This window comes from Choloepus didactylus, chromosome 23, assembly GCF_015220235.1.
Source record: "Choloepus didactylus isolate mChoDid1 chromosome 23, mChoDid1.pri, whole genome shotgun sequence".
NCBI classification, from domain to species: Eukaryota; Metazoa; Chordata; class Mammalia; order Pilosa; family Megalonychidae; genus Choloepus; species Choloepus didactylus.
The window spans coordinates 24254513-24326601 of record NC_051329.1 but is presented as its reverse complement, the minus strand read 5'-3'; positions in this window follow the sequence as shown (position 1 = coordinate 24326601).

Genomic DNA, 72089 nt, shown 5'->3' with positions numbered 1-72089 from the left:
AACAAATGGGGCTGTGAAAACTAGATATCCATATCCAAAAGAATGAAAGAGGACCCCTATCTCACACTCTATACAAAAATTAACTCAGAGTGGATCAAAGACCTCAATGTAAGAGACAGGACCATAAAGATAATGTAGGGAAACATCTTCAAGACCTTGAATTAGGAGGTCGCTTCTTAGACCTTACACCCAAAATACAAGCAACAAAAGAAAAAAATAGATAAATGGGAACTCCTCAAAATTAAAAGCCTCTGTACCTCAAAGGAATTTGTCAAAAAGATAAAGAGGCAGCCAACTCAATGGGAGAAAATATTTGGAAACCATGTATCTGATAAGAGACTGATATCTTGCATATATAAAGAAATCCTACAACTCAATGACAATAGTACAAACAGCCCAATTATAAAACGGGCAAAAGATTTGAAAAGACATTTCTCTGAAGAGGAAATACAAATGGCTAAAAAACACATGAAAAAAAAAATGTTCATCTTCACTAGCTATTAGGGAAATGCAAATCAAGACCACAATGAGATGTCACCTCACACCAATAAGAATAGCTGCCATTAAACAAACATGAAACTACAAATGCTGGAGAGGATGTGGAGAAATTGGAATTCTTATTCAATTCTGGTGGGATTGTATAATGGTACAAACACTCTGGAAGACAGTTTAGTGGTTCCTCAGAAAACTAGATATTGAGTTACACTACAATCCAGCAATTTCATCTCTTGGTATATACCCAGAAGATCTGAAAGCAGTGACATGAACAGATATTTGCACATCAATGTTCATAGCAGCATTGTTCACAATTGCCAAGAGATGGAAGCAATCCAAATGTCCTTCAAAAGATGAATGGATAAACAAAATGTGGTATATTCATATGATGGAATACTTACTATGCAGCAGTAAGAAGGAATGAGGTTGTGAAACATATGACAACATGGATGAACCCTGAAGACATAATGCTGAGTGAAATAAGCCAGACACAAAAGGAGAGATGTTGTATGTTACCACTAATGTGAAGTCCATGAAAAATGTAAAATGAGTGCCTTATAATGTAGAATATAGGAGACCTAGAGATAGTCAGAAGCTAGTAAAGGGGGAATAATAATCTAATAAGTACAGATAAGATAATGAGGGGATCTTAATGGTATGGGAATGGTCAGGTGTGATGCATTGAAGGCAGATGTATTTCTAAATGGTTATTTAAAGGCATGCAACCCACAGAGTAGCATCATAAACCTAATAAGTGTTAGCATGATATATTTATAAAGTAAGACACTGGTGCAGAGGGTTAACAACAGAGTGGTATAGAGAAACTACACATTTCATATTAAAGACTATATTAATAGGAATATCTTACCAACTCAACATTAATACTAGGGATGAAGAATTAGCAGCTGATAAGAGCTCTGAGGTGTATTATGCTATGATAATTGTTTAAAGTTGAGAGTGATGATGACTGTACAACCAAGTAAAGGTAATGTAAGAAACTGACCATTTGTCTTGGGATAGAATATATATTAAATCAAGTTAGGAACCCACTACTTAATTAATCAAGCCTTCAACTTGAGGCTTGCTCTTGTGGAATTTAGGGTTGTAAATAGGAGGCTGAGCCCTCCTATAATTATGCCTAAGAGACATCTCCAGGGAACCTCTTTTGTTGCTCAGATGTGGACTTTCTCTCTCTAAGCCCCACTCAGCAAATAAATTCATTAACCTCCCCCTCCACGAGGGACATGACTCAAAGGGGAATGAATCTCCCTGGCAACATGGGATGTAATTCCCAGGAATGAGCCTGGCCCTGGCAGCAAGGGATTGAAAATTCCTACTTGATGAAAAGGGGAAGAAAAGAAAGGTAACAAGCTAAACTTGCAGTGTCTGAGAGATCCCAAATAGAGTTGAGAAGCTATCCTGGAGGTTTCTCTTATGCAAGCTCCAACTAGACATCCCAAATGGTGACAGCATGCCATGCCCTTACTAAAAGTAGTCCCCAAATACCTAGGTCCCTACCTGAGATTCTATAAAAGAGTCACTCACTAAGTTTTATCTCTCAGAAACCTAAATCCACCAGAGTGCTCCTATGCCAGACAAGTCCTAAAACCCAGAGGCAACAGCTTCTTTAAGAACAGATGCAGCCCCCTTGCCCATACTGCTGAAACCCCCTTTTGGTATGAACAAGTTAGGGTGCTCACTGCCTAGATAACCCTGAAGATGGAGAAAGAGATTAAGTGAGAAGAAGGGGTAGCAACAAACAAGATAAGATTTAACAAAGGTCTGTCAATACTGAAACTTTACATAATCATATAAATTTTTTGGATGTTGGGGTGTTGGAATGGCTGGAAGGAGGTAAATGACGTGGTGGAACTGTAGCCTGTAGCATCCTTTGGGATTTGCTCTATAGCTGCTTGTTGAATTGAGCCTTGAAGGTCTTCACCTTTCTGTATATACCTTGCATTGCATAATAAGGAAATAACTGAAACTGTGGAACTGTAATCCATAACAATTTTTGAAATTACCTATATAACCGCTTGTTGAGCTGCACATTGAGAGCTGACACCTTTCTGTATGTATGTTATATTTTACAATAATGGAAATGGCTGAAATTGTAGAACTGTGACCCATGACATTCTTTGAAATTCGCTCTCTAATTACTTTTGAAATCATACTTTGAAAGTTATCACTGTTTTGTATATATGTTAAAGTTCACAATAAAATATATATTTAAAAAAAAGAAAGAGAATCTGTTCTCATCCTGCACAATTTTGCCCCACCAAGTGACATTTGGTGATGTCTGCAGATATGTGTCTGGTTGCTGCAACTTGGGGTAGGAGGGTGCTCCTGGTACATAGTGGGTGAGGCCAGGGATGCTGTTAAACATCCTACAACATGCAAGATAACCACCATGACAAAGGATTATCTGGTCCAAAATGTCAACAGTGTCACCGATGAGAAAACCTTGGTTTGGCAAAGATTATTTTTTAGATAAGACACCAAAAGTGAACCATTACAAAATATCCTACAGACATTAAAATGATAAAATTAAGCATCAAAAATGTATGCCAATAAATTTCACAATTTATATAAAATAAAAAAAAATTTTGAAAGACTCAAATTTCTGAAATTGCCCTTAGAAGAAATAGAAAATCTGAATAGTCTTGTATTGGTATCCTGGCTGCTAAAACAAATACCATACAGTGGTTTGGCTCAAAAACAGGAATGTATTGGCTCATACTCTGAGAGGCTAGAAGGCTTGCTTCCCCTGGGAGTCAGTATTCTCTGGCTGATCTGCAAATTTTTGGAGTTCCTTAGCTTTTCCATCATATGGCAATGCACACGGCAACATTTTCTCCTTTCTCTTCCGGTTCCATTGCCTTCCAGCTTCTGGTTGCTCTCCGTGGCTTCTCCTTCCGTGTCCAATTTCCTTTCCTTATAAGGACTTCAGCCATTTGGGATTAAGGCCCACCCTCATTCAGTTTGGGCACACCATAACTGGTAACTTCTTCAAAGGTCCGATTTATAAATGGGTTCACACCCATAGGACCAGTAGTTGGGAATTAAATATGCCTTTTGTAGAGCACATGATGCAATTCCCAACAATCCTTATATATACTAAAAAAATTCAATTGATAATTAAAACCTTCTTACAAAGAGAACTTCAGAAACAGACCACTACACTGGTGAATTCTATTGAACAATTTGAGGAAGAAATGGCACCAATCCTATACAAACTCTTTCAAAAAATAACGGTGGAGGAAATACCTCCCAATTCATTTTCAGGCTAGCATTGCCCTAGTAGCAAAAAAGATAGAGAGGAGGCGGGGCAAGATGGCAGACTGGTGAGCTGTATGTTTTAGTTACTCCTCCAGGAAAGTAGGTAAAAAGCCAGGAACTGCGTGGACTGGACACCACAGAGCAATCTGTCCTTGGGCATACTTCATACAACACTCAATGAAAATGTCGAACTGCTGAGATCAGCGAAATCTGTAAGTTTTTGTGGCCAGGGGACCCGCGCCCCTCCCTGCCAGGCTCAGTCCCGTGGGAGGAGGGGCTGCCAGCTCCGGAAGGAGAAGGGAGAACTGCAGTGGTAGCCCTTCTCGGAAACTCATTCTACTGATTCCAGACTCCAACCATAGATAGACTGAGACCAGACACCAGAGACTCTTGAGAGCTGCCAGCCCAGCAGAGAGGAGACAGGCATAGAAAAAAAAACTAACACGAAAAACTCCAAAACAAAAGCAGAGGATTTCTGGAGTTCTGCTGAACACAGAAAGGGGAAGGGCGGAGCTCAGGCCTTGAGGCGCATATGCAAATCCCGAAGCAAAGCTGATCTCTCTGCCCTGTGGCACCTTTCCTTAATGGCCCTGGTTGCTTTGTCTATTAGCATTTCAATAACCCATTAGATCTCTGAGGAGGGCCCTTTTTTTTTTTTTTTTTTTTTTTTAATCCTTTTTTCCTTTTCTAAAACAATTACTCTAAGAAGCCCAATACAGAAAGCTTCAAAGAATTGCAATTTGGGCACGTCAAGTCAAGAGCAGAACTAAGAGAGCTCTGAGACAAAAGGCAATAATCCAGTGGCTGAGAAAATTCACTAAACACCACAACTTCCCAAGAAAAGGGGGGTGTCTGCTCACAGCCACCATCCTGGTGGACAGGAAACACTCCTGCCCATCGCCAGCCCCACAGCCCAGAGCTGCCCCAGACAACCCAGTGTGACGGAAGTGCTTCAAATAACAGGCACACACCACAAAACTGGGCGTGGACATTAGCCTTCCCTGCAACCTCAGCTGATTGTCCCAGAGCTGGGAAGGTGGAGCAGTGTGAATTAACAAAGCCCCATTCAGCCATCATTTGAGCAGACTGGGAGCCTCCGTACACATCCCAACAGCCCAGAACTGCCCTGGGGGGACGGCACTCACCTGTGACATAGCACAGTCATCCCTCAAAAGAGGACCCGGGGTGCACAGCCTGGAAGAGGGGCCCACTTGCAAGTCTCAGGAGCCATACGCCAATACCAAAGACTTGTGGGTCAGTGGCAGAGACAAACTGTGGCAGGACTGAACTGAAGGATTAGACTATTGCAGCAGCTTTAAAACTCTAGGATCACCAGGGAGATTTGATTGTTAGAGCCACCCCCCCCTCCCTGACTGCCCAGAAACACGCCCCATATACAGGGCAGGCAACACCAACTACACACGCAAGCTTGGTACACCAATTGGACCCCACAAGACTCACTCCCCCACTCCCCAAAAAGGCTAAGCAGGGGAGAACTGGCTTGTGGAGAACAGGTGGCTCGTGGACGCCACCTGCTGGTTAGTTAGAGAAAGTGTACTCCACGAAGCTGTAGATCTGATAAATTAGAGATAAGGACTTCAATAGGTCTACAAACCCTAAAAGAACCCTATCAAGTTCAGCAAATGCCACGAGGCCAAAAACAACAGAAAATTATAAAGCATATGAAAAAACCAGACGATATGGATAACCCAAGCCCAAGCACCCAAATCAAAAGACCAGAAGAGACACAGCACCTAGAGCAGCTACTCAAAGAACTAAAGATGAACAATGAGACCATAGTACGGGATATGAAGGAAATCAAGAAGACTCTAGAAGAGCATAAAGAAGACATTGCAAGACTAAATAAAAAAATGGATGAGCTTATGGAAATTAAAGAAACTGTTGACCAAATTAAAAAGATTCTGGACACTCATAGTACAAGACTAGAGGAAGTTGAACAACGAATCAGTGACCTGGAAGATGACAGAATGGAAAATGAAAGCATAAAAGAAAGAATGGGGAAAAAAATTGAAAAAATCGAAATGGACCTCAGGGATATGATAGATAATATGAAACGTCCAAATATAAGACTCATTGGTGTCCCAGAAGGGGAAGAAAAGGGTAAAGGTCTAGGAAGAGTATTCAAAGAAATTGTTGGGGAAAACTTCCCAAATCTTCAAAACAACATAAATACACAAATCATAAATGCTCAGCGAACTCCAAATAGAATAAATCCAAATAAACCCACTCCGAGACATATTCTGATCACACTGTCAAACACAGAAGAGAAGGAGCAAGTTCTGAGAGCCGCAAGAGAAAAGCAATTCACCACATACAAAGGAAACAGCATAAGACTAAGTAGTGACTACTCAGCAGCCACCATGGAGGCGAGAAGGCAGTGGCACGATATATTTAAAATTCTGAGTGAGAAAAATTTCCAGCCAAGAATACTTTATCCAGCAAAGCTCTCCTTCAAATTTGAGGGAGAGCTTAAATTTTTCACAGACAAACAAATGCTGAGAGAATTTGCTAACAAGAGACCTGCCCTACTGGAGATACTAAAGGGAGCCCTACAGACAGAGAAACAAAGACAGGACAGAGAGACTTGGAGAAAGGTTCAGTACTAAAGAGATTCGGTATGGGTACAATAAAGGATATTAATAGAGAGAGGGAAAAATATGGCAAACATAAACCAAAGGATAAGATGGCCGATTCAAGAAATGCCTTCACGGTTTTAACGTTGAATGTAAATGGATTAAACTCCCCAATTAAAAGATATAGATTCGCAGAATGGATCAAAAAAAATGAACCATCAATATGTTGCATACAAGAGACTCATCTTAGACACAGGGACACAAAGAAACTGAAAGTGAAAGGATGGAAAAAAATATTTCATGCAAGCTACAGCCAAAAGAAAGCAGGTGTAGCGATATTAATCTCAGATAAAATAGACTTCAAATGCAGGGATGTTTTGAGAGACAAAGAAGGCCACTACATACTAATAAAAGGGGCAATTCAGCAAGAAGAAATAACAATCGTAAATGTCTATGCACCCAATCAAGGTGCCACAAAATACATGAGAGAAACACTGGCAAAACTAAAGGAAGCAATTGATGTTTCCACAATAATTGTGGGAGACTTCAACACATCACTCTCTCCTATAGATAGATCAACCAGACAGAAGACCAATAAGGAAACTGAAAACCTAAACAATCTGATAAATGAATTAGATTTAACAGACATCTACAGGACATTACATCCCAAATCACCAGGATACACATACTTTTCTAGTGCTCACGGAACTTTCTCCAGAATAGATCATATGCTGGGACATAAAACAAGCCTCAATAAATTTAAAAAGATTGAAATTATTCAAAGCACATTCTCTGACCACAATGGAATACAATTAGAAGTCAATAACCATCAGAGACTTAGAAAATTCACAAATACCTGGAGGTTAAACAACACACTCCTAAACAATCAGTGGGTTAAAGAAGAAATAGCAAGAGAAATTGCTAAATATATAGAGACGAATGAAAATGAGAACACAACATACCAAAACCTATGGGATGCAGCAAAAGCAGTGCTAAGGGGGAAATTTATAGCACTAAACGCATATATTAAAAAGGAAGAAAGAGCCAAAATCAAAGAACTAATGGATCAACTGAAGAAGCTAGAAAATGAACAGCAAACCAATCTTAAACCAAGTAGAAGAAAAGAAATAACAAGGATTAAAGCAGAAATAAATGACATAGAGAACAAAAAAACAATAGAGAGGATAAATATCACCAAAAGTTGGTTCTTTGAGAAGATCAACAAGATTGACAAGCCCCTAGCTAGACTGACAAAATCAAAAAGAGAGAAGACCCATATAAACAAAATAATGAATGAAAAAGGTGACATAACTGCAGATCCTGAAGAAATTAAAAAAATTATAAGAGGATATTATGAACAACTGTATGGCAACAAACTGGATAATGTAGAAGAAATGGACAATTTCCTGGAAACATATGAACAACCTAGACTGACCAGAGAAGAAATAGAAGACCTCAACCAACCCATCACAAGCAAAGAGATCCAATCAGTCATCAAAAAGCTTCCCACAAATAAATGCCCAGGGCCAGATGGCTTCACAGGGGAATTCTACCAAACTTTCCAGAAAGAACTGACACCAATCTTACTCAAACTCTTTCAAAACATTGAAGAAAATGGAACACTACCTAACTCATTTTATGAAGCTAACGTCAATCTAATACCAAAACCAGGCAAAGATGCTACAAAAAAGGAAAACTACCGGCCAATCTCCCTAATGAATATAGATGCAAAAATCATCAACAAAATACTTGCAAATCGAATCCAAAGACACATTAAAAAAATCATACACCATGACCAAGTGGGGTTCATTCCAGGCATGCAAGGATGGTTCAACATAAGAAAAACAATCAATGTATTACAACACATTAAAAACTCGAAAGGGAAAAATCAATTGATCATCTCAATAGATGCTGAAAAAGCATTTGACAAAATCCAACATCCCTTTTTGATAAAAACACTTCAAAAGGTAGGAATTGAAGGAAACTTCCTCAACATGATAAAGAGCATATATGAAAAACCCACAGCCAGCATAGTACTCAATGGTGAGAGACTGAAAGCCTTCCCTCCAAGATCAGGAACAAGACAAGGATGCCCGCTGTCACCACTGTTATTCAACATTGTGCTGGAAGTGCTAGCCAGGGCAATCCGGCAAGACAAAGAAATAAAAGGCATCCAAATTGGAAAAGAAGAAGTAAAACTGTCATTGTTTGCAGATGATATGATCTTATATCTAGAAAACCCTGAGAAATCAACGATACACCTACTAGAGCTAATAAACAAATTTAGCAAAGTAGCGGGATACAAGATTAATGCACATAAGTCAGTAATGTTTCTATATGCTAGAAATGAACAAACTGAAGAGACACTCAAGAAAAAGATACCATTTTCAATAGCAACTAAAAAAATCAAGTACCTAGGAATAAACTTAACCAAAGATGTAAAAGACCTATACAAAGAAAACTACATAACTCTACTAAAAGAAATAGAAGGGGACCTTAAAAGATGGAAAAATATTCCATGTTCATGGATAGGAAGGCTAAAAGTCATTAAGATGTCAATTCTACCCAAACTCATCTACAGATTCAATGCAATCCCAATCAAAATTCCAACAACCTACTTTGCAGACTTGGAAAAGCTAGTTATCAAATTTATTTGGAAAGGGAAGATGCCTCGAATTGCTAAAGACACTCTAAAAAAGAAAAACGAAGTGGGAGGACTTACACTCCCTGACTTTGAAGCTTATTATAAAGCCACAGTTGCCAAAACAGCATGGTACTGGCACAAAGATAGACATATAGATCAATGGAATCGAATTGAGAATTCAGAGATAGACCCTCAGATCTATGGCCGACTGATCTTTGATAAGGCCCCCAAAGTCACCGAACTGAGCCATAATGGTCTTTTCAACAAATGGGGCTGGGAGAGTTGGATATCCATATCCAAAAGAATGAAAGAGGACCCCTACCTCACCCCCTACACCAAAATTAACTCAAAATGCACCAAAGAACTCAATATAAAAGAAAGTACCATAAAACTCCTAGAAGATAATGTAGGAAAACATCTTCAAGACCTTGTATTAGGCGGCCACTTCCTAGACTTTACACCCAAAGCACAAGCAACAAAAAATAGATAAATGGGAACTCCTCAAGCTTAGAAGTTTCTGCACCTCAAAGGAATTTCTCAAAAAGGTAAAGAGGCAGCCAACTCAATGGGAAAAAATTTTTGGAAACCATGTATCTGACAAAAGACTGATATCTTGCATATACAAAGAAATCCTACAACTCAATGACAATAGTACAGACAGCCCAATTATAAAATGGGCAAAAGATATGAAAAGACAGTTCTCTGAAGAGGAAATACAAATGGCCAAGAAACACATGAAAAAATGTTCAGCTTCACCAGCTATTAGAGAGATGCAAATTAAGACCACAATGAGATACCATCTAACACCGGTTAGAATGGCTGCCATTAAAGAAATAGGAAACTACAAATGCTGGAGGGGATGTGGAGAAATTGGAACTCTTATTCATTGTTGGTGGGACTGTATAATGGTTCAGCCACTCTGGAAGTCAGTCTGGCAGTTCCTTAGAAAACTAGATATAGAGCTACCATTCGATCCAGCGATTGCACTTCTCCGTATATACCCGGAAGATCGGAAAGCAGTGACACGAACAGATATCTGCAAGCCAATGTTCATAGCAGCAATATTCACAATTGCCAAGAGATGGAAACAACCCAAATGTCCTTCAACAGATGAGTGGATAAATAAAATGTGGTATATACACAAGATGGAATACTACACAGCAGTAAGAAGGAACGATCTGGTGAAACATATGACAACATGGATGAACCTTGAAGACATAATGCTGAGCGAAATAAGCCAGGCACAAAAAGAGAAATATTATATGCTACCACTAATGTGAACTTTGAAAAATGTAAAACAAATGGTTTATAATGTAGAATGTAGGGGAACTAGCAGTAGAGAGCAATTAAGGAAGGGGGAACAATAATCCAAGAAGAACAGATAAGCTATTTAACGTTCTGGGGATGCCCAGAAATGACTATGGTCTGTTAATTTCTGATGGATATAGTAGGAACAAGTTCACAGAAATGTTGCTATATTAGGTAACTTTCTTGGGGTAAAGTAGGAACATGTTGGAAGTTAAGCAGTTATCTTAGGTTAGTTGTCTTTTTCTTACCCCCTTGTTATGGTCTCTTTGAAATGTTCTTTTATTGTATGTTTGTTTTCTTTTTAACTTTTTTTTTTCATACAGTTGATTTAAAAAAGAAGGGAAAGTTAAAAAAAAAAAAGAAAGAAAAGAAAAACAAGGAAAAAAAAAAAGATGTGGTGCCCCCTTGAGGAGCCTGTGGAGAATGCAGGGGTATTCGCCTACCCCACCTCCATGGTTGCTAACATGACCACAGACATAGGGGACTGGTGGTTTGATGGGTTGAGCCCTCTACCATAAGTTTTACCCTTGGGGAGGCGGTTGCTGCAAAGGAGAGGCTAGGCTTCCCTATATTTGTGCCTAAGAGTCTCCTCCTGAATGCCTCTTTGTTGCTCAGATGTGGCCCTCTCTCTCTGGCTAAGCCAACTTGAAAGGTGAAATCACTGCCCTCCCCCCTACGTGGGATCAGACACCCTGGGGAGTGAATCTCCCTGGCAACGTGGAATATGACTCCCGGGGAGGAATTTAGACCCGGCATCGTGGGACGGAGAACATCATCTTGACCAAGAGGGGGATGTGAAAGGAAGTGAGGTAGGCTTCAGTGGCAGAGAGATTCTAAAACGAGCCGAGAGATCACTCTGGTGGGCACTCTTACGCACACTTTAGACAATCCTTTTTAGGTTCTAAAGAATTGGGGTAGCTGGTGGTGGATGCCTGAAACTATCAAACTACAACCCAGAACCCATGAATCTCGAAGACAGTTGTATAAAAATGTAGCTTATGAGGGGTGGCGGTGGGATTGGGAAAGCCATAAGGACCAAACTCCACTTTGTCTAGTTTATGGATGGATGTGTAGAAAAGTAGGGGAAGGAAACAAACAGACAAAGGTACCCAGTGTTCTTTTTTACTTCAATTGCTCTTTTTCACTCTAATTATTATTCTTGTTATTTTTGTGTGTGTGCTAATGAAGGTGTCAGGGATTGATTTAGGTGATGAATGTACAACTATGTAATGGTACTGTAAACAATCGAAAGTACAATTTGTTGTGTATGACTGCGTGGTATGTGAATATATCTCAATAAAATGATGATAAAATATATATATATATATATATATAAAATACTTAAAGATGAACTTGATAAACTCCATGTAAGACTTGTACATTAAAAACTATAAAACGTGATTGGAAGAAAGTAAGGAAAACCTAAATAAATGGAGAATTATATGACACTTATGGATTAGGGGACAATATTGTTAAGATGGCAATTCTCCCAAAAATCGATCCATAACAACCCACCCAAGTTGATTCCTTGGAAAGTACCAACAAAATTTACAAATCTTTAACAAGACTGATTAAGAGAAAAAGCGAGAAGATGCAAGTAACTAACATCAGAACTGAAAGCGGAAACATTACTACCAATCTGGCAGAAATGAAAGAATTATAAGATTACTATGAGCAATTGTTCACCAGTAAATTAGATAGACTACATGAATTGGAAAATTCCTGGAAGCTCACAGACTACCAAAACTGAATTAAGAAGAAATAGAAAATTTGAACAGATTTATAAAGTACAAAAAAATCAGTCATCAAAAACCTCCCAACAACTTGCCCTTATGAAGCTCATTACCACAAAGGAGAGTCTAAACTTGCATGTAATGGTGCCTAAGAGTCTCCCCCTGAGTACCTCTTTGTTGCTCAGATGTGGCCCTCTCTCTCTCTAACTGAGCCATCTCGACAGGTGAACTCGCTGCCCTCCCCCCTAGGTGGGACCCGACTCCCAAGGGTGTAAATCTCCCTGGCAATGCAGAATATGACTCCCAGGGATGAATGTGGACCCGGCATCGTGGGACTGAGAGTATCTTCTTGACCAAAAGGGGGATGCAAAATGAGACAAAATAGTTTCAGTGGCTGAGAGATTTCAAATGGAGTCGAGAGGTCACTCTAGTGGACATTCTTATGCACTATATAGATAACATGTCTTAGGTTTTAATGTATTGGAATAGCTAGAAGTAAATACCTGAAACTACCAAACTCCAACCCAGCAGTCTGGACTCCTGAAGACAATTATATAATAATGTAGATTACAAGGGGTGACAGTGTGATTGTGAAGACCTTGTGGATCACACCCCCTTTATCTAGTGTATGGATGAGTAGAAAAATGGGGATAAAAATTAAAGGACAAATGGGGTGGGATGGGGGGATGATTTGGGTGTTCTTTTTTCAACTTTTATTTTTTATTCTTGTTCTGGTTCTTTCTGATGTAAGGAAAATGTTCAGAGATAGACTGTGGTGACGAACGCTTAACTATGTTATCATACTGTGGACAGTGGATTGTATACCATGGATGATTCTATGACGTGTGAATGTATTTCAATAAAACTGAATTTAATAAAAAAAAAACAAAAAAACAAAAACAAACCTCCCAACAAAGAAAGTCCAGGACCAGATTACTTCACTGGTAAATTCTACCAAATATTTAAAGAAAAATTAACTCCAATCCTTTCTAGCTCTTCCAAAAAAAAAAAAAAATAGAAGAGAAAACGCTTTTTAAGTCATTCTATCAGTCATCATCACCCTGACATCAAAGCCAAAGGCCACAAGGAAAGAAAAACTACAGATCAATATTCCATGTGAATATAGATGCAAAAATCCTCAACAAAATAACAGCAAGCTTAATTCAACAACATGTTAAAAGTTATACACTATGACTAAGTGAGATTTATCCCAGGAATGCAAAGATGGTTCAACATAAGAAAATCAAACAATGTAATATATCTCATTAATATAAAGAAAGGGGGAAATATATGATCATTCCAATTTATGCAGAAAAAGCATTTGACAAAATCCAACATCCTTTCATGTTTTAAAAATAACCACTCAGAAAAACTAGAAATAGAAAGGAACTTCTTTAATACAATAAAGGGCATTTATGATAACTAACATCATGCTCAATGGTAAAAGATTGAAAGCTTCCGCCCTAAGATCAGGAACAAGAAAAGAAAGCCTGCTTTCACCACTGCTATTCAAAATTGTATTGGAAGTCCTAGCAAGAAAAATCAGGCAAGAAAATGTAACAAAAAGCATTCAAATTGGAAAGCAACAAGTAAAACTATCTCTGTTTGTAGATGACGTTATCCTATATAGACGTTATCCTATATAGAGAAAATCCCAAAGAATCCATAAAAAACTAGAGCTAATAAACAAACTGAGCCAAGTTGCATAGTAAAAGATCAGCACACAAAATCATTGTGTATCCGTATACCAGCAATGAGCAATTTGAAAAGGAAATCAAGAAAACAATTCCATCTACAATAGCATCTAAAAAAAAAAAAAATACCTGGGAATAAATTTAATAAAGGAGGTGAAAGACCTGCACATTGAAAACTATAGAATATTGCTGAAATAAATTAAAGACTTAATTAAGTGGAAAGACATTCAAGTTCATGGACTGGAATATGTCAATACTCCCCAAAGTGATACACAGATTCAAAGCACTCTATCAAAATTTCAATGGCCTTTTGTGCAGAGAAACAATACTGTAAAAAAGAGTACTCACACTTCCTGATTTCAAAGCTTACTACAAAACCACAGTAATTGAAATATTGGGTACTGGCTTAAGGATAGGCATATAGAACAACGGAAAGGACCTGAGAGTCCAGAAATAAACCATATATATATATATATATATATATATATATATAAAATTGACTTTCAACAAGGGTGCCAAGAATATTCAAAGAAGAAAGAATAGTCTCTTCGATAAATGGTACTGGTACAACTGGATATCCCCATGCAAAAGAATGAATTTGGACCTCTACCTCTCACCATCCACAAAAAAACAAAGACAAAAAAAAAAAATTCTAAATGGATCAATAACTAAGAGCTAAAACCATAGAACTCTTAGAAGAAAACACAAGAGTAAGTCTACATGATCTTGGATTGGCCAATAAATTCTTAGAAATGACCCCAAATATGCAAGCAACAAAAGAAAAAAAAGATAAATTGAACTTCATCAAAATTAAAAAACTTTTGTGCATCAAAGGCCTTATCAAGAATGTGAAATGACCCACAGATTGGAAGAAAATATTTGCAAATCATATTCTGATAAGTTTCTAGCTACTAGAATACACAAAGAACACTTACAACTAAACAACAAAAAGACAAACAGTCTAATTTAAAAATGGGCAAAGCACTTGAATAGACATTTCTCCAAAGAAGCTATAAAGATATTCAACAAGCACGTGAAAAGATGCTCAACATCATTAGTCATGAGGAAAATGCAAATCAAAACCACAATGAGATAACACTTTACGTCCATTAAAAAATGGAAACTAACAAGCATAAAGGGGAGGTAAATATGGAGAAATTGGAACCCTCATACAATGCTGGAAAGAACATAAGATGGTTCAGTTGCTATGGAAAATAGTCTGGCAGTTCCTCAAAAATTTAAACATAGAATTACCATATTGACCCAGCAATTCCACTTCTAAGTATATTCCTAAAAGAATTTAGAGCTGGTACTCAAACAAATATTTGTACACAAATGTTTGCAGCAGCACTGTTCATAATAACCAAAAAGTGGAAACCACCCAAGTGTCCATCAAAACATGAATGGACAAACAAATAAATAAAATAGAGTAATTATTATTCAGCCATAAAAAGGAATGAAGTTCTGATACAAGCTACAATGTGGATGAACCTCGAAAACACTATGCTAAGTAAAAGAAGCCAGACACAAAAGGTCACACATTGTATGATTCCATTTATATGAAATATCCAGAATAGATAAATCCATGGTGAGACAAAGCAGATTGGTGAGTGCCAGGGGGTTGGGTTAGTGGGAAATGGGGAGTGACTGCTTAATGGGTACAGGGTTTTATTTTGGAGTGATGAAAATATTTTGGAACTAGATAGAGGTGGTGTTGCACAACATTGTGAAAACACTAAATGCCATCGAACTGTTCACTTTAAATGGTTAATTTTACGCTATGTGAATTGCACCTCAGTTAAAAAGAAAGTGCATGTGCCTATAGGAGAAAATCAGAGTGCAGTTGTTCTGCCAAAGCAGGATAGGGGCTCCTTCCCTTGTGCTCCCATGAGAAGCCCCAACTTGTAGACCACTATTCAACATCCTCTGAGACACATCAGCTCTGATATGTTGGGATTTGCCATGCCATTTGTTCCGGTTTGCTAATGCTGCCATTTTGCAAAACACCAGAAATGGATTGGCTTTTATAAAGGGGGTTTATTTGGTTACACAGTTACAGTCTTAAGGCCATAAAGAGTCCAAGGTAACACATCAATAATCAGGTACCTTCACTGGAGGATGGCCAATGGCATCCGGAAAACCTCTGTTAGCTCAGAAGCCACATTTGCTCCAGAGTTCTGGTTTCTTTCTCCCGGGACATTCCTCTCTCAGCTGCAGCACCTACTTCTGTCTATGAACACTTTTATAGGACTCTGGTGATTCAATTAAGACCCACCCTGAGTGAATGGGGTAACACCTCCATGGAAATTATCCAATGAAAAGTCTCACCCACAGTTGATTGAGTCACATTTCCATGGAAACACTCAATCAGAGTATTCCAACCTAATCAACACTAATACATCTGGCCATACAAGATTGCATCAAAGAACATGGCAGTTTGGGGGACTTAGTACATCCCAACCGGCACATCATTCTAACCTTCTCCAATGATAGTGACTCTTCCTCTCTCAGCAAGGAAGCAGGGAGGCATCTGGAGAAGTGGCCTGGGAACCTGAAGGCAAACCCACAGTTCTTGAAGCATGAGCAGGTTGTAACCTGGGGGCAGTATTTCAAAGCAAGATGGAAATAAATGCCTGAGACCACTGTGCTCTCTCTGTACTCAAATCCCAGATCATTAGACTAGTACCACCACCGTCCCATGCTAACTCCACCTCCAGCATCTCCTCTCTTATCTGACTTAAGTCTAAAGCTTTCTTATACGGTTTCATCTGAGCATCTGGCTCCGCTTCTTGGAAAGCAGAAGAGTATGGAAGCCACTGAGATGTTAATCCAACTCACACGTTTTACACCTGTGGAAACCAATGTCCAAGATAGAAAGAAATGTACCCCAAGTGACACAGATGATGGGTTCAGAGCTCAACCCCTGTCTTCTGACTCCTGGTCCAATTTTTCCACTTACAGCCACCCTTAATCCTGAAGATACCCTTGCCATCATCGTGACAACGGCTCTTCCTCTTCTTCCACCTCATTGGAAAGAAAACTTATGAAGACCAGTAATAAGAAGCAAGGAGTAGGGACTGCAGATCAAATCACCTAAGAAAAGCTGCTCCCTACCTCTCTGGCTCCTACAGACAATGGCCCTACCTCCCTGACTGAGGTCCAAGGACAGGCCAGGGGTCTGCCAGGGGACTCCTCCCAAACATTCTTCATTAAGCTTCTGAAGAACATAGAGAAGAGAAAGACATGGCTCTCCTTCCTTAGCAGTATGGCTTAGTGAACGAAGCATAGGCTTTCCCATCTGTCTGAATCCCAGGACCACCAGGCACCAGCTCTGTGATCATGACCCAGACAGACAGCCTGTCTTGTGGAGGTTAAGTGACATCACAAATGCAGAGTCTCCAGCACAGAGACTTACCCCATAATAAATGCTCAAAAAAATATCAATCCTCACCCTCTAGCCCACAAAACACTCTGAATCAGAAGTAGGAGGTGCTCACAGGTTATAATAATACAAGCAACAACAGCTGACATTTATTGCATGCTTACTGCATGCGAGGCAGTGTATTAAGCACTTTCGGGCACCTCCCTTCATCCTCAGAGCAGTCCTGTGAGACAAGGATTGTTATGCCTATTCTACAGATGAGAAAGCCGAGGCTTAAGATTAAGATGGAGTGCCTGACTCAAGAGCAACTGAAGTGCATCTGACCCCATAGCCCATGCTTCCGGCCAGTCTACCAGAGAGCCTCACCATACCCTTCCAGGTACCAACAGCCCTGAGGATTCAACGGATGTAACACTCATTTCCTGTTGTGGTGGGGCATGGTTGAAGGCTTCCTGTAGGAGGTGACATTGTAAAATGAATGGGATGACTAGAGATGACGATGGAGAGGGAAGATCTGTTGGATCAGATAAGCAAAAGGCAGGCTGGGGCTAGCTCACCTGGGAGGTAGTCTGGCAATAGACCCATGTACCGATGTGGTCAACTGAGCATCCATGCCCTGCCTGATCTCCAACATGCCAGGTGGGGGCAAAAGAACCATTGACAGTTGTCTTGAGATGGAAAACAATATACTCAGCTCAACACATATGGGCTATGGAGTCAGACTGCCTGGGTTCAAAGCCTAACTTTGCCACTTACTGGCTGTGTGTCCCTAAGCAACTTGCTTAGCCTCTCTGTGCCTTGGTTTTCCCAGCTAAAAAATGAGGCTAATAATAATACCTAAGTTAGGGCAACGTGAAGATTAAATGAGATGATGCATAAGACGCACAGTGCCTGCACATTCTAAGCTCTCAACGAATGTTGGCTATGACTATGATAGTTGTCAATATCATTTTAATTCTGAAGTATTATACTTTTAGCAGTCTTGAATATTGAACCCTTGGAATAATTTATCCTTAAACCCAAACACCTTGAGAACTTGGATCCATAGGACTTCAACATCTCAAAATCACCAAATATTAGACTCCTAGAATTATAGAACCTTCAAGCCTTACAATAAAAAGAGAGTTCAAAGCCAATAAAATTTGCAAAATAAATTTCTCCTACATGCTGCCCTCCCACTCTCTCTTTGGGGGATTGGAACTATTATTTCGTCAACAGGATCTTTGACTTTTCTCCCCAGAAATATATGTATGATTATTATTTTTTTGTTTCAAGGAGAAGCATTTGTTCTTTTTTTCCCTTCCCCTCTCCTTTTTGCTCTCTCCTGTACAGAGAATATGATGTGATAGGTAAAATATCAAGTGCAATAAGTCAAAATTTCTGACAGAAATAATTAAGCCCGGCTGCATTTCCAGCCATTCTCCAAGTGATAACAATTAAGCCCCGGACAGTTTGAACTTTTTGCAAAGAATTAATGATGCATGTGAACACGGAGGGGGAGAACAATTGCTAATAATTTATGAAGTCTTCCCTGGTTCAAAGTAGTAAGTTTGGTAAAGCGAGGGGGGAAGCTTTGAAAGGTAAACACTTTGAAAAGCCATTCTGAGGATCTTCCCTGTCAATTGAGAATTTACTACATTCCATTAAACAACCTAAAATAACTTCTATGGTAATCACCCTTCAGACACGGGCGCCAGTGCCGACAAAGGTATTATTAAGTTAAATTACCCTAAAAGTGTTGGATTGACAGAAAGGTTCAGTCAATGGTTTGGAAAGCCGGGGTCCCTAAATGACACCAGCAAACAGATACTGATGTTCTGTGGCTGGAGAACTTGGCTTTGCAGGGCCCGGTGCTAACAGGATTTCTATTTGAGCTTTTGAATATTTCACGCTCCCCCCCTACAGATCTCGGGAGGGGGGCTGTGGAATTTATAGAAGTGGACGCCAGGGCCCCTCCTTGCCTTTCCTGTCTGGGCCAGGCTTTGAAAGGTGGTTCTGCATGGAAATAAAGAGAGAGACTTATGGCAAGGAGAGGTTGTCCTTTGGAGAAGAGAAGAGAGCAGGGAGGAGGGAATTCACAGCAGGGCGGGATTAGGGGAAAGAATTCAGATTCTCAACTTATAGATAAGGGAAATAAGACCCAGTCCCCTTATCTAGAAGGGAAGTGAGTAATCTCATCTGATGACACTCCACAAGTTCAATGCATCACTGGGATGTCTCATGGCTCGTGATGTCAAGGATTTGGTCCGCCTTGACTCTGTTGCTTTCCCAAAGTCAGATCCTGATTGCATATAGCAGGACCCCATAGATATTTTTTAATAAGCTCTATTAATGTATAGCCTATATAGAGAAAAGTGTGCACATCCTAAGTGTGCAGATCAATGACTTCTCACAAACCAAGTAATCCTGGGCAGCCAGCACTAAGACTGAGATGCAGAACGTTCCCAGACCCTAACCCCAAACCCCCCAAGAAAATCTTACACCCCCAGCCAGTCATTACCTCCCAAGAGTAACCACCATCCCATCATCTAACCTATCAATTTGCTGTGCCAGCTTTGGAACTTGATGCAGCTGGAATCACACAATCATCTTTTGTGCCTGGCTTTCTTTCCTCAAAATTATGTTTGTGAGATTCATTCATGTTTTTATGTGTATTTGTGGTTTGTTCACTTTCGTGGGTGCTTAGTTTTCTGTTGTGTCAAAGTCCCACGATTTCTTTAGCCATTCTACTATTGATGAGCATTTGAGTTGTTTCTAGTTTGGAGCTATTACAAACTGTGATACTATAAATTCTCTTTTACAAGTCTCTTGGTGCACATATGTATACATTTCTCTTGGATTTGTGCCAAGAAGTGGAATTGCTGGGCTGTTTGCATAAGTTGAGCTTTAGCAGATGCTGGCAAGCAGATTGCCCAAATGGTTGTATGAATTTGGTCTCCCACCAGCGACGTATAACAGTTTCAGGTACTCCACTGTCTCACCAACTCTTGGTATTTTCTAGCTTTTAAATAAAAAATTTAGCCACTATGGTGGGTGTACGATTATATCGCTTTGTGATTTTAATCTGAATTTTTCTGTCAACTCCTGAAACTGAACCCTGTTGCATTTGTTTATCCATTTTGTTGAGGGGCCTGTTCAAGGCTTCTGCCCATTTTTCTATAGGGTTGTCTGTCTTTTTCACATTGACTGGGGAAGTTCTTTATATATTCTGGACATAAGTTATTTGTCAAGTACATAGTATGCAAAATATCTTTTCCCACTCTGTTTCTTACCATTTCACTCTTTAATGTTGTCTTTTGATAAACAGATTGTACCAGTTTGAATGTATAATGTCCCCCAAAATGCCATTATCTTTGATGCAAACTTGTGTGGGCAGATGTATTAGTGGTGATCAGATTGTGATTCTTTGAGTGTTTCCATGGAGATGTGACCCACCCAACTGTGGGTGATGACTCTGATTAGGTAGTTTCCATGGAGGCATGGCCCCACCCATTCAGTTGGGCCTTGGTTAGTTTACTGGAGCACTATATAAGCTCAGACAGAAGGAACAAGTTTGCTACAGCCAAGAGGGACACTTTGAAGAACTCACAGGAGTTGAGAGAGGAGCTGCAGATGAGAGACAATTTGAAGACAGCCGTTGAAAGCAGACTTTCGCTCTGGAGAAGCTAAGAGAGGGAAAATGCCCCTAGAGCAACTAAGAGTGACATTTTTGAGGAATTGCAGCCTAGAGAGGAACATCCTGGGAGAAAGACATTTTGAAACCAGAACTCTGGAGAAGACACCAGCCATGTGCCTTCCCAGCTAACAGAGGTTTTCTGGACACCATTGGCCATCCTCCAGTGAAGGTACTCAATTGTTGATGATTTACCTTGGACACTTAACAAAGTTAAGACTGTAACTTTGTAACCACATAAACCCCTTTTATTTGGTGTTTTGCATTCCGGCAGCATTAGCAAACCGGAACACAGATATTTCTCAATTTTAACCTCGAATTTAACATAATTTAGCTATTTCTGGCATAAAATATTTGTTGAGTGGATGAAGCTGCTGGGAATAAACCAAGGTGCCTTGACAGCTTGACCTAGTGTGTTATCTCACATGCCTAAGTTGAGGAAATCAAACACTGGATGGTATCTTTTTGAAGAATCTCCCTGTAACTTGTGATATTGTGCATATAGCCAACTGACAACCCCATACAAGCATACATTCAGTCAATACAAATTTTTAAGTGCCAAAGATGTGCCAGGCTCTCTTCAGCACTGGATATAGGACAGCAGTGGACAGGATAAATCAAGCCTCTGTTTTTATGGAGCTTACATTTTAGTAGGGGAGAGAGATGGTACAATTGCCAACACACAGATGAGGATTTTGGACATGAATTTGACGAGTGTTAACAGGAAAATTAAAAGGCCAGTGGGGGTTGAGTAATTGGGGATGTGGCTACAAGTGTAGTCAAAAACTCCTCTCCGGGGTGATGGTTTGGCTGGGAATTTAATGATAAGAAGGAACTAGCTTTGCAAGACCTCAGGGAAGAGGCTTCCAGACAGAGGAAAGTAAAAAAGTCCAGAGCATTTGAGGGTCAGAGAGGAAGGGAGTGTGGCCTGCACACATTCGGTGAGGGGAAGTGGAGCAGAAGATCCAGTCAGGCTGTAAAGGGCCAGGATGATAGGTTAGAACTGTAGGGAAACTTATACCTGATTTTTCCACTTAAATCACTGCTCTTGCTGCTTAGTGGAGGATAAATTATAGCAGGGCAAGAAAGAGTGCTAGGGCACCCACTTGGACACTGCTGTAAGAGTTTGGATGGGAGGTGAAGGTGGCTCAGGCTATGGTTTTAGGGGGAAGTTCCCAGCTGAAGCCAGAATGATTCTTGAGGCTGGAAAAGAAGAGGGGTAGGTCAAATCAACCATCCCCCTGCATTTATGTAAATCGCATTCTCCTCAAGCCTCCTCAGACAGGGACAGTGAAGATGAGAGTGTTTCCCACTGTAAAAATTTTCCATGGAAGATCATTGCTACCTTCCTAAAGCCAGAGCATCTTGGAATTGGAGGGGTTCCAGAGGTCTCCTGGACCAATTCCCCACACGTCCCTTCCTCTGACTTCTTTCTGGTTGCCCTCGGAAGGGCCCTACAAGGAGCTAGCCAGTTTATAGTTACATATCCCCATGGTGGGGCACTCACTACCTACCAGAGCTCAGCACAGCCATAGTGATTTAGCTAATCTGTCTCCTTAATATTTCCATGCCCATTTTATCCTCTAGGAAAAAAAGGGAAGGGAGGGAGGGAGGGATGGAGGGAGGGAGGGAAGGAAGGGAGGAAGAAGGGAGTGAAAGAGGGACAGAGGAAAGGAAAGATGGAAGGAGGGAGGGACAGAGGGACAAAGGGAAGGAGGGAGGGAGGGACAGAGGGACAGAGTGTAGGAGGGAGGGAGGAAGGAAAGAAAGAAGGGAGGGAGGGAGGAAGGAAGGAAGGAAGGAAGGGAGGAAGGAAGGAAGGAAGTTTCTAGAATGAATGAATATGTCTAGCCCATTCAGGTTACCCAGGATAAACTTTCAGGAACTGGGAGTAGCCCTTCTGAGGTCTAACAGAAATTTCCTCCATAGCTCTAGCCTCAGTTCCTCATTTATGCAACCCATGCAATGTTAGGCATGAAGTTATTCGATATCTCACAGGGAGAAAGGAGCAGGAATTCTCTTTAGCATGACAAGTGAAGTTATCCATGTAAACTGCCTGCTGCTGAGTAACCGCTCAGGGCATGATGCTGTGGTTGCTATTGTGACCATATTTATTATCGTTGTTGTTATTGAGTTGTTTTGATTGGGGCTGTGCCTCATATACCCTTATTTGAATTACCCCAGGCATTAGACAGCAGGTGACATTTGTTCTCATACTTGCATCACTTTGCACATGCTGTTCCTTCTAGTTCCAACACCCTTCCCTCCCTCATTCTCCTGTAAACTCCTATTCACCATTCAGGACTTAGCCTAGGTAACCCTTCTCTGTGCAACTCTCTCCATCGCACATGCACACACACACACACACACACACACACACACACAGAGCAGAGTGAGGCTCTTCTTTATGCTTTTTTCTCCATCAAAGCATTTCATGTGGCAGCATTGTTTCTTTATTCCCCTATGTCAGTGATGTACCTTCCAGTCTACGGTGGCTTCCCACTGAGGGATATGGCCACAGCTATGCTAGGTGGGACACTCAATGTCCCAAGCTCCATGATACACACTTTCACCTGTCGCACCTCCATTGCACCCACACAAAAATCCTAAGAGGTAGATGCTATTGTTACTCCCATTTTACAGACAAGGAAACTGAGGCTTCTAGAGGTGAAGTCACTGCTCACCTGGTTACCCCCTGATCCTGAGCGCAGACATCACAGCCTCAGGAGAGCCCTCCCTGCCCAACCCGTGGTAAAGCTACACCTGTCATATGCTCTCCTACAGGCTGTAATGTAGCACGTAGCCCTGTTGGTTTCTTGCCTTTATTGTTACCAGGATGTGATGGATGTTTATTTCTCCATTCCCCCTCCCCAGACTCTGAGCTCCAAGAGGCCAGGGACTGGGTCTGCCTGGTTCATCCCAGTATTCCCAAAGCCAAAAAAAAAAAGAAAAAAAAATTGTGGAAAAAGAGCAGAGAGACTGGAAGGAAGCCCCCACAAAAGGAATGTGATAGAAACAGATTCTCCCGGGGCTCATCTTACAGGTCTATCATCCTAGAGTTGCCTGGGGAGGCGGGCATCGGACCTTTGACAACAGCCTCCCCCGCACCTTCCCTACCTGCCAGGAGCCTTCCTCTGTGCAGTGGCTTCCTCTGGGTCTGCAGAGCAGAGGACCCTGCACTGTGGTGACTTGCTGTCTGCCACCTGCTAGCTGCACCTTCATCCTTAACCAACCTGAGCCGTCACCGCTCCACGCTTTCCTGCTGGGAGTTGGAGAAGCAATTAATCCTGCAGGGTCCCCCACTGCTTGGGATCTGGAGGCCCCTGGGAGCATGACAGCTGGGTGCCATCTGGGTGCCATCGAGGGCCCGCCCAGGCTGCTCTGAATGCAGGCTGACATGTCAGGGTGCTCAGGGGGGCAGCCCCATGCCTCAGGGCCAGGAGTGCAGAGTCAACTCGATGGGAAAAAGCATTTCTCCCTCTTCCCTCTCTTGTCCAGAGAGGCCAGCAGCCAGCATCACACACACACACACACACACACACACACACACACACACACACACACCCCTAACAGAACAGTCACTGAAAGGCATGGTGATGGGGGCAGTGGCTAACCCAAAATTCCAGAAACCAGGACTCCAGGCTTGACCTCTAATGTGCTGTGTGACCTTGGGCAAGTCACTGAGCCTCTCTGAATCTTGGAAATAATGGTAACTCTGATAAATAGCAGTAACTCCCTTTCAAAACTGTTGGGAATATTAAATGTGATAACTTATATAAAGGGCTTAGCACAGTGCCCAAAGCACAGTAATGCGCAATAGATGGTAGCTATCGCTATTTTATAAGTATTATTGTCTCTGGATGTTAGGGGTATCATTAGACTAAATGGGAAAATGTATGTAAAGCACTAGGCAGAGCCCAGCACATGGAAGCTGCACAATAATTTATTAATTACCATCCAAAATATGGAGAACCACCAGTCAAAGAGGGTTGGAGTCTCCATCCACCACATGGTGCATGGCTGGCCTTAGAAGGGTTGCTAGTCTTTGGATGGATGGATGGATGGATGGATGGATGGATGGATGGATGGGTGGATAGGTGGATGGGTGGGTGGGTGGATGGATGGATGGATGATGGATGGATGGATGGGTGGATGGGTGGATGGGTGGATGGGTGGATGGGTTGGTGGGTGGATGGATGGATAGATGGATGGATGGATGGATGGATGGGTGGTTGGATGGATGGATAGATGGATGGATGGATGGATGATGGATAAATGGATGGATGAATGGATGGATGGATGGATGGATGATGGGTGGATAGGTGGATGGGTGCATGGATGGATGGGCAGATGAGTGGATGGGTGGGTGGATGGGTGGATGGGTGGATGGATAGATAAATCTTAGGTAAATTCACATCTTCATAGTGACATTATGATTACAATTTCTCAGTCTTGAAAACTAGTGCAAAACTGGTTGCAAAACAGTGGTGCCTGCTGGGGGAGATGTTCTGGGACCACTGAAGTCAGAAGAACTGTGTCCCATCACACCATTAATTTCAATGACACTTACGGCAGATTCTGCCACCACTTTCCAGCATACTTTAGACCATCTTCCTTTGGAAATTCTAATCAGTCCAAATTGGTCCTGAGGCAACTGTTATCTGGATCTTAGCATCATCCCTTCAAGCAGTATCCTGGAAGACTGAAGCTTAAAAACAGATCTCAGGGAATATTGAGTACAACTCATTTATTTAACAACTACTACAACCATTTAAAGAGGTCTTCTCACTTCTAGGCACTGTGCTAATTGCTTTCCATGCATAATTTCATTCAATCTCATAGCATCCCAAGGAGCAATGTGTGGAATGAATGCACACAGGCATTCTATATACAATTTTCGATTAAAAATATTAGGTATTCATGGATGACTGTATGGTATGTGAATATATTTCAATAAAACTGAATTTAATTTAAAAAAATATATATTAGGTATTGTTCCAGTTTGCTAATGCTGCCTGTTATGCAAAATACCAGAAATGGATTGGCTTTTATAAAAGGGAGCTTATTTGGTTACAAAGTTACAGTCTTAAGGCCATAAAAATTGTCCAAGCTATGGCATCAACAAGTATACCATCACTGAAAGAATGTCAATGGCGTCCGGAAAACCTCTGTTAACTGGGAAGGCATGTGGCTGGCATCTGCTAATCCCAGGTTGTGTTCCAGCTTCTCTCTCAGCTCCTGTGCATTCTACAAAGTGTCCCTCTTGGCTGCAGCACCTCTTCAAAACGTCATTCTCAGTTGCTCTGCGTCTGGGCCTGTGTGGCTCTTTTTAAAGTACTCCAGTGATCCAATGAAGACTCACCCTGAATGGATGGGGCAACATCTCCATGGAAATAATCCAATGAAAGGTCTCGCCCACAGTTGATTGAGTCACGTCTGCATGGAAACACTGAACCAATAGGTTTCAACCTAATCAACCTAATAAGCCTGCCCCCACAAGATTGCATCAAAGATAATAGCATTTTAGGGGACACAGTACAAATTACTCTTCAGAATGATACAAAAATCTCACAAATGCTAACATTTTAGCAGCTTCTTTCTGTACCTTCTGATTATCTTGCTCTTTTTCTTCCCCTGGCACTCAATTTTTCCAGTGCCACAAACATATGCCTGGTCTGTTTTTATGGTAATTCAGTACTACCTGCGGAGTAGAAAATATTATTATCGTTTTACAGAAGAGGAAACATGAACACAGACGGTTGAGGAAGAAAACCTAAGATCTTTCTAGAATGAAGGTTTCAACCCAAGCCTTTTGGATTCCAGAACTCCCACCACCTCTTCAACAAGACCCCCATCTTAAATGGAGAAATAGAGAATCAGCAAGAAGAGGTGGCTTTCCAAGCTCACACACATCCTTTAGGTCCAGAGCCCAGGTTCAAATGTCCTAGCTTTGCTTCTTCTACCAGCTAGACTCCAGAGCAACCTTTTCAAAGGATTCCCACCACAGTCTCTCACCCAGTGTGGCACTTCTGTCCCACCAGCCAAAGAGGAGCCCTGGGTTCACCTCGTTGCCACCAGCCTTATAAAACAGGTGAAAGACACTTGTGCTTGGTTTCCTCCCCTTGATGGGTGAGAACTTTCCAGGTCTGGGCACTTTGAAATCTCTCCCCGTCAGCCATCATCAGCTGTAACTGGCACCCCCGCTAATAAATTGAGACTGTCACATCTCCCAAGCTGCATTATTACCGTTTATAATTTTGATTGTTCATTTGCATACGAAAATTAGTCCTGTGACATGCGTGAATTTTATTTTATTCTTGAACTAATTATAAACAAGAATGCCACATTATTTACATAACTAATTATTGTTCCTTCTGTTCCCCTGTTTTCAAATTGGGGGCCCATTCTCTGCTGGTTAACTACGCAGATGAAAAATCCAACAACATTTCTAAAGTTTAGGAACTTGTTTTATTTGCATCAAATACAAATTCTTTCAAATGAGAGATAATATGCTTTCCATTTTAATAGGCCTCAATTAGGTTGATCTTAATTTATAGTTAATTTGAATGAATAATTCCTGTCTACCTGAGTCTGTTTTTTCAGCAGCTAATTGTAAATGTTTATTAACCCATAAATCTGCTGCTCTCTTTTAGGAGGAAAGTTTTCAGGGGTGCCCCCCTGTTCTGGTTTGCTAAAGCTGTCAGAATGCAAAATACTAGAAATGGATTGGCTTTTATAAAGGGGATTTATTAGGATGCAAATTTATAGTTCTAAGGTCATAAAAGTGTCCAAACTAAGGCATCAACAAGAGGATACCTCCACTGAAGAAAGGCCAATGGCATCTGGGGTTCCTCTGTCACATGAGAAGGCACATGACTGGAGTCTGCTGGGCCTCTCCCAGGTTTAGCCTCTGGTTTCCTTTATTTTCTCCAAAACATCTCTGGGGTTCTGTCTTAGCTTCTCTCTCTCTCAGCTCCTGTGCATTCTTGCTTGTTTCTCCCAGGATGTTTCTCTCTCAGTGTCTAGGGGTCCTCTCTTAGCTTCTCCATGGCAAATTCTGGGCTTCATCTCTTAGCTTTTCTCCTGGTTCTGGTTTCAACGACTGTCACCAAAATGTCTCTGGGTGTTTTCTCTCTAAGTATCTCAGTCTGTGTTGGCTCTCTTCAAAATGTCTCTGCCTTTTATCCTCTCATAGAGGATACCAGTTAACTAAGATCCACTTTGAATGGGCTGGGTTACATCTCCTTGGAAATAACCTAATCAAAAGGTCCCACCCACAATAAGTCTGCACCCACAAGATTAGATTGAAAGAACATGGCTTTCTTGGTACATAATAGATTCAAATCAGCACACACACACACACCCAAACTGGAGTGAGTATAGCACAGAGGGAAAAAAGCCACAGGAGCAAGTTAAGAAACTGCCATGTGCCTTTGGGCAAATCTCTGCTCCTCTCTGAGCTTCAGGTTTCTCAATTGTTAAATGAATGGGTTGAACTGGATGGTCCCCAAGATTCTGAATCTCTATAATGCTCTGGGGATTGAGTGTCTCCATACCTTCTTCATCTTGCCTTTGATTATACCTACTCACAAATGTCTATTCTTCCTCAAAATCCACCCCTTCTTTTGATTAAGATCTGAAATATCTCCCCACTCATGGGTAACTGCTCATTTTCTTGGCCACTATCAAAGCTACAAAAAGGATTCTACCCAGGAGAGGGCCTGAAGGATGGTGTTCCGGTTTGCTAATGCTGCCCATTATGCAAAATACCAGAAACGGATTGCCTTTTATAAAGGATATTTATTTGGTTGCAGAGTTATAGCCTTAAAGCCATAAAGTGTCCAAGGTAAGGCATTGACAATAGGATGGCCAATGACATCCAGGAAACCTCTGTTAGCTCTGAAGGCATGTGGCTGGCATCTGCCTGCTCCCAGGTTATGTTTCAAAATGGGTTCTCCAAAACATCAGCTTTCAATGACTGTCTTCAAAATGTGTCACTCAGCTGCAGCACTTCCTTCTGTCTGTGACCACTTTTATAGGACTCCAGTCATTCAATTAAGACCCATCCTGAATGGATGGGGTAACACCGCCATGGAAATTATCCAACCAAAGGTCTCACCCACAGCTGATTGAGTCACATCTCCATGGAAACACTGAACCAACAGGCTCCAACCTAATCAACGCTAATACATCTGCCCCCACAAGACTGAATCAAAGAACATGGTGTTTGGGGGACATAATACAACCAAACTGGTACAGGTGGTATCCCAGGCACTGTTGAACTTTTGGGAAGACAACAAGCAGTGTTGCTAGTCCCACTGCTCATTAACCACACCACAGAAATATAAACTATACTGCAGCATCTATAGGGGAAAAAACTTTGGGTTTCAATCCCTGTTTTGTTGCCTCATCTGAAAGATGACAGCCTCCCTGAGAATCAGCGAGTCCAGTGAGAATAACCACCCTACCAACTCCCTCCCAGGGGGCTGCCGTGAGGATTAAATGAGCTAATAATATGCAAATTGCCTAGGATAGAGCAGGTGCTCAGATGCTAAATCCTTCCCTTTCCTGCTCATGAGACGACCTCAAGAGGTGAGGAAGGAGACAATGATTGTAATGAACAGATATCGAGTGCTTACTAGGGGCTACTTCTTCAGATTTGGGCTCAAGAGTCACCACTTCAGGGAAATCTCCTCTGACCTCCGTGACCAGGTCAAACTCCTCCTTGAGACCCCCGTGAAACCGCATGCTTCCCCTCACTGCAGCTGTCACTGTTGCAATTCCACATCTCTTTGGGTGATGTCTGTCTCCACCATCACCTCTACTATCCTGCCAACAGAGATCTAGCCCATGTCTATTTTTCTCTCCATCATGGCCCTTAAGTCCTGGCACCTAACCATCCCTCAATGAATATTTGAAGTAACAAGGACTAAGCATCTGCCCTAGATTCTTTTAATTAATCTTCACAAGAATCCTGCAAGGTGGGTTCTGCCACTGTCACCCCAATTATAGAAAGGAGGAAACTGAGGGTCAGAGAGGGGATGTTTCCAGCCCAAGGATGCACGTAGAGTTAATGGTAGATACCAGAGTTGAACTCAGACTGGCTTGACTTGAAAAAGCTCAAAGTCTTAAGGCACCATTAACCTCTTCACCCAGAGATGGGCGTGGTTGGAGGACCAACAAGGTGGAACTGAATGGGCCCTGCCTCCAGAAGTCATCCAAAGTTGTTGTTTTGCTCCTTTGCTTAAAGGGACGGTGACCTGTCTTGGAGTCACTTTGTGTGCGGTTCTCAAGTAAGAGGAAGTCAGCCCGAGCAGAATGAGTATCGGGTGACGTGTCTCCAATGTCCGGTAGCTAAAGACCTGTTTCCCTTGGTAGAAGAAGGGGCCACAATACCAATAGCCCAATCTTCCTTGGGCATCCACCGGCCCCTTATTACACCATTGTCAAGGGGTAGATAGAATTTGGGTTATTGCCTCTCACACCCATGAGAGGGGACTTCCAAAGACATAAATGCCAGAGGTGTGAAATCCAAACAGGTCACAAATGTGAACTGAAAATAAAGTTCGGATCGGAACAGAAGTGGGAGTTACACCCTTGTTCTCCTGGCCTGGAAGAGACTTTGCAATCCCACAAGTATCCATCTGCTAAATTGATATATTAATTTGTTCAAACAATTGTTTCTGTGCAGACACGGTTGTCCAAGCAGTCGTGGAGTTATCCGGCCCCAGAGTGGCCAGTGAAATGTGGTCTGCGGCTTTGTTAACAATGCATCCCCTGTTTGTCCAAGTCTCATTATCTATTTGTTATTCCAAGAGTTTTGGAGTTGGAAGGGACCTTAATTAGAAATGGGCAGCAACTCTCTCAGTGCAGACAACCTTTTTAGGGCACCCTCTGAGAGATGAGGGCCCTCCAAGCTTCCCCAAAACGTCCATCTGTATGGAACTCTCCACCTTCTAAGGAAAAGAAACCAAAGAGCTGTACCTGGTGAAATCTCCACATCCCGAGTTAAGAGCCTCCGGTCTTGAGGGCTGGTTTGCTACTGATCTTTCCAGCAGACCTCAGCTCTGGCCCGGGAGGCGGGGTTTGTGCATCGCTGTCCGTGGTCCTGAGCCAAGATCTTTGCTAGCGACAGTCCTGTAGCTTCTTCTAACCCTTGACACTGGTAAGAGAAAGAAGCGGGGTAGGGGGGAGGAATAGAGGAAAGGAGAGGGAGAGAGAGAGAGAGAGAGAGAGAGAGACCGACCATTGGAAAGATACCACTACTGTTTTGACATATTTTCAAGTAATTGCTGTTACCAAGAAAGAAAATTGTTTTCCTTTGGAAAGTCAAGACAGCATTTACTTCCTCTTCATCTCCCCCAACAATATGCTTGTGAGTACAAAGCTGTCAGCCTGTGGTTTTGTTCTGTTCAAATTCCTGGGTTGAGACTGGGCCGTAGGTTGAAGAGAACATCCAGGATCCCAGCTTTGTTGACAAAGGAAGGCTGCTTCCTATCTCCCCAGCACAGCTTAGACTATGGCCGTTACTCTCATCTCCAGCTAGGAAATGTAAGAAGAAGAATCAGAGAACTGAGTTCTAATCCCAGTTCTGCTGCTAACATGCTGTGTGACCATGACAAGTGTCTTTTCCTCTTTGGCCATCAGTCACACCTCAACTTCAAAGTGAGGGAGTTGGCCTAAAGGAATTTTGAGGTCATCCATCCCACATCAGACATTCTAAGATCCCTCGAGCCAATTTTTTCAAGGAGTGAAAGAAATGACCTCATTTCTCACTTAAAATGGCCAAAAAAGCATTTTTTCACTATCAGGCAACTACTGAACCAAGCAGCAGAAATTTGGGAATTTTAGCTCTTCAGCACGAGAAATACGCTCCCATAAGGCAATCACTGGCCATACAGAGCCTACTGTGTTCATTGCTTTGCTGCCGCTATCCCCCATTTACAGATGAGGAGACTGAGGCCCAAGGAGAGGAAATGATTTGTTCAAAGTCAGCCAGAGGAGCTGGGATTCCAAACCGTAGATGTCTGAGTCAAAATTACTTCCACTATGCTGGGCTGCCGCTAGAAGACCATTCTGAAATATAATCTGTTCTGACAAGACTTACTGTCCCAGGGAAAACCCCATGTTCTGCCAGCCTCTCTGAAGCAGAGACTTCCTGGGTGCTCAGGTCTCACTAAGGCTCCGGCCAACTAGTGTTTTTCAGGATACAGGAGATGCCAATTTCCGGTCCCAAACAGAGAGCCCTTAGGCTGGCTTTTAATTAGCAGTCCCACAATTATTTGTTGTGACTTAGACAAAAAGCCCTCTGATATAGGTTTTGACACCTGGGGAAATCATAATTAAACAAGCAAAGAGCAAACTGGGCTTGCTCATAACTCATGCTAGAAGTCAGGGAGGGAAAACGGGGGAAGAAGCCTTATTTCAAGGTTTTACTGTTGTTTCAAGGCCCAGATTACACACACACACAGGACCGTTCTCTGGCCAAAGTAAGAAACACTGGCCTTTTTTTTTTTTTTTTTTTTTTTTGCCCCTCCCTGCCCAATAATCCCTACACCTCCCAAATAAGGGGAAGGAAGGCTACTCTGCTTTCTGTCCATTCCTACCCTGCCAGGGAAAGGTCTCATAGAGTATTTAGTCTCAGAGTTGGAAGGGAGTTGAAGACCCCTGCTGAAGGGAAATCACTATCCCCATGCTCGTGCCAGCTCTGGACAGCTCTCAATCATGAGAAGGATGTTCCTCCTGTTGAGATAAGATCTGTGCCCCCATAATTTGAACCACATTCATCTTAGGTACACTCTCTTTATGCATGCATTGAGCACATATTTACTGATGTCCCTATTCTGGATTAGAGACTGGGCAAGGTTCTGGGGACAAAACGGTGACAAAGAACACTCCCTATCCCAGTGGGAACACTGACACTTCTCACATTCTCCAAGTCTTCTCCTTGCCAGGTGAATCACCTGTAGTTTATTCAATTGTTCCCTTTAGGACATGGTTCTGGTCACTCGTGAATTTGTCATCTCAGAGTGACAGACCTGAAACATGTAAGGTCTTTGGGAGCCATGATCACATCCCTTCGCCACATGCATGCCAAGCAGTCACATGTTTATAATTCAATAATTCCAAAATTATTTATTAAGTCCCTAACAGTTACCCAGAGTCCAACTGTCAATGAAAAGAGACATGGGTTTTGCTTCCCTGGAGCTTTCAGTCTGGTCAGCGAAAGAGGCATTTATCAAACAGACATAAGAATAAATGTGTCGGTGTCATCTGTGCCATGGGTGATGGTGAGAACAAACTGGGTACAGACAGGGAGGGAGGGCGATATGTGGGGGTGGGGACTTTAGTTACAATGAGAACCAGGTATCACTCAGTGCAGCTCCAGAGAGGCTTCTGGGAGGTGGCCAGCTTTAATCAAGGCATGAAGACAGAGAGACCGCAGCCATGGGAAGCCCAAGAAGAAGGAAGGGGCCTCAGGATGACATGAGGATTGAGGCTCTGAGTAAATGAAAGGAGACTTTGAGGTTGGCGTGAGATAGGCAGTGGTCCAAGATAGTCCAAGTCAGGGTTGGAGAAGCAATGGGGCCAGGCCATGTGGGCCTTGTTGGCCAAGCAAAGATCTTTGGGATTTCCTCTAAGTGCAGTTGGTAGCCACTGAGAGTTAGGAGCAGGGACTGTCATGATCTGATCATGGGTGAGGACATGGAGGGGAAGGAGCAAATGTAGAAGAAGAGGGAAGCCAGAAAGAAGGTCTTATCAGAGGGCCACACCCTCAGCCATTCACACTTGTTCTCCCATTTCACACACACTCACAAAGCCCTAAGAAGAGATGGGCAGACAAAAAAAGAGGGAAAGCTGGGGGAGAAGGAATAGGGAATACTGTCAGATGGTCAGAGCATGGATGGGAGAGGGGAGCTGAGAGACCTCATCGCTAATCTTCTGTTTGGTCCCTGGGCCTCAGCACCCTCATCTGTAAATTGAGGGCTTGAAGAGTAAGAATCACAAGTGGATAAGACTTTGGAAAATCTCCTTAAATAAGGATTCTGTGTGTGAGGTATCTATTCTTTGTAGATTGAACACCTTTAAAGATAATGAGTTCCCCATCACTAGAGGTATTCAAGCAGAGGCTGGGCAACTATATGGTTGGGAAACTCAAAAGGGAAGAAAGAAGCTAAACAATTATTAGCTCCTACTGTCTGCCAGTGACTGGGAGACAACTTAATAAACATAATAAATGTTTTTAACAAAAATATGAGGTCAGAATTATTATCCCCTTTTGCACATGAGGAAACTGATGCCTATACAGACAAAGTGACTTGCCCAAGGTCACTCAACTAATAATCATGAAAACTAACACATTATCAAATGCTCACTGCATGCCAAAGACTATGAAAAAATATTTTCAAGATGTTCTATCATTTCATCTCAAAACACTACAAGGAGGTACATTGTTGTCCCTATTTTATGGATGAGAAACCAAGGCGAAGAGAGGTGAGATGAGAAGCCCAATGTTGGACATTGAGGAAGTGAGAATGCCTGCCTTCTATCTCCAGAGTGCTGATTCTGGCCCTCAACACAAAATTCCTTCCTAAAACTTCTATTCTCATTTTCAAAGTCCATTCTGGCTAACCCTGGAGTCCAGAGTCTTGGTCTGCCCATGCAGCCCCCATCAAGCCCCGAATAATCTGAACATTCCCATCTAGAGCCAAGACTCTTCCCCTGTAGGGTGCAGGTGAGTGGCAAGACTCTAATTGACCCTGGGCTGCTACAGACCTCAGTCTTCTCCCTCCACTCTGTACCAGCCACCAGCCTTGCCCCTCTGCCTTCGATGCCCAAGGTTTTTCTTTGGGTCCTGGTAGCATCTTCTGTTAGGGACAGGCTGGGGCCTGGCTCCCTCTGTGGTGGAGCAGCCAGGAAGCAGGGAGGAAGCCCTCGTCCTTTCCAGAGGAGGTGGGAAAATATTTTATACAGTGCAAGTGTAGAACTCCATACAGCTGCCTCCTGCAAATGCAACATGACACCTTGTAATGGAGGCAATATCAGTACAAATCCAGCCTCCTGGCGGCCAGGAGACTCCTTGTAATTCCTCGCACATTCTGCTCATGTTACCGGAAATATCATCGTTGATCTCACGCTCCCACTTATGGCGAGCAGGTCAGTATTTATCACCCCATTTCTCCAGCTCAGAAGACTGAGGCCCCCAGAAGATGATTTGCCCTCAATCACAAAAGCAGGTGAATGGTGCCTGGTTGGGCAAGAGCCAAGAAAGTGGAGACGGAAGGAGCAGGGTTGGTCCCTGGTGCCACATCTGGAAAGAGGCGGGAGCAGGACAGAGGTGTTTAGTGGGTCAACTCCTAGGGGTGGGGGAGGACCAGAAAAAGATGTGGTTGGACAGAAGAAGAGCTGAATGCTGGGAAACAAACAGGAGAGAAGTGGAGCCCAAGGAAGTTTCATTGGTAGTTGGAGAGATTTGGGGAAGAGGTGAGTGGGCTGCCAGGGCAGGGAGAAAACCAAAGTCAGACATCCATGGATGGGCACTGGATTTTGGCAAGCGAGATCCTGTGTCCAGTGGAGGGTCCTTTCATGAATCCTCCCGATTAGTCCACTGAGACAAGGATCCAGCCAAGGCCTGGGAGAGTGTCCCATCCCTCAGACAAAGACTGAGGGTCGGGGCGGTGTCCACTTTGGACAGAAAACCTGTAGCACTACAAAGGAAGCTGAGACTGCTGGCTGGATGTGGGAAGTGAGACAGGATGTTGGTTATTCTCCATTCCCCACCTCAAAATCCATTCTCCTTCCTTCCCTACTCTGCTCTGAGTCCCAGGAGGCAAAATAATGAAGCTCCTTCTAGGACAAGGCAAGATAATGAAGCTGGAGGCGTCAGCCAAAGACAGATGCCAAAAAGCCATTGGAGAAGAAAAGAGGCTGCTTGAGGATGAAGTCATCATCGAGGAACGAAAAGCTGAAAGATAAATGCCTGCCCATCCTATTTGAGCACCTGGATTCAGCCATGCCTGAAGGTCTACTTCTGGAGTTTTCAATTAGATGATCCAACACGTCCTTTTTATCTTAAGCTACCCTCTACAACCCAAAGAGTCCTGACAATTCACGCAAACCTTGTGGTATTGTGAAAGAAGCAATTCTTTTGTTGTTAGGCTGACCAGGACTTTATTCACAGCTCTGTATGATCTTGAGCAAGTCACACCACCTCTTTGAGTCTATTCTTTCACACCTGCAACCTTCTAGGGATGATGAGAATAAAATAAAATAATCTCTGTAAAAAGCATCTTGGCCATATAGATGGTCCCAATCAATGAGAGTTTACCTTGACCTCTCTCTCCTTTTCAGGGCCCCAGTACCCCAATTGGGACAATGCGAACCCCAGCCTCTCTCAGTGAGCTGGTACATTCCACGAGTCAACTCTATACTCTAACCTGGTACTTTCATGCTCTCCCCACCCTCTAAGAATATTTATAAAAGCCCTCCTCCTGTGTGATCTTGAGTACGTGGCAAAACTTCTCTGTGCCTCAGTTTCCTCAAATTTAAAATGGAGATATTAACATTACCACATGGGGTTGTTGTGGAACAAACTGAGTTAATTCATGTAAAGTGTTAGGATAGGGTTTGGGACATAACGTGCTCAATCAGTGCTGGCTATTTTGTTGATATTGGTGGTGGTGCTCCTGATACTTTGTTGTGGTAGTTGTTTAATAATAATGAAATGATGATAATAATAAGTATTGTTATGCTGTTAAGCACCTGCTCACATGTAACCATGTGGAGCAGGTAATGATGTTCCAATTGCACAGATGGGGAAACAGGATCAGGGGAGTTGAGTTGTTTACTCTGGATTCGAATTTGAGCACGCCCCGACCCCAAGCCCACTGTTTTTATGGACGACACAACGTCACCTCTCCAAGATGGCATCCCGCCAGCGTGCAGCCAGCCACCATCCCCACACTTAGAAAGACGGTCGTTCTGCACATATTCTTGGCACACGGCAAGTGCAAGTCCTCGGAGATGTTCCCAAGTTTGCTTCTCGAGCCATCTCCCTTTTCAAGTGCACTTTCTGCTCATGTGAATGAAATCCACTAAATGGTATGGTGTCTGCTCTAATTATAGGCTCCCCAGCCCATGCCAAGAGGAAGTTGCTAACACTCTGGCATGGTTAATGTACACTTGAGTAGATTTCACATCAGATTTTGTGAGTCTCCAGCATGAGGGAAGGAGGACAAGTTCTCCTCCGGAAGAAAATAGCAGGAAATGCTGGCGACACGCGATCTTCTCAGCTCCTCTCCTCTCTTTGAGAGCAGGTGATGCCATCTACTTTCCAAGTTCCAGAGCTCTCTTCCCAGCTGCTTTTCCTCTGCTCCTGGCCTTTCCCAGGAGCTGGGAGGCTGAGAGGCAGGAATGGGAGAAGAATTCAAAGGTGCTAGGAAGGGGGGAAGTGGATAAAATACAGACTTTGGAATCAGACAAAACTGGATTTCAAGCCCAGCTCTGCCTCATCTCAGCTTTCACACCCTCTCTGAGCCTCAAGTTCATCATCTATAAAGTGGGGGTGCCAGTCTGTTCCTCAGGATGATCCAAGGTAGTTAAGCAAGAACGTATGTCCCCTGTAATTTTTCTGCATTTAGTCAATACTCATTCATGGCCTGCTTCATGCTGCACTGGACCAGTGTCGGCCATGAATGAGGCACGGCTTTGGGCATCTGGGAACTCATGATCCAGTGGGGAGCAGGCCAGTAAATGCACACCCTCATCACGCATTAGAGAAAGAGGGGCACCTGCTCCAGAAATGGTGCATCTGGGAAGCCTCCCTGGAGGAGGCATCTCTAAGCCAAGACCTCAAGGATGACTCAAATTAGCCCAAGAAAGGACAAGAGGAGTGCAAAGGAAGTAAAGGACAAAAATAGAGAACATTCCAGAAGCATCATTCATAACGGCTGAAAATACAGGAGGCCGGCAGGCGGAGGGGCAGGGAATGGCCAAAATAGCCAAAACACAGGGATGTATTTTTTTAAAACAATGAAAATCATTAACATTAACAAACAATACTTAAGAATGTGGGGAATATTCAGGAGGAGTTATTGGGCGAGTTATAAACAACATTGCCATGTGAGCCCTAATGATGTTAAAAGGGAAAAAAAGTCACACACGTGCTTGTGGTTTAAAAGAGTCTGGGAGAATATACATAAAAATGAGAATAGTAATTGTCTCTAGGGGATGAGATTATGGATGGTTTTTTTTTTTTAATTTCCCAGTTTACTACAAAGATACGATGAGCATGTATTGCATTTGTAATCAGAATATAGTTCTTTAAATAGTAGCCATATTATTGAGAGAGAGAGAGAGAGAGAGATGTAGATCTGCCTCAGCTTGGGGTGAGGATGGGTCTGCTAAGAAATGCAGCGTTCCCTACAGCTCAGCACCACGAAGACGTCCCTCACCCGGGAAATCCCAGGTTCCTGCCCAGTTGTCAGAGCTCCTTGGGGCTGGGGGAAGGGAGATCCTTTCCCCCACGTTTTAATTTGCTCATTCAGCACTTCTAGGGAGCAACTGCTATATGCCAGGGGCTGAGGGCTAGGAGATTCCCCCCCACCCAGCCCCTACTTTCAAGAGGTACAGTCTGATGGGAAGACAGGTGACTAAGGGGCTGCTCGTCGTCTAGAGTGAAGCCAGGGGTCAGCACAAGGAGAAAAATTAGTCTAACCAGCACTTGCAAGAAACCAGCAAACACCACACAGCACACACACACACACACACACACACACACACACACAGGGTGCACTCACACACTTATACTGAACTCATACTCCCACACACTCAGTACATATTAAATGCACACTCCCACACACTCAATGCACACACAGATGCACTAATATGCAGCTCACACATTCACACACACACTCAGAGAACACTTATAGTCAATGCACACACACAGATACACTTACACTCAGCTTATACTCCTACACAGTCACACACACTCATACACAGATACACTGACACTCGACTCACATGCACTCAGATGCACTTATACTCAACTCACACACACTCATAGGCTGAACTTGCATATTCCCAGCCACTCACCAACACACACACACACGTTCACATACACTTACACTTAGACTCACATTTCCACCCACTCACCAACAGTCACAGTCAACTCGCACACTCACCTCACACATTTCCACTCATTTGCCATCGCACATGCACACACACAATACACACAAAAACTCACCAACATATTCACACACATTCACACATACTTACATTTAGTGCTCACATTTCCACCGACTCACCAACATAGTCACACATAGTCAACTCGCACACTCACGCTCAACTCACGCATTTCCACTCATTTTCCAACACACTCCCACATGGGCACACACAGCACACACACAAGCTCACCGACACACTCACACACACCGGTCCTGCAGTAAGTTTAGTCAGAGCTTTCTTCATCGTGTCTCCTGTTTTTATCCGTGTCCCTGTCCCCATCTTAATCCTGAGCCCAGACCACCCTTGACACACTCAGCTCCCTGGTGTCCCTGCCTCCCATCCTGCCTCTGCAGGTGACAGAAGGAGCTTTTTAAAATCACACTTTCTGGGATCAGACACCCAGGGGAGTGAATCTCCCTGGCAACGTGGAATATGACTCCCGGGGAGGAATGTAGAGCCGGCATCGTGGGACGGAGAACATCTTCTTGACCAAAAGGGGGATGTGAAAGGAAATGAAATAAGCTTCAGTGGCAGAGAGATTCCAGAACGAGCCGAGAGGTCACTCTGGTGGGCACTCTTATGCACACTTTAGACAACCCTTTTTAGGTTCTAAAGAATTGGGGTAGCTGGTGGTGGATACCTGAAACTATCAAACTACAACCCAAAACCCATGAATCTTGAAGACAATTGTATAAAAATATGGCTTATGAGGGGGGACAGTGGGATTGGGGGGGCCATGGGGATCACACTCCCTTTTGTCTAGTTTGTGGATGGATGAGTGGAAAGGTGGGGGAAGGAAACAAATAAACAAACAGACAAGGATGCCCAGTGTTCTTTTTCACTTTAGTTGCTCTTTTTCACTTTAATTATTATTCTGGTTATTTTTGTGTGCGTGGTAATGAGGGTGTTGGGGATTGATTTAGGTGAAGAATGTACAACTATGTAATGTTACTGTGAACAATCAAATGTACAATTTGTTTTGTATGACTGCGTGGTATGTGAATATATCTCAATAAAATGAATATTTAAAAAAAAAAATCACGCTTTCTTCTTAGCCCCCTGCTCAAGGATTTGTGTGGCTCCCCAACATCCATAAGACCAAGGCTGAGTCACAGCTAAGGCCAAAATATTCAATTATTCTTTCATGTCTTCACACAGTCACTTATTTCTAAGTGTGGCCATCGTGCTGAGTGGACAGCATCTGTGCTGTGCCATGATGCCCTCTTGACCATTCCCCGTTTCCCACTCAGACCACCTGGGGCAACCGGGGAGGCCTGAGACATCTATGTGGGGATGGCTGCCCACCCTCCCAGTGGAATGGATGTCTATGTGGGGAGGGGGGGCTACCCTCCTAGATGAGCGGAATCTGTCAAGGGAGTATGGAAATGTTTATAACTCTCTGGCTAGACAAATAGCCATCCTGTATCAGACCACAGGACCACTGGGGATTCAGAAAGGAAAAAAGGGCCACCAGATTGCGGCTGTGGTGGGCTGGCCATTGTTAGAGGCCATATGCACCGCTACTGAGGAAGTTTTAGCAGCAAAGGTGGCTGTAAGCCACCTGGAACGTAAATTAAAGCTAAATAAAAATACAAGGTTAGCACAAGCAGAATTGAAAGATGCTCTGAATAAATGTTTAGAAATATTGGCATACCAGCACACAAGAGTAAGAGGGCATAAGCTGCCCAAAGGGCAAATTAGGCGTATCCTGGCTTCCCCTGACTGGGACCCTAAAGTGTGGGACCCTGCTGATTCCTCATCAAAAGATTATGAGCCCCTGTCTGACTGGGAAATTGATACTAAGGAAAGCAGGCGTACTCAACCTCTGTTCCAACAAAGGGTTAAAGCAGAAGTTCAGCACCCTGATTCCCCATGGACGGAGGAAGGTGGGGCAGTGGCAGCAGCTTCTGATCAGAGGGTGCTCATTTCATCCTGGGAGTTTTCCCCCAGCAGAATTAGGAGATATTAGTAACCAATATCAACAAAAACCTAGAGAGCCATTAGCGAACTGGTTGCTCCTGTTTAACGTTGTGTTAAATCTTGCTAATATGTTATTTAGAATATTTTTGGATTTTTTCCAGTCAACCTGTGTTAGGCTTCACGTGGGGAAAACAAAAATGGACATTTGCTGTGCATCCACAAGGATATCTTCAAATGTGGAAACCTCCAGAGGAGACTGATTACTCTTTCAAGCTCTTGGGTATTGTCTGGTTGGGTAAAACTAAGACTATTCCTTCAGCTGTTGTTGTTAAAATGCAAAGTTATCCCACATTGCTTACTTCTGAACAGTTGATGGCTTTTCTTGGTTTGTTAAGTTATTGAAAAGTGTTTATACTCTATTTAGTATGAATTTTAAAACCTTTGTACACCCTAATTATAAAAGGAAAAGTGTGGGAATGGGATTTTCCACAGCAGGCTGTATATAAAAAGACTAAGTGAACTATTTTGCAAACACAGGCTTTAAGGAGGGATGGACCTTGATATACCCTGTGATTTGGATATGGCCACTGCCAATATTGGCTTTGGGTGGGGTCTGTGGCAAAGGCAACAAGCTAAATGTGTACCTGTTAGATTCTGGTCCCAAGTATGAGATGCATGAAATTTTAGGACCAGCGTCCTAAAAATGTGAAAGAGCAGCATGTGAAAGAGCAGCATGCCCTGTTTCCTGTTGATCCTCCCAAGATGGCTCCACCCATGCCCACCATTGATGGACAAGGAAATACACCTGACTCTGCATCAATTGCCACATGGACAACCTGCTACCTGGACAGCCGTGACTATCCAGCCTAGTACTGACACCATCTGTTGGGAAGACATCTGGACTGCCTGCCACAAATATAAGGTAATCGTTTTTCATGTCTCTGCCCACAACACCAATTGATTATCAGGAAACATAGACGTGGATGCCCTAGCGAAATTCCACAGCCTAACACCAACGATGCATGAAGTGGCTGAATGGCTGTGCTGGAAGACTGGGCACCGAGGACACCAGGTTCCTGTCACCTGGTGGCAAGTAAACTATATTGGCCCCTTTTCTCTGTCCAAAGGGACAAAATATGCCTTCACCATTGTGAATACGGCTGAACACTTAAAGGATGATAGAAACAATGAACTCGAGGACCGTATCAGCATTAACTCCAGACAAAGGGGCTGGCTGCCTTCAAGCCACAATGGGACAATGATAATAACTCTCTCTTGTCTGTGCCACAAACGCTAGAAATTGGGGAAAATAAGGTCAGTTGGCTCTGGTTCTGGCCCATGCAGCCACGCTGGGTGAGAATCCTAAGCCCATGGGTATTAGAATTACATAGGAAACTAACTGTAGATCTGACACTGAAGGGCTCCCTGCAGGGGGAGGAAACACGGTATTTAAAACCCCCTCACCTGGAACCCTTTTATCTACTATGAAGACTCAGTTTATATATATTGTTAAACCACTCAGCTGTCCAATTTAATGCTTACGTGTGTTGTTAATTCTTGTTAAAAATAATGTGCTACTTTTTCAATAATGCAATGACGAAAATGTTTTCAGTATTTAGCCTTCTAACAAGTGTAATGTTATTGGTAATATGTTGTGAAATGCTTAAGAACAATTTCCAGAATTATTCTAATGACGCAAATGTAAAGAGTATGAAGGATGTCTTTTTTTTATTAAAGGAAAAGGAAGTCGTTTTTGTCCTAAATGACTGGTTGTATCAAAATTAAAAAAAAAGGGATATGGAACAAAACCTGAATGCATATAGAAAGTTGCAGAAAGTTGGTGGAAAGAGAAATGTATTTCTGTGGTCAAGGTTTAAAAAAATGGTAAAAACTAAGTATAGAATAAAGAAGAATGCCTGGTAGTGTTATCCTTTAGCTATTTTAGCCCAGGCAATACTTGTGCTAAATGGTAAAACTCATTAACCTGGTCATAGTACCACTTGCTAGTAGGTTTATTGTCTTTCTGTATCAGTGTATTATTACTATGTTGTTTATTGTATTGTTGTGAATTATGAATGTAAAGCCTGTTCTATGGTCAACGCAAACTGTTGTGCAGGGGTGGATTGTGGCAACCCATAGCCTGAGCAAAACAGGCCTGCAGATCTTTGGTGCACAGCAGTCTGTGTGACCTGGGCAGCTAAATGTTTAACCTATTGTCTTTCTAAGCCAGTAAAGAGAAAAAGGGTAAATTGACCTTAAAACGTAACTTTATGGGAAGCAGGCAGGAAGGGAAAGGCTCTTAGTCTCACAAAAAGAGCAAAATGTAATTGTTCAAGTGTTATTCTAGTCCTTCCTGCACCACCCCCCAGGTCAAAGTGACCTGTTGCTGCATCTATGCTCCAGCCACCCTTAGGAAGGCCTTTGTCTTAAACCCTTATAAAAGGCTTTCTGTCCTCTTTGCATTGCTTGGTAGTCTTCCCTGCAAACGCGATGCCTGCCCAGCCTAAGAGAGCCGTCGTGATCTCTACACAACTTCTCACCATGTAAGTAAGCCCTGAGTAAAAGTTCATGCATCAGAAAATGCTCGTTGTCTTCTTTGGCCTTTGGACTGGGATGGCCTCTTGGGCTGTTACACCACCTCTCCTCACCTCCCAGTCTTCGCCCTGGAGGACTTGCAGTTAATTTGTTCATCAATGACCTGGGCTTCCCTAACTTTCTAATAAGATGAGAAAACCACTGAATGACCACTTGGTAAATGTGCCATTTTGCATTCATTATACCTCATCTAAATCTCATAAGAACCTTCGTATGAGAACAAGTGGATGAGAAAGGTCTTGGTGGGAATATAAAAGGATGGGTGTGGCTTGATCATAGCTGAAATGAACATTTATTATAGCCAAACACTGTGATGAATGATTCACATGCATTAATTCACTTAATCAACACAATGACCCTATAGAACAGTATTGTCCTCCCCTCTAGACAGTTAAGAAAACTGAGGCCCAGAGAGGTAAACATTAGAAGCCTAATGGCTCTAATAGTGGAGACTCTTGGCTGCTCTTGACATAAATCCAGTTAAACAAAATCTTAAGCAAATGAAAGGAATTCACAGGTTAATTTGAAAGAACAGTCTAAAGGGAAAGCATCAGGCATGGCTGGATCCAGGTGCTTGGGAATCTGTCTTTCTCCATCTCTGGGTGGGCTTTCTTTTGGGACAGTTTCACTCTCAGGTGAACTATCCCAAGTTGGGGGTTAGAGGACCACAAGCAGCGCTAGGTGTAGCTTCAACCAACTCAGCAACCCCAGCACACACCCAAGTCTCGTTGGACAAACTTGGGGTCATGTGACCACCCTAATCTCCTCTCCATGGCCAACAGGTCTGGAATGTGTTGACTGTCCAGTCTGGGGCCACCCCTGAGGCTGAGGAGGGGTGCAGGGTGTATGAGAGGACTATTCCTCCAAAGGAAGAACAAGAATCCACTACCAAAAACTGTAGAACAGACATGAGGTGTAGGCTGCGGGCAACCCCTACAAAGGGATTTGACCCACAGCCACCTCACTCAGGGCCCACACGTTAACCAGTTTGCTCCAATCCCTCCATTCTGATTGCCTCTTTCTGATTCCCTGGCCCTGAGCTGACCCTCTCTCAGAGGCCCCTCCCGCAGCCCTCAGCCCCAAGTGCTGGTACTTAACAGCCATGCCAGGCGGGTGATGGATGGCGGCTGCCGAGAAGGCTCTTCGAAGGAGATGGGCAGCTGCTGGCTTGGAAATGGCTCTCCTGTAAGAAAGAAGCTCAAATGCAAGCCCACACCATCGGGCCACCTTGGCCTTTCATGAGGTCTCCCCTTTTGGTCCCCTGCCCTTGTTTCCAATCTGTATCCTAAGCCTCTAGGTAAAACAAAATGTCCCTAACTTCTCTGGAAGGCAGAAAACTTAGCAAGAAACATGGGAATATCCTAGCAGCCAAATAAGTGTCTACCTACCTTTATAAATTCAGCATGTCAGCCCTAGAAGATGCCCCAAGCAGCTTCCCGTCCCACCTCCCTGATCACACAGAAGAGGCCCAGAGAGGACAAAAAACCTTGCCCAAGGTCACACATCCAGGGTGTGAAGGCAGAGGTGGGACTGGTGAAAGGAAAGAAGAAAACAACTGATACTAATTAAGCACCTGCTATGTGCCAAGCCCATGCTGGGGGCTTTAACCAAGTTTTAGCTGCTTGCTGTAATCACAGGCAAAGCTTTAGGGACACACTTCCAATGCATGAGACAAGAAACAGCCTGACTCCAACACTGTGTGTCCTTGGATCAGTCACTTCCCCTTGACTGGGACTCAGTTTCTCCATTTAGAACAATGGATTGATGACCCCAAGGGTATTTCCATCTCAAACTTAAGGATCATACAATAAAGACCAATCTGGCCAGAATAGAGCAGACCCTTGGGGGCCTCTAGCCATGACAGCCCAAGCCAAGGCCACAAAATGCTTATGTACGTGGCCGTGGCATTGAAGGAGGGCAGCCTGGAGTCAGAGGATAAAGTCCTAACTCCATAGCTGAGCCCCCTTCCTGATGCCACCTCTGCCAGCCCCTGTCCCCCACCACCCCCAGCCTCCTCTCTCACACTCTGCCCCCAGCCACTTTGAAACACTTGCACTTCTAGGAACGATCTCCTTCTCCCTGCCTCCAGGACTTTGACCATGCTGATCCTTCTGCCTGGAACCCCTTTGCTCCTCACCCACCCTCCCTTGATCCTCTGTCTCTGCTAGCACCCAAACCCCTCTTCCCTTACTCCACCCCAAATTAGTTTAAGGACCTCCACTGTGCATCCACAGGTCCCTGTACTACCCCATCAGGGCAATTTTTACTGTGTCACTCTTGCCTGTCTCCCCAGTCATGAGGTCAGGACTGAGCCTGCTGGGTTCACAGCTGAACCCCCCGATGCCCAGTGCCAGGCCTAGGTGAACCCCAGCTAAATTAGAGGAACACCGGGGCTGCCAAGGGTCCTAAGGAGATTAGACGTCAGGAGATTCTGCAGAGCACCCTACAGAAGGGGTTTTTTGCTCCTCTATTTTCTAGAACTTCCATCCCCGCCTCGAGATGTAGTATCAGCAGTAAGAGTGGCCTTAGTGCTGTCACAGTGATGGTGCTCCCAGCTGCGGGACTCTGGACATGTGACTCGTCACCTTGCCCCTGAACAAGGGTAACAGCCTCCTCCTGGCCTTCCCGAGTCCTTGTCCTCCTTTCCCACACAGTAGCCAGGGTGATTCTTGACCCTCCAAGAGTTCCCCATCTCACTGAAAGCCAAAGTCCTTAAAATCTCCTACAAGGCTGTGGCAGCTTGGGTCGTGGAAAAAAAGACCCTGAGACGGAGCTAAGCATGCGTCCTTGGGGTTATGACCGGTGGAAGGGAAGCAGAGGAGGCAGGACTGGGCAGAGAGGGAGGTCAGGCTGGAGGGCAGGTGCATTGGCAGCCTCGGTCCATCCCGCGGCAGGGCTCAGGAATGAAAACGGCCCATCAGAGTTGGACCGTGCTGGGCAGAAATGGCCAAGTCCTTGTGCCATCACCTGCCTTGATTTGTTCTTGGATTTGGAGGACCAAGGAAGGGCAAAGAGGTGCTCCAAAGCATTCCCTGTCACCATGGCAACAAGTCCAACCTCCCACAGGGATCTGGGTGGCACCTTGCTGTGTGCACATGAAGGCTCCAACCATCAGGCCCCCTATTACCCCTCTGACCTTGGCTCACTCCCTCTATTCCAAACCCCCTGGCCCCCTCCTCATTCCCAGAACACACCATCATGCCACACTTCAGGGCCTCAGTTCTCACTGATCCCCCCCACCTACAGTGACTCCCCCCAGCTGGCTTGCTCCCTCATGGTCTTTGGGACTCTGCTGGAATGTGGCCTTTTCTGGACATCTGCCCTTGACTACCCTCCCCCTACAAAAGAGTACCAACCCCCCACTTCTCCCTAAACCCCTTACCCTCTTGCACTGCCACCATCAGACATACTGCATGGGTCCTCATTTCCTTGTTTTTCCGTTCTCCCCCCATTTGAATGTAAGGCCCAGGAGGTTCTGTCTGATTTGTTGCTGTAGATCCGCAAAGAGCCCAGAACCAGGTACATTCTAAGAACTCAATAAGTATCTGGGGACCAAATCCAAGCCTCCAGTTGTTCACTGGTGGTGGACAAGCCACTGGAGTTGAGAAAACCTATTTATTAGCAACCCCAGTCACTGGCCCCAGACAGAGTACCAGGCTTGACCATCATAGGGTGTCTCCGAACTTGGAGTGTTGCCATGACTTTAATTATCATTATCCCCATTTTATATCTACAGACAGCTGAGCTGTTGTAAGAACTTGGGACTAAGCAACTCCACAGCTCTGTCTGAGGTTGTGCGGGGGTGGAAGGGGCTCCTCAGGGCAGCTGCCTCCTCAGCTCAGGGGTCCTGCCATCCCCACTGCCCCTTGGCTGTTCCTCTTATTTCATACATGACTTTGCAATCGCTTCTCTGAGCATAATGCTAACTAACTTCTGCTGAGCTCATCACTGAGCAGCCACCTTATCACCTGCTACCTGCATTTGGAGCAGGGGGAGTGGATTTCCCCACCCATAAATTGCCCCAGTCTCTGCCCCACCAGCCTCTAGGGAATGAGGCCACCAGCTCTGCCCAGAAACCCAAGCCCAGGCGCGAAGATCTGGCCCTTTCTTCTGCCCCCACCCCTGGCCACCACTTTGGGGCCAAAAGTCAAGCCAAGATCCATCTGAGTCACCCAAATCTCGCCATCCCACAAGCCCTCCCTGCTCCAGTGCCATGTTTATCTTGACACCATGACAAATTTACTGCTCCATGAGACTCATCATCAAGCACAGCCAAAGAGTGCCCTTGTGGAAACTCTCCTTGATGATGTGGCCAAGCATCAGACAGATGAGAGTTTGGCCATCAGCTCACTCGGCACTCCTGGGAGAGCTGGTCAACCTCTCCAAGCCTCAGTTTCCCCATCTGTGCTGGTTTGGATGTATTATGTCCCCCAAAACTCCATGTTCTTTGATGCAGTCTTGTGGGGGCAGAAGTATTAGTGTTGATTAGTTGGAACCTATTGGTTCAGTGTTTCCATGGAGATGTAACTCAGTCAACTGTGGGTGAGAACTTTCATTGGATTATTTCCATGGAGGTGTTGCCCCACCCATTCAGGGTGGGTCTTTATTGGCTCACTGGAGTACTTTATTTTTTTTTTTTTTTTGCATGTTAACTGAAGACTAAACTTTATTCTGATGGAAAAATCACAATTTTAGCTCTCAAAGAGGGCAATTTTCACAGAGCTCCTGAAACCCTACATAACAGTCACTAAGAATGTCAAGACAACCCCACTAGCAGACTTCAATTTCCTTGAAATTTTCACTTATACTGAATAAAAGACAAAGGCAATTTTTATTAAAGGTATTATCACTTCAAATATTCTTTCTTCCAGAAAAGAGCTATTTCACAGGACAATAGCTAAATAGATTTTGAGACTTACTTAGTTAAGGATATAGATGATTTTTTTTTTTAATTCAGTTTTATTGAGGTATATTCACATACCATACAATCATCCACAGTGTACATTGTTCACAGTGCCATCACATGGTTGTGCACTCATCACCACAATTTTTTTTAATCTTCGTTTTATTGAGATATATTCACATACCACGCAGCCACACAAAACAAATCGTACTTTCGATTGTTTACAGTACCATTACATAGTTGTACATTCATCACCCAAATCAATCCCTGACACCTTCATTAGCACACACACAAAAATAACAAGAATAACAATTAGAGTGAAAAAGAGCAATTGAAGTAAAAAAAGAACACTGGGTACCTTTGTCTGTTTGTTTCCTTCCCCTATTTTTCTACTCATCCATCCATAAACTAGACAAAGTGGAGTGTGGTCCTTATGGCTTTCCCAATCCCATTGTCACCCCTCATAAGCTACATTTTTATACAACTGTCTTCGAGATTCATGGGTTCTGGGTTGCAGTTTGATAGTTTCAGGTATCCACCACCAGCTACCCCAATTCTTTAGAACCTAAAAAGGGTTGTCTAAAGTGTGCGTAAGAGTGCCCACCAGAGTGACCTCTTGGCTCCTTTTGGAATCTCTCTGCCACTGAAGCTTATTTCATTTCCTTTCACATCCCCCTTTTGGTCAAGAAGATGTTCTCCGTCCCACGATGCCGGGTCTACATTCCTCCCCGGGAGTCATATTCCACGTTGCCAGGGAGATTCACTCCCCTGGGTGTCTGATCCCACGTAGGGGGGAGAGCAGTGATTTCACCTTTCAAGTTGGCTTAGCCAGAGAGAGAGGGCCACATCTGAGCAACAAAGAGGCATTTGGGAGGAGGCTCTTAGGCACAACCATAGGGAGACCTAGCCTCTCCTTTGCAGCAACAGTCTTCCCAAGGGTAAATCCTGTGGTAGACGGCTCAACCCATCAAACCACCAGTCCCCTATGTCTGTGGTCATGTTAACTGAGTTAACTGGGCCACACAGGCCCAGACACAGAGCAACTGAGAGTAACATTTTGGAAGAGCAGCTGCAGCTAAGAGAGGACAAAACACCCCAAGAGCAACATTTTGGAGAACGCCATTTTGAAATGCAACCTGGGAGCAAGCAGATGCCAGCCATGTGCCTTCCCAGCTAACAGAGGTTTTCCAGACACCACTGGCCATCCTCCAGTGAAGGTACCCGATTGCTGATGTGTTACCTTGGACACTTTATGGCCTTAAGACTGTAACTGTGTAACCAAATAAACCCCCTTGTATAAAAGCCAGTCCATTTCTGGTGTTTTGCCTAATGGTAGCATTAGCAAACCGGAGCACCGTCTCTGTAAAGAGCATAAGCATTCCCTCTATGAATGTTAGCTAGGCGAGTTAAACGAAAAATGACGTGTTGCACCCAGAACACTGTTTGGTGAGAGTTCAGTCAATCCGAGCCAACTTCTGTCACACCATGTCTTGGGCCCAGGACACTTTTAGGGGCCCATGAGAATGTTTTCATTTTTTTTTAAATTAGGAGGAAAAAACAAATATAATCCATCCTGAATTATACTCTTGTTTATATTAATATAGTCATGAAATACAAATTTAATATTTGCCTTAATAGAAAAAGGTACCTGTGGAAGCAAAAAGTACCTGGGGCCCAAAAAAACGTCATCTTCCAGCCCTGCAACTGGGTTTTGTTCTTTTAATTCAGAAGCTGAAGGTCAGGTCTGGCCACAGAGTATAACCTGGAGGAAGCGGTCAAGAAGCTTAATCTGCTCCTCTGATATTCAATGCACCACGAGACTTAGCACTCATCAGCCCACAGCCCAGCCCTGTGCTAGCAAACTCATTCATTTATTCTCACAGCAAATATTTATCAAGTGCCTACTCTGAGTAAGTCTGGCACTGTGCTAGGTGCAGTCTGGATTCCAGTGTCAGTTTGGCCACTTTCTAGCTGGGTAGACTTGGGGAGTTTACTTCACCTTTATGTCCCATCAGTAAAATGGGAGCAATTGGGGTTGTCAGGATGAAAAAAATTAATCCATATCAAATTAATCCTGGTCCCTGCTCCAGGAGCTTGCAAATCCACAAGCTGTTGGCATGCACATTAATAGAACATAGGCTTTCTCCATGATTGTTGCTGTGAAGGAAACAAACAGAGGACTGAGTTGGGCAAGAACAAGGAGGTGCTTCTCAGATGGAGCAGCCAGAAGAGGCCTCTCTAAGGTGGTGCCATTTAAGCAGAGACCTGAAGGAGCAAGGAGGCAGCCCTAGAAGGGATGGAAGGAAGGAAGGAGGAAGGGAAGGAGAGAGAGAATGGCTTGTTCGAGGGCCTTGGGAAGGAACTCAAGGGAAGCCAGTATGATTGGAGCCCACGGTAGCCCAGTAGCTGCCCCTGGGGGGCACAGGGCACAGCTGGTCCCACAGCCTATCTCACTTAAAGCTCACAGCACCTCCTGCAGGCAGACACAGGTATTACCTCATTTTACAGATGCAGCGACTGAGACCCAGAACGGGAGGATGGGTGGTACCCAGAGTCCTTTGGGGCCAGACACGGGTGGGAAACATCTTGCTACTCCCCCAGGCTAGACAAGACCAGAGCCCTCACCCCAACACTCACTAACGCATAGCATCAGCTTGGCACTGTCACCAACCTCTCTGATCTCCTGATCTTGAAAACGAGGGTGATAATCCTCCCCGCTCACAGACACTGTGAGATGCCAACCTGACATCTGGGAGTTAAAAGAGAGAGATTTTCCACCATCATGTGTTATCATTACTGTCCATAAAAGCAGGACCCCCTAATGTTAGGAATTTCCTTTAAAGACTCACTATGCATCTGTCAACCAGGAATGTCTCTGCATCTTCTTACATTTAGGGGCATTTTTCCCTATGCCATTTCTAATAGCCCAAGTTTTCTAGATACCACAAACGGCTTGTGTGAACATGTGCTTCTGCAATTTAATCCTAAAACAATTTCATTCAACTGCACGGGAGAGATGGGGAATAAGCTGGGAGCACTCTCTGCTTCCCTCCCCCACATCTGCCACTCAATGGCCAGCGTCTCTGAACTGATACCCCCACTTCCCCTTTCCCATTCCCTTCTCCAAATCCAATTATGTCACCCCAGCTTAAGACTCTTTGGTACTTGCCATTATTCCTGAACTATGGTCCAATTCCTGATCTCGTGAGATCTGCCTCCTTCTGTACTTTCCAGTTCTTGGGCTCCACGTGCTCCCAGCTGCCACAGGGCCTTTGCACAGTTTTCTTCTGCCTGCCTGGATTTTTTGCCTCATTATCTCACTTCACTCGGTCCCTGATGAAATGTCACCTTCTCAGAGAGGCCTTCCCTAACCACCGTCTACTGAGAACCCCTGTCCCTCTCTAGCCCATTTCTCAATTCATTACCTTCCTAACCCTTATCACTGCCTAACTGGTTTATTGCCTGCCCCATGGTAGAATGTAGGCTCAGTGAAGGCAGAGCCTTTACCCCGCTTATTCACAGAGCAGTGTGTGGCACCATAATATTTTTTGAACAAATGAAGGGACATAATTCAGAAAAGCCTCCAATGAACAAAGCTTTCTCAATCTGTTTTGCCGACAAGCACCCTCCACAGTCTCAGCCCCCAGCAGCCTTTGGGGTGGACCCACTAAAGACACCCACCATGCAGTGCTTTCCTCATCTTCCTTAGAACTTCCAGGGTGATGCATAGCTCCCTCCAGGCCTGGAGGCTGCCGAGGGGCCCAGCGTGGGGACTGATGACGATGGTCCCTGGAAACTCTCAAAAGGAAGACAGATCTTCTACCCTTGAGCAGAAAGCACAGCAGATCCCAGGGCTTGGCGGCCCAGAGCCAGGGTAGGGAGCATGGAAGACGTCTGCTGGAGTCATCTCTATGGAAGCATGATCCCTACACCATAAACAAGGGGAAACAGGCTGGCAGGGACAGATGGTTTCTTCAGGAGAGACGGAAGACAGGGAAAAGGGAACAAAATGCCCCTGAGCCTCTGATTGAGTGCAAAGCTCAGCAAGGAGACCAGTGCACCTGGGGCAGAGTGAGGCAGGAAGAGATTGGACGAAAGCAAAGGCAGAGAGGAGATGACACCAGACCACATGGGACTCTGTAGACTGTGGCCAAGACATTGGACTTTATGCTGAGATGGAAAGCCATTGAACAATTGCATTGCCTGATCTGATGTGCTTTTAAAGCATCCTCTCCCTTCTATGCTCTTTCACCACCATGACCTGTCAATGCCCACACTGTTCCACCTATGCCCAATTTTCCATCTGGATATCTTCTAAGGGATGATCTGCAGCCCCTCAAATTCAGCTTGCTTGATGAACTCATTATCTTCCTTCCATACCCACCCGCCCCTCTTCATGTGCCCATAGCTTGGTAAATGTCACCAACCACCACCCAATCGCCCAAGCCAGAAAAGCCTACATGTTGTCTCCCTTCTCCCAGCCTCCATGCCTACTCCATCACCAAGTCTTGTTGAGTAGATCTCCTAACATCACTCAGTTCTTCCCATTTCTCTCCATCCTAAATATGGCCACCTTTCCAGGCCACCATCACCTCCCTCCTGGACAACTGCAGCAATCTTGTCCATGGTCTCCCTGCACCACACCACCCCCCGCCCACTTGCCCCTCTATAATACATTCTCCATCAGCATCCAGAGGGATAATTCTAAAATGCAAATCTGATCAATCATTCCCAGCTTAAAACCTTTCCACAGCTGCCCAATGCTTTGTAAATAAAGTCCAACCTCTCTACCATGGCCTTCAAGGCTCTGGAGAACCCGGTCTCCACATGTTTCTACAGAGCCACTTCCCAGCACTCTCCATCCCCAAACATGTGGCAACACTGGGCTTTCTCATGGGCAACAGGAGCCATGGGAGCTGTCTGAGCTAGGCCAGGGTTTTTCCTAACTCAGCAAGAGATGCAAGAGTAAGACCAGATCAAGAGAAGAGCTAGAGAGGATTGTGGGAAAGTGGCAGAGTAAGAAGCTTCAGGAATCAGTCCCTCCACCAGAACAGCTATTAAACAGTCAGGAACTGTCTGAATCAACTCTTTTCAAACTCTGCAATCTAGTAGAACACTGTGCAGCATCCAGGGAAAAGCAGGAGGGAAAGACTGGTGAATCACAGTAAATGCTGGTGAATTGCACTCTCCACGTGGCAGCTGCCATCACCCATTCCCCAGCAACAGGGCAGGTAGCACTGAGGTCCTCAACCCCAGTTCCCAGCGCAGCATGCTGGTGCCAGGGTGGGATATAAAGACCTAGTTCCCCAAGGCCCAGGGTTGTGCAGTCCATTGCCGTTCACTGCTTGTAATTAGCTGCTTTAGCTTGCTGGTGTCCTGCTCCAAGGCTTGTCATTGTCCCAAACTGCCCTAGGCAAAAGCAACAGAGGAAACTTAAAGGCAGTAGCCTCCTTGAAACTACAGAACACAGTCAAAGGCCTGCATTTATTAGGAAAGTGCTAATCAAGAAAATTCAGCTTCAAAGAGCCATGGGAGAAGTTCCTGGCACCCTTCCTGACCTCTCCCTCATCCCCTCCCCAGGGCAGTTTGGAGACCATCAGTGCTCCTTTGCAGCTCCCCGGCCTTGTCCCGGCTGGGAAAGACTGACTTGGGAAATTGCTTTCTGGCCTGCTCCCCACTCCCAGAATTTACCCTCCAAACAAATGCAACTTGAGACAAACCAAAGCAGCATAAGAAACAACTGATTTAGGAGGCCTGGGGTAAAGGCTTAGGAGCTTTCCATCCTGCAGGTGAGCACACAGGGGAGGGAGAAGATCTGTTTCCTGGTGAGTAGCGTTTCTACATTGGTAATGAACAATCTGAAGAAGAAATCAAGAAAAAAATTCCATTTACAATAGCAACTAAAAGAATCCAATGTCTAGGAATAAATCTACCAAGTAAAGGACTTATACACAGAAAGCTACAAAGCATTACTAAAAGAAATCAAAGACCTAAATAAATGGTAGGACATTCCATGCTCATGGATTTGAAGACCAAATACTGTGGAGATGCCAATTCACCCAAAGCCATTTGCATATTCAATGCAATCCCAATCAAAATTCCAACAGCATTCTTTGCAGAAATGGAAAAGCCAATCATTGAATTTATATGGAAAGGTAAGGGAACCTGAATAGCCAAAAATATCTTGAAAAAGAATGAAGTTGGAGGGCTCACACTTCCCAATCTTGAAACTTATTACAAAGCCACGGTAATCAAAACAGCACGGTGCTGGCACAATGACAGAATATACACCAGTGCAATGAATTGAGAGTTCAGAAATCAGCCATCACATTTGTGGTCAACTTATTTTTGACAAGGGGGATGAGTCCACTCAATGGGGAAAGAATGGTCTCCTCAGCAAACCGTAGATGTCCATATGAAAAAGAATGAAGAAGAGAAAAGATGGCAGAGTAGGTGAGATGCAACAGGCTTCTCCTCCATGAAAGAAACTAGAGAGGGTCTGGAAGACACCAAGGACTGCGGTTTTGGGGTGTGACCAGCCATAGAGGTTCCCCCACAGTACATGGAGGGGATGTGCACAAAAATGTGGAGAGACAGTGCCTGGAGGGACAGGGTAAGTTTGCTTGGCTTGGCTCACCTCCGAGGCTGGCAGCAGTGAGACAGCCACCAGGCAAGGGAGTGAGCAGCTGCTCTCCACTCCTATGCACCCACCTTGGCAGTTAGCTGGGGAGGTGATCCTCCACAGCCAGATGGTTGGGAGCTCCCATGAGGAAACCCAGTAGGCAGCATTTGCTTTCACCCATGGAAGTCCAGGGGTGCACCAGCAAGAAGCAGGTATCAGGAGCACCTCTCACACCACAGAGGCTCACAGGTGCACTGCAGGGGGGGAGCAGTGCATATTTGATCTGGAGGGTGCCCTTGAGCAGACTCCCTGCCCAACTGCATTGGGCCCACATTGCACCCACAGGGCAGGAGGTCCCCAGTGCACATGGAGAACCGGTGCACTGACTGGATACCCACCAGGTTTGGACTCCACCCAGCACACAAGAGAAGTCCGAGGAAGACAATCTTGAGAGCGCCACCTGCTGGTAGGATAGGGAAACTGCACTCCAGTAAGCTGTAGCTCCCCCAAATTATACATAAATGCTCAAATAATACTGCATTTCCCAAAATAACCTTATCAAGACAAGTAAATGCCCCAAAGACAACAGAAAGTCATAAAGAACTTGAAAAATCTAGAAGATATGGACAAGCCAAATGAACAAATTAAAAAAGCCAGAAAAGACACAAAATTTGGAGCAATTAATTAGAGACGTACAAACAAATCTCCAAAACAACTTCAATGAGATGGCTAAAGACATAAAGGAAACAAAGAAGACTCTAGAAGAGCATAAAGAAGAATTTGAAAGAGTAAATTTAAAAATAGCAGATCTTATGGAAATAAAAGACACCATGGATCGAATTAAAAATATACTAGAGACAGAAAACAATAGATTTAAAGAGGCAGAAGAAAGAATAGGTGAACTTGAAGACAGGACAATTGATTGCGGACACACAGAAGAACAAATAGTAAAAAAAAAAAAAAATCATTTGTAATGGATCTCAGGGAAATGATAGACAACACAAAATGAACAAATATAAGAATCACTGGTGTCCCAGAAGGAAAAGAGAAGGGTAAAGGACTAGGATGAGTGTTTCAAGACATAGTTGGGGAAAAATTCCCAGCCCTTCTAAATGACATAAATATGCAAATAAAAGATGCCCAAGGAACTCCAAATAGAATAAATTCAAATAAACCCACTGCAAGACATATACTGATCAGATTGTCAAATGCTGACAAGAAGAAGAAAGTTCTGAAAGCAGCAAGAGAAAAGTGATTCACCACATACAAGGGAAACAACATAAGATTAGGTAGTGACTACTCAGCGGGCACCATGGTGGCAAGAAGGCAGTGGCATGACATATTTAAGATTCTGGAAGAAAAAAATTGCCAGCCAAGAATTTTTTATCCAGCAAAACTCTCCTTCAAAATTGAGGGAGAGTTTTAAATTTTTACAGACAAACAAATAAATGCTGAGAGAATTTGTTAATAAGAGACCCACCCTGCAGAAAATACTAAAGGGAGCTCTACCAGCTGAGAAAAAAAGAAAGGAGAAGGAGGTCTGGAGAAGGGCACAGAACTGAAGAGTATTAGTAAGGGGAATTTAAAGGGAAAAAAAGAGAGAGAGGGAAAAAAAATAGATCTAACAGCTAAAAACCAAAGGATAAGATGGCTGGTTCAAGAACTCCCTTCACAGTAATTAATTTTGAATGTGAATGGATTAAACTCTCCAATTAAAAGATACAGACTAGTAGAATGGATTAAAAAGTATGAGCCATCAATATGCTGTTTACAACAGACCCATCTTAGACCCCACAACAGAAAAGACTGAAAGTGGAAAAAAAGATGGAAAAAAAAACATTCTACACAAACTGCAACCAAAAGAAAGCTGGGGTAGCTACACTAATATCAGACAAAATAGTCTTTAAATGCAAAGATATCATAAGAGGCAAAGAAGGACACTAATAAAAGGAACAATTCACCAAGAAGAAATAAAAATCATAAATGTTTGTGTACCAAATTAAGGAGCTCCAAAATACGTGAGACAAACATTTGCTAAACTGAAAGGAGCAATAGACATATCTACAATAATAGTGGGAGACTTTAATACACCACTCTCTTCTACAGATAGAACAACTAGACAGAGGACCAATAAGGAAATTGAGAACCTAAACAATATAATAAATGAATTAGAATTAACAGACAAATATAAATCATTACAAAAAAAGTATCAGGCTATACATTCTTTTCTAGTGCCCATGGAATGTTCTCCAGGATAGATCATATGCTGGGGCACAAAACAAGTCTTAATAAATTTAAAAAGATTGAAATCATTCAAAGCACATTCTCTGACCATAATGGAGTGCAACTAGAAATCGATAACCACCAAAGAACCAGTTCTTTCACAAATATATAGAGGCTAAACAACACACTCCTAAACAACCCATAGGTCAAAGAAGAAATTGCAAGAGAAATAAGTAAAAATCTAAAGATGAATGAAAACAAGAACACAACATGTCAAAGCCTGTGGATGCAGTGCAGGTGGTGCTGAGAGGGAAATTTATAGCTCTGAATGCGTACATCAAAAAGGAAGAAAGAGCTAAGACCAAAGACCTAACTGAACAACTGAAAAGCCTAGAGAATGATTAGCAAACTAACCTAAATTAAGTAGAAGAAAAGAAGTAACAAAGATTAAAGCAGAAATAAATGAGCTGGAGAACAAAACAACAGTAGAGAGAATAAATAAAACCAAAAGTTTTTTCTTTGAGAAGATCAACAAGATTGACAGACCCTTAGCTAGACTGACAAAGTCAAAAAGAAAGAAGAGCCAAATAAACAGAATCAGAAATGAGATGGGAATAATTACTACAGATCCAGAAGAAATTTTAAAAAAATCAAAAGAGGATACTATGAACAATTATATGCCAACAAGCCAGGCAATTTAGAGGAAAGGGACAATTTCCTGGAAACACGTGAACAACCTGGATTGATCCAAGAAGAAACAGAAGACCCCAACAAAACAATCACAAGTAAAGAGACCCAATCAGTCATCAAAAAATCTACCTACAAATAAAAGCCCAGGCCAGATGGCTTCACAGGGGAATTTTAACAAATTTTCCAAAAAGAGCTGACATCATTCCTGCTCAAACTCTTTCAAAAAATTGAAGAAAAGAGAACACTACCTAACTCATTTTATGAAGCTAATATCACTCTGATACCAAAACCAGATAAATATACTATAGAAGAAGGAAAACTATAGGCTAATTTTCCTAATGAATAATGATACAAAACTCCTAAACAAAATACTTGCAAATCAAATCCAAAGGCACATTAAAAGATTTATACACCACAATCAAGTGGGGTTCATTCCAGGCAAGCAAGGGTAATTCAACATAAGAAAATCAAATAATGTAATACAACACATTAACAAATTGAAAGGGAAAAAAAATCAAATGATCATCTTAATAGACACTGGAAAGGCATTTGACAAAATTCAACATCTCTTTTTCATAAAAAGTCTTCAAAAGGTAGGTTTTGAGGGAACCTTCCTCATTATGATAAAGAGCATATATGAAAACCCACAGCCAGCATAGTACTCAATGGTGAGAGACTGAAAGCCTTCCCTCTAAGATCAGGAACAAGACAAGGATGCCCGCTGTCACCACTGTTATTCAACATTGTGCTAGAAGTTCTAGCCAGAGCAATTCCCCAAGATAAAGAAATAAAATGTATCCAAATTGGAAAGGAAGAAGTATAATTGTCATTATTTGAAGATGATATGATCTTATATTTGGAAAATCCTGAGAATTCAATGACAAAGCTAATAAATTCAGCAGAGGAGCAGGATATAAGATTAATGCACATGAGTCAGTAACATTTCTATACACTAATAATGACCTAACTGAAGAGGCAATCAAAAAAATTCTATTCACAATAACAACTAAAAAAAGCAAGTACGTAGGAATAAATCTACCTGAGGATATAAAAGTCCTCTACACAGAAAAGTACAAAACTTTACTAAAAGAAGTAGAAAGGAACTAAATAGGTGGAAAAATATTCCATGCTCATGGATAGGAAGGCTAAACATCATGAAGCTGTCAATTCTACCCAAACTGATTTATAGATTCAATAAAATTCCAATCAAAATTCCAACAACCTACTTTGCAGACTTGGAAAAGCTAAATAGCCTCAAATTGCCAAAAACATCCTCAAAAAGAATGATGTGGGAGGACTTAACACTTCCAGACTTTGAAGCCTACTATAAAGCCACAGTGGTCAAAACAGCATGGTATCAGCACAAAAATAGATATATTGATTGTGAGGGTTAGGCTCATGTGTCAATTTGTCCAGGTGATGGTACCCAGGTGTCTGGTCAAGCAAGCACTGGCCTAACCATTACTGCAAGGACATTTGTGGCTGGTTAATAAACCAGAAGGCTGGTTTATTAAATCATCAGTAAATTGGCTGCAGCTGTAACTGATTACATCAACAAAGGGAGTGTCTTCCACAATGAGAGAATGCAATCAACTGGATTTAATCCAATCAGTTGAAGACTTTTAAGTGAAACAGATAGAGGACCTTCACTTCTTTGGCTAAGCAGCAAAGTGTTTCCTGAGGAGTTCTTCGAACACATTCATCGAAGTTGCCAGTTCGTTTCCTGAGGAGTTCATCTAACTTCTTCACTGGAGTTGCCGGTTTGCTGCCTGCCCTACAGAATTTGGACTCATGCCTACCCATGGTAGCATGAGACACTTTTATAAATCTTATATTTGTAGATATCTCTTGTTGATTTTGTTTCCCTAGAGAACTCTAACTAATACACTGATCAATGGAATCAAATTGAGAGTTCAGAAAAAGACCCCAGATCTATGGTAGACTGGTTTGTTTGTTTGTTTTGTCAACTGATTTTTTTATAAGACCCCCAAATCCACTGAACTGGGACAGAACAGTCTTTTCAACAAATGGGGCTGGGAAAACTGGATATCCATATCCAAAAGAATGAAAGAGGACCCCTACCTCACACCCTATACAAAAAATTAACTCAAAGTGGAACAAAGACCTCAATATAAAAGACAGCACAATAAAATCCATAGAAGATAATATAGGGTAATATCTTCAGGACCTAGTAATAAGAAGTAGCTTCTTAGACCTTACACCCAAAGCACAAGCAACAAAAGAAAAAATAGATAAATGGGAACTCCTCAAAATCAAAAGCTTCAGAGGTGAGATCATCAACATGGTGAAGTAAACTTCTCTCCAGAGATTCAATGAAAAAAGGACAATTCTGAATTGTTTGAAACTCTGGAAGAGGATATAGACTGGAGAAGGACCCTGCAGATGCTGAATTGAAGAAAAAGAAGAAATATCAGGTAGGAATCTTCTGTCCCAGATCAGCCAGTCCTCTCCTCTCCCCCTCACTTGGTCCCAGAGGCACAGAATCACCATATTCCCACCCCACCCACCCCCCACCAGGGACTCAGATTTTAAAATCTCTCACAGCAGTGAAAAATACCCTCACTGTTTGAAGATCTGGGGGACAGTGGAGGACATTTCAAGGCTCAGATCAGTGAGGAACAAAGAGACTGAGAAAACATGGACAGAGACATGTTTCCAGCCCTAAGTCTGAAAGCCCTTCCCCCACCCTTGAGGGAAGCAGCTCCCAGCAGCCTTTTCCTTGCCCTGGGGACAGCTGGGCACTGGGTCAACTGAAGGAGCACTTTGCCACAGATGGAGCCCCATATCAAGCCAGATTCTGGCTGGCAAAGTGAGGGCATAGGAATCCTGCAGTTCCAGCCTCACTGGGTCGTACAAAGCCTGTGCTTGGAGGAAAGCAGCCTCTGAGGACAATTAACTTACCAAACAGCACCATCTTCTGGACCTTCCAGAAAGGGCAAGGGAAGTAAAATCCTTTTTATAAGAGGCTTGAGACCACAGGAGCTGGTCTATACACCCAGTACAGAAACCTGGCCCTCTTTTGGCTGAGAAATAGGGAAGACTCAACTGTAAAAGCAAAACCCAGGTCTTGCTAGCCAGTGGAAAATAGAGCACCACAGGAAGCCAGCAGATTTGTATTACCACCCACAGTGAACTTGCTGGGGTGCCCAGTGCCTACCTCCCATCCTTGGGGCAGGCCACAGTGGGCACCTGATTTTGGGGGGAAGACTTGGGGGCAGAGCCAATCTGATAACTGGCCAGAAAGAGAAACAAAGAAAAGATAAAGATCAAAGACAAGAAAGTCTTAGGCCATAGAGGGAAAACAAGCTCCAGAATAAATCAATCCATAAAATAAGATGTCTAGACAACAAAAAATCATGAGCCACATCAGGAAATGGGAAGATATGGCCCAGTCAAAGGAAGACACTAACACCTCAATTGAGATTCAAGAGGTGAAACAACTAATTATAGATGTTCAAACAAATCTTCTAAATCAAATCAATGAGTAGAAAGAAAATGTGACCAAAAAGATGAAGGATATAAAGAAGAGACTGGGTAATCATAAGGAAGAATTTTTAAGCTTGAAAAAACAAATGACAGAACTTATGGGAATGAAAGGCACAATAGAAAGATGAAAAACACAATGGAGACATACAACAGCAGACTTGGAGAGGCAGAAGAAAGGATCAGTGAACTAGAGGACAGACCATCTGAAATCCTACACACAAAAGAACGGATAGGGAAAAGACAGCAAAAATATGAGTGGGATCTCAGGGAACTTAATGACTACATGAAACACACAAATATACATGTGATAGGTGTCCCAGAAGGAGAAGAGAAGGGAAACAGGGCAGAAAGAATAATAGAGGAAATCATCAATGAAAATTTCCCAACTCTTATAAAACACATAAAATTACAGGCCCAAGATGCACAGCATACCCCAAACAGATTTGATTCAGATAGACCTACTCCAAGCCACTTACTAGTCAGATTTTCAAATACCAAAGACAAAGAGAGAATTCTGAAAGCAGCAAGAGAAAAGCAATCCATCACATACAAAAAAGGGAAGCTCAAAAGAGTAAGCACAGATCTCTCAGCAGAAACCACAGAGGCAAAAAGGCAATGGTACAATATATTCAAGATACTGAAAGAGAAAAACTGCCAACTGAGCATTCTATACCCAGCAAAACTGTCCTTCAAAAATGAGAGAGAATTTAAAATATTTACAGATAAACACACTGAGAGAGTTCATGAATAGGAGATCTCCTCTACAATAAATACTAAAGGGAGTGCTACAGATAGGAGAAGACAGGAAATAGCGGTTTGGAAACAAGCGTAGAAATGAAGATATCAGGAAATAGAAAGAGGGTAGAGATCAGGCATTTGATGTTGAAGGAGTATAGAATGTTCTAGAGGATTGATTGTATAGATCCAGAAATGGATAGCACAATACCGTGTGATGGTAGCACAATATTGTAAGTGCACTGAAAAAAGATGACTGTGAGTATGGTTGAAAGGGGAAGGTTAGGGCATGAACAACACCTACATATAAAAAGATAGAAAGATAAAGAAGGAAATATAGAAGATAAAGACTGGGACTGTAAAACTTACGGTTATAATAATACCTAGAGTGGCCAATAAGTGAGGTTAAATGTACAAATATAAGAATGTTTTTACAATAGGGAGTGGCAATAAGGAATGAAGTTGTGAGGCACGCAACTAGGGGAATGGACCTTGAAGACAGTAGGTTAAGTGGAATAAGCCAGACATAAAAAGACAAACATTATAATGCCTCACTAATATGCACTAATAATAATGTGCAAACTCTGAGACTTGAATCTGGGAGCATGGGTTATTAGGGGAAGGCTTATGTTAAGGTCTTTAGATTGTAAGCTCTTACAGCAGTCACATCTATTCATGAGTTGTATCAGTTTTTTCTAAATTTTGAGATGCTGAGCTGTTTGTGTGTGATGTGGTTGATCCCTGGAGCCTCGGGTGACTATGTGGTGTCTGGGTCTCAGAGCCAGACTTCAGCAGCTGTGAGTGTCAGCATTGCCCCATGCAGCAACTGTTAAAGAGGCTGAAAAAGAGATCAGACTTTGATTGGAGATATGAATGAAATGGACTTGGTTGAGATTGAGGTAGATCAGACTAAAGGGTAGAGGATGATATTAACTGTGTTTTAAAACTTTGGCTTCTGTGTGGATCGAAAGGAAGAGATGTTTATTTGGTGCAAAATCTTTATTTTCTGTATCACACTGTATAATTTAACTTGTATCATCTGTTTACTCAAATATCATAATTATAAGGAACTTTGACTGGGAGTGAGATCTTGTTAGTTTGTACAAGTTAGCAGGAAGCCCCAATACATCCCAGAATAATCTGGGCAGAGAATAAAAAGTATTTGCAAAGCTCCCTTGAAGGACTGGGGAAAAATATGGAAATATTAAACCTTCCCAGCTAGGGAATTCCTGATATTCTCGCAAGCACTGGGGACTCCCAGCTTAGTGGGCCAAGCCCTTAATCTTGGGGCTTGCCCTTATGAAGCTTGTTACTGCAAAGGAGAGGCTAAGCCTATTCATAATTGTGCCTGAGTCACCCTCAGAGAACCTCTTTCATTGCTCAGATGTGGCCTCACTCTCTAAGCCAACTCAGCAGGTAAACTTGCTGCCCTCCCCCTTATGTGGGACTTGACTCCCAGGGGTGTAAATCTCCCTGGCAACATGGGACATGACTCCTGAGGATGAGCCTGGACCCAGCATCCTGGGATTGAGAAAGCCTTCTTGACCATAAGGGGGAAGAGAAATGAAACAGTTTCAGTGGCTGGGAGATTTCAAATGGAGTCAAGAAGTCATTCTGGAAGTAACTCTTACGCATTATATAGAGATCCCTTTTTAGTTTTTAGTTTATTAGAATAGTTAGAAGAAAATATCTGAAACTGTTGAGCTGTAATCCAGTATCCTTGATTCTTGAAAATGAGTGTATAACTATATAGTTAATGTGGTGTGACAGTGTGATTGTGAAAACTTTATGGCTCACATTCCCTTTACTCAGTGTATGAACAAATTAGAAAAAAGGGGGACAAAAACTAAATGAATAATAGGGGGGAAGAGGGGTATGGGATGTTTTGGGTGTTCTTTTTACTCTTATTTTATTCTTATTCTTATTTTTTGGAGTAATGAAAATGTTCAAAAATTGATTGTAGTGATGAATGCACAACTATATGATGATACTGTGAACAATTGTTTTACACTTCGGATGATTGTATGGTATGTGAATATATTTCAATAAAATTGTTTTAAAAAATCAAAAGCTTCTGTACCTCAAAAAAGATTGTCAGAAAGGTAAAGAGGCAGGCAACTTAATGGGAGAAAATATTTGGAAACCATGTATCTGATAAGAGACTGATATCATGTATATTTAAAGAAATCCTACAATTCAATGACAATAGTACAAACAGCCCAATTATAAAATGGGCAAAAGATATGAAAAGGCATTTTTCCAAAGAGGAAATACAAATGGCTAAAACAACACATGAAAAAATGTTCATCTTCACTAGCTATTATGTAAATGCAAATCAAGACCACAATGAAATACCACCTCACACCAATAAGAATGGGCAACATTAAACAAATGGGAAACAAATGCTGGAGAGGATGTGGAGAAACTGGAACTCCTATTCATTGCTGGTGGGACTGTATAATAGTACAGCCACTGTGGAAGACAGTTTGGCAGTTTCTCAGAAAACTAGATATTGAATTACCCTACAATCCAGCAATTCCACTTCTCAATATATATGCAGAAGATTTGAAAGCAGTGACACAAATAGACATTTATACACTGATGCTCATAGCAGCATTGTTCACAATTGCCAAGAGACAGAAACAATCCAAGAGCCCTTCATCAGACGAGTGGATAAACAAAATGTGGTGTATACATATGATGGAATACTATGCAGCAGTGAGAAGGAACAAGGTCCTGAAACATATGGCAACATGGATGAACCTTGAAGACATAATGCTGAGTGAAGTAAGTCAGACACAAAAGGAGACATATTGTAAGTTACCACTACTATGAACTCCCTGAACAATGTAAAAATCAATGTCTTATAATGCAGAATATTTTAGGGACCTAGTGATAGACAGAAGCTAGTGAGGGAGAATGATAATCTAATATGTTTAAATATGTTAATGATGGTGAATTCAAGGGTATGGGAATGTATGGGGTGATGATTGTTAATAGGATTATAAGTATCAGAGCTTTTTTGAAGGTGAATAGGTTTGAAAGGGGTTGTTTAAAGGCATGTATCCCACAGAGCAGCACTACAAATATAGATAGGTGCTTGCATGATATACTTCTAAGGTATGACACTAATACAGATAGTTGACAACAGAATGGTATATGGAAAAAATCTACCTATTGCATACTAGGGACTATAATTAATATGAATAACTTACTAGTGCCACACAAATACTAGGGACAAATAATTAAGGACTGAAAAGAGCTACAAAGTGTTTGGGGTCATGAGAATTGTTTAACATGGAAAGTGATTAGGATTGTACAACTAAGTGATGATAATGTGAGCTATGGATGGATTATGTGGATATAACATATGCTATGTGAACTTAGGAACCCCCTACTTTATAAATCAGGCCCTCAATCTTGAGGCCTGCTCTTGTGAAATCTGGTTGTAAAGGGGAGGCTGGGCTGTGGACTTTCTCTCTCTAAGCCTAACTCTGCAAATAAATTCATCCCTCTCCCCCCACCAACATGGGACAGGACCCCCAAGATGAATAAGTCTCCCTGGCGACATGGGACATGGATTCCAAGAATGAGCCCAACCTTGGTATCAAGGGGTTGAGAAGGCCTTTTTGACCAAAAGGTGGAAAGAAAGGAAACCAAGTGGGGTTTCAGTAGCTGAGAGACTTCAGATAGAATCGAGAGGTTGTCCTGGAGGTTACTCTTATGCAAGCTTCAGCTAGATATGCCAAATGGCCACAGTATGATAAGCCCAAGTCAACAATAGTCCCAAAAACCCTAAAGAACACCCAGATCCTTTTCTGAGACTCCATAATAGTTTCACTCACTAAATTTATGCTTCAGAAGCTTAAATCTTCCAGATAACTCCTATGCCATTAAGTACCAAAATCCAGAGGCAACAGCCTCTTCAAGAACATCAACCAGATGTGTCCTGTCTTCCCATAAAGTCAACACCCCTTCTCAACATGAACAGGTTAGGTTAATCACTGCCTAGATATCCCTGAAGATTGGGAAACTGATTAAACTAAAGGAAGAGATAGCAACAGACAAGATGGAATTTAACAAAGGATTATGAATATAAATCTCTATATAATTTTCTTTTTCTTAGTTGCTAGAGTATTAGAATAGCTAGAAGGAAAGAATTGAAATGGTGGAACTGTAACCCATAACATACTTTGAGATTTGCTCTATAGCTACTTGTTAAATTGTAATTTGAAAATTAGCACCTTTTTGTATACATGTTATATTTCACCATAAGGAAATAACTGAAACTGCAGAACTGTAACCCATAGCATTCTTTGAAGTTACCTCTGTAACTACTTGTTAAACTGCACTTAGAAAGTTATCACTTCTGTGATATATGTTATATTCCACAATAAAAAAAAAGAAAAAGAAAAGAATGAAATGGACCCTTACCTCACCCCATATACAAAAATCTACTCAAACTGTTTCAGAAACCTAAATATAAGAACCAAAAATATACTTCCTAGAAGAAAATGTAGAGAAGCATCTTCGGGATCTTGTGTCAGGCAATGGTTTCTTAGACTTTATACCCAAAGCACAAGCAACAAAAGAAAAAAAAAATAGATAAATGGGACCTCATCAAAATTTATAATGTTTGCATATCAGAGGACTTTGTCATGAAAGTAAAAAGACAAGTTACACAATGGGAGAAAATATCTGGAAACCACATATCTGATAAGGGCTTAACATCCAGAATGTATTAAAATAATCCTAGAACTCAGCAACAAAAAACAAACAACCCAATTTAACAATGGACAAAAGACTTGAGTGTACATTTCTCCAAAGAAGATATGCAGGTGGCCAGAAAGCACATGAAAAAATGCTCAATATCATTAGCCATTAGGGAAATACAAATCAAAAACCACAGTGACATACCATTTCAACACCCACTACAATGGCAACTCTTTTCAAAACTCAGAAGATTACAAGTGTTGGAGTGAATGTAGAGACATAGGAACACTCATTCATTTTTGGTGGAAATGTAAAATGGTGCAGCTGCTGTGAAAGACAATTTGGCAGTTCCTCAGAAAATTAAATATAGAACTACCATATACCCCGCAATCCCACTTGAAAGCAGGAACACAAACAGATATTTGCATACCCATGTTCATAGCAGCATTATTCATAATTGCCAAAAGGTGGAAGCAATCCTGGTGTCCATCAACCGATGAATGGATAAACAAACTGTGGTATATACACACAATAGAATATTATTAAGCCATAAGAAGGAATGATGTTCTGATACACGGATAACAAGGATGAATCTTGAAGACATCATGTTGAATAAACGAAGCCAGACACAAAAGGACAAATATTGTGTGATCTCACCGATATGAAATAATTAGAATAAGCAAATTCATAGGATTAGAAACTAGAATACAGGTTACCAGGGGGCTGGAGTGGGGGTAAAGAATGGGGAGTTAATGTTTAAGTTATACAGAGTTTCTGTTTGGAATAATGGAGAAGTTTAAGTTTCGGATCCGTGCTGATGGCAGCCCAACACTGTGAAGGTAATTAACAGCACTGAAATATACATTTAAGTGTAGTTAAAAGGAGAAATTTGGGGTTGTATATATATATTACTAAAATAAGATGTTTAAAAAAAGAGAAAATCCATATGACTGTACAACACAAATAGTAGAGCCTTAGGTGATCCATGGGCTATTGTTAATAGTACAAGTATAAAAATGTTCTTTCATCAATTGCAACAAAAGTACCACACTAATGCAAGATGTTATTAATAGGGTGGTATATGGGAATCCTCTATTTTATGCATGATTGTTCTGTAAACCTACAACTCCTCTAATTTAGAGAAAAAGTGTAAAAAAGAGAGAGAAAAGCTAGAGTCAGTAACGACTGGCAGAGCGGTTGTCTTGGGGGAAGAAGGATCACCAACTCTCCCTCCTCTCCATGGGGCAGCATGAGGTGGAGGGGGTGCAGGGTCATCTCACCGTCTCCAGCTTTCCCGGTTGGCCAGGGCAAGCCTCTTCCCCAGCCTCCTGCCCTTCCCCTCTCCATACCTTCCCCCACTTCCCCACGAGGACCTAATGTCTTTGCATGCAGTCGTCGGGCACAAGCCATTCTCTCAGCAAGGGGGCAAAAGAAGACAAGCCCTGGTGAATCGAGGCTTGCTCTAGTCCCCAACACCACCCACCCATGCATCCCTTCCTTCCCAAGCCAGGGGTTTGGTTTCAGGTGTGGGTGGGTGGGCTCATCTTTTTCCCCCAAAATTGATTTTTGTGGATACCGATTCCCTGAGAGCCAATATAGACTCGTGCAAAAGCTTCTTGAGAAGTTGAGCTCAGAGCTAGAGCCCGTGCAGGGCAAGTCCCTCATTTTGCAGATGGGGAAAACTGAGGCTCAGAGACGTTGAGTGGCTGGTACAAAGGCACTCAGGAAGCCCCAAAGCAGGGCAAGCCCTCAGGGTCATATATGCTTATTCCCACGGCTGGGTGGGAGTACAGATCTACCTGTGATCTTGTCCTGGCTTGATTTCTGGATCCAAGCTTTCTTGGCTGTGGCCCCCTGCCAAGAAGCCAACATCCTAATCCCCAGAACCTGTGAATGTGTGACCTTACATGGCAAAGGGACTTTGCAGATGTGATTTAGTTAAGGGTCCTAAAATGGGAGGTTATCCTGGATTAGCAGGTGGGCCTGACGTTAGCACAAGGGTCCTTAGAAGGGAAAGAGGGAGGCAGTAATGTCAGAGACAGAGGAGATGTGATAATGGAAGCAGAGGTCAGAGAGAGATGGATAAGAAAGAGGCAGGCAGACAAAAGACAGACAGATGCTGTGCTCATGGCTTTGAAGATAGAGAAAGGAGTCACAAGCCAAGGAATGCAGGCAGCCTCTAAAAGATAGAAAAGGCAAGGAAACAGATTCTCCCTTAGAGCCTCCAGAAGCAAAGCAGCCGTGCTGACACCTTGATTTTAGCACTTCTGACCTGCAGGTAAAATGGCCCAAAGCAGCCACGTTAGTCAGGGCCCCAGGTGACAATGGGTGACACTCCCAAGCTAGGACCATTGGAGGAGAGTTTGTCTACACAGAGACTTGTTACACAGGTGTAGGTGGGATACAGGGAATCTGAGCTAGCAGTGGCTGAGCTCTTAGTATCTGTAGTCTGAGGGAGGGGAAGAAGAAGTTACCAGAATGTTATAAGAGAGAGAGTGGTTTTTAGAGCACCCCACCTTTACAACCTTCCCCCAAGAAGCCAGCCTCCCTCTCCTCCAGCTCTCTGATCTCCTACCAGGGGTCCTCACTGGCTGAACCCACCCAGAAGCAGAGGGTCTGGGAAATTGTTGATGTGTTGATGTGGTCCATGGAATTGAGGGGCTCAGGGCAGGGTGGCAAAGGATGGAGATCGGTCTGTAGGGATTAACAGGATACATCCTGCATAGAACCCCTACCCCTCCCCAGGATGAAATTATTCAATAGCCCCCCTTTGCCCACAAGTTAAAGCCCAAACTCCCCAGTTTGAACTTATCTCTCCCCACACCTGCCCCCAGGGCAGAAACCTGCAGTGTAGCAAAACAGTCCAGATCCCGGGAATTGAAATCCAAGGAACATGGGCTCCAGTCCTGGTTTTGCCCCTTCCTAGGCACATGACCTTGGGGAAGCCAGTTCATCTGGCTGAGCCTCATTTTGTCACCTACAAAATGGGGAGACTCTAGAGTCCACATTGGGAAGTTGCCATGACGTCCAAATGAAAAAATGCTTACAAAGTGCTTGGCGGGTGAGCACTCAGTTAATCACGAGAGCAGTACTTTTTAAGAAGCACATCCTTTATGATGCCTTCCTGTCTCCCTTTCTTTGAGCATCTGTGTAGACATAGGTGGGCCCTGAAATGCTTTACTGTTCATCCTTATGTCAGATATTCTCTCCCTCAATGAACCGTGTCCTCCAAGGAAGGACTTTATATTATGCATCTTTGTGTCCTCAGCATCCAGGACATGGTACAGACTTACTGAATATTGAATGAATGAAAGAATGAATGAATGAAGCAATCAATGTGAAGCAATCAATTCAAAAGGAACCAGCCTTAACTGCCCCTCCACTTGCATAAAGATTAAACCACTTTCATTCCCGTCTGGACAAACTAAACATGGCCCGACGTGACCTCTCAGCCAAGCCCGGGCCAAGGCCACAGCAGGAGGGGGCTGACGGGATGGTCCCCAGGGCTGGGAGGGGGCTGCCGGCCCCAGCTCATTGGAAATGCACGGAGAATCCCCGCGGCAGCCACCCTCTCTGGCAGGGAGTGCAGGAAAAGACAAGAAAAATGAAGCTGCCTCAATCTCATTTTCTGAGGCCTGCAAGTCCGCCAGGAAATAGCTATTATTCCATCGCACTGTCGGTATTAAGTTATTTCCTTCACTAAATACGGGAATGTTCATGAATATCTATTGAGTCTCAGGTACAGACACCTCCTGGCTCTGCAGCTCACTCACTCCGCCTTTACATTCCTCCAACAACACCCCTCAATCTTGCTCTGAAGTGAAAGACAATAGTATTTTAAATTGGTTAATAAAATCTCAGGATTGATGCTTCTGGAAGGCCCGAAAAGTTCATCTCTATTACTCGAATAAAAGGGATCACATTTTAGCCACTGCCGGCCTAGGAATTTGGGGGAGCCACTCCAGCCAGCTGCTCTTTCCTCCACCTGGGGAGGGGAGATGACAAGGTTTCAGGACCCTGGGTCAGGCGGGGCTCTCTTGGTGACCGAGAAATACTTGTTTTCCTGGCCAACATGGACCAATTGGACATCGTGGGCCATTTTCGTTTTGACAGCTTTGTATTCAGCCGCTTCTCCCGGGTCCAAATAAAAGGCTCAGAAGAAACGCTCCAGGAAGCAAGGGGTTGTCTGGGAAACTTTTGAAAGCTGAGATAAGGAAAGGGGCATTGCACAGTTTGGAAAGTAACTCCAGCTGTTGATTTATACACCACCTCGTTCCATAAGCAGAGGTGACCTTGGAGCTTTCTCTCCCTTGGCGTGGAGGAAGGGCTTAAAAGCCCAGCTAGGCGAGAATGTAATGGGGGACTGACGTGTCGCCCCTTTGTACAGTTTCTTGCCACCTGCAGAGAGCTTGTACATCCTTCTCCTAATCCATGTCTGCATCCAGCTTAGAGATTGCCCGTGGGCAGGCAGATGCGAGAGTCAGAATCATCCCATATGCCCAGCACCCAACAACGAAAGCCCAGCCCCAGAGCAGGTGCTCAGAAAATATGGGGAGGATTTGCTATGGTTCAACATCTCCAAGTTAACCACGCACAAGGCAAGGCTCAGAGAGGGCCAAAGGCTTGCTCAACTTCCACAATGAGGTGGTTGCCACAGAAGCAGCCAAGACTCCTTTTGCGCCCACTCTGCCCAGACACGGAGCTGGGGAAAGAGGAAACAGAGAACAAGAAAATTGTGGCAGCAGCTTTGACAGAGCTCACTGTTTTACTGGGGAAGGTGCAGAGCATGCAGGGGAACAAGACGGAACCATCAGAACTTCTAAGAGGAGCAAAAGAAATGACACAGGGTATTGGGGGACACTGGGAGAGTGGAGAGTGGTGTACAGGGTAACACCACTAAGGAGGTGGCTTCTCTGGCCCTTTCTGCAGACTCAGGAAAGCAGAGGAGCTGAAACGTGTCGCTGAGACCCAGCAAGATCTTCAGGAACAAGATTTAGGTCTGATTGGAGACCCCAGCGCCCGGCACTGTTTTGCGGCCAACGGTCAGCATTTGGGGGAGAAGGCCAAATGGAGTGCTGACGTCTTATTATTACTCTTTTCATCACTTCTCTTGCCCCTTTCTCAAAATTTCCCTAGAACCCCTACTCTGGGCTG